Source organism: Anabrus simplex, chromosome 4, assembly GCF_040414725.1.
Source record: "Anabrus simplex isolate iqAnaSimp1 chromosome 4, ASM4041472v1, whole genome shotgun sequence".
In the NCBI taxonomy this organism is placed as follows: domain Eukaryota; kingdom Metazoa; phylum Arthropoda; class Insecta; order Orthoptera; family Tettigoniidae; genus Anabrus; species Anabrus simplex.
In genome coordinates this window covers 427,599,085-427,671,173 of record NC_090268.1, presented here as the reverse complement: position 1 = coordinate 427,671,173, position 72,089 = coordinate 427,599,085, and the positions used below count along the sequence as shown (strand labels likewise).

The 72,089-nt window shown below is 39.3% G+C and overlaps 2 protein-coding genes across 2 annotated transcripts; both read left to right on the top strand.

The window, feature by feature from the left end:
* The first annotated feature begins 2,642 nt into the window (after window positions 1-2,642).
* Window positions 2,643-17,077, top strand: LOC137500596 (uncharacterized). Its single transcript, XM_068227540.1, has 5 exons — window positions 2,643-2,658; window positions 6,031-6,170; window positions 8,801-9,053; window positions 14,124-14,351; window positions 16,875-17,077. Exons 1-5 carry the CDS (start codon window positions 2,646-2,648, stop codon window positions 17,027-17,029), a joined length of 789 nt encoding a protein of 262 aa, XP_068083641.1. The 5' UTR covers window positions 2,643-2,645; the 3' UTR covers window positions 17,030-17,077.
* A 21,956-nt stretch (window positions 17,078-39,033) lies between these two features.
* Window positions 39,034-68,531, top strand: LOC137500595 (C-type lectin domain family 4 member K-like). The gene is made up of 4 exons (XM_068227537.1): window positions 39,034-39,174; window positions 56,913-57,165; window positions 66,840-67,073; window positions 68,309-68,531. The coding sequence occupies exons 1-4, from the start codon at window positions 39,043-39,045 to the stop codon at window positions 68,464-68,466; spliced, it is 777 nt and encodes a 258-aa protein (XP_068083638.1). The 5' UTR covers window positions 39,034-39,042; the 3' UTR covers window positions 68,467-68,531.
* Window positions 68,532-72,089: the final 3,558 nt, after the last annotated feature.

Sequence of the window (72,089 nt, the reverse complement as noted above, 5' to 3'; positions counted from 1 at the left end):
TCATAACCGTGAACCTTATTGTAAGTCCGCGTTGCTATGTTGCTACAGTGGGTCCGCCCAGGTACTTTCCCGCAATTAGTGCAGGTCGTAGGCTCGGATTAGGTCATCTCTTCCCTATTGTTAGACTCGAAACTGGCACTAGATCACATCGCTTCATTCATAAATGGTAATTCAGTGTCAGTTGGAGTCAGTTCACTCTGAGACTTGATGACGTGTGTAGTTCAAGTAGCTGTAAGTATTTTAGTGGTTTCCAAACCGCAAGAGAAAACGTAAAAGGAAGAATCTGTGAAAAAATAAGGAAAAAAGGATTGTTTCTTTAAACGTGTAGGTGGAGATTCTAAAAGAGGTATTTTGATAAATCTGAGTTCGATATGTCGGTTGAAAATTGAAATGAGAATGCAGCACAGCAGTGAGAGGAATGCGTAAGTGACGAAACAGAGTGATTCTGCAACTGATATTGCGGGAAATATAATTGCAAAGCGTGGCCGGTACAAATACGAGATAATACTAGTACGTATGATTAATGCAGGAAAATAAATAAGTATTACTTTGCGGGGATGCCCGTCCGTTCTGAGTTTTGCCGCTGTTTCTTAGCAAGCAAGATTCGAAAGCAATAGAGGGGTGAAATGAAGACACCTGAAAGAGATATTTCCGTGAATCTAAATTTGCACTATCTCGTTTAGTATATGAAATGTCTTAAGAGACTTTTTTTATAAAAGACTTATAATAATATATTTAATGCAGCCAAATAGCCATAACAGAGAATATAGGATTACATTGATGGGTTACATATTTGCATAATCACTTATAGACATTGTTCTTCTTGTACAGAATTCAATGTGGTACTGTTCACACGGTTTTCCACATAGTTTACACTCACAGTCTATACTTGGGTCATGGAAGTGTTTTGATTTGCAGAGTAGGTGATGAAAACCGTGAACTGCTAATCTTGTAATGACATGTCTTAATTCAAAATTAGCTTTTGTCCACGAGCGATCTATCATTGCCCCTGTGCCATAGAAGTCTGGTTGGACTTCTTCTCTCTTCTCAGTCAGATTTGCTAGCAGTTTCTTTGATGCACCGGTGTTCGGTAGTGGCATACTTGTCCTGAGATCTTCTATGAGAAATGATTCCCTTGCGAGGAGATATACAAGTCTAGATCGTGTCGTTTTTGATACACCTATCACCTTCTTTATATAGTTCGCTTTCACCTTTTCCAAGGTTGATAAGTTCCTCGTTGTTAAATGTGTCCAGATAATTTCAATGCCATAAGTCATTATTGGAAGAATTTTTACTCTGAATAGCAACATTGCTGTCTCCAGACTAAGTGATCTAATGTCTTTTATTTCATGCATTGCCATCATTGCTTGAGTTGCCTTTTCTGTGACATGTTTTGTGAAACAATATGCGCTCGATTGCAGGGTGATGCCTAAATATTTGAAGTCTGATACTATCTTTAATTTTTTATCCTGAATGAAGGTCTCTGCTGAGGCGGGTACTCTCCCTCCTTTCCTGAACACCATGGTGTCTGTTTTTGAGATGTTTATGAACAGCTTGTTTTCGGAGCACCAGTTTTGGACGTCATTTACAGTTTCCTGTAATTTTGTTATGTCTCTTGAGCCAATTACAATATCATCAGCATACGCGCAAGAAAATACTCCCTCATAAAAGACTTATGACTACGGATGAATCTGCCCAATACAAGGAGCTACGAGGAACTTTTGGAAGAAATGAGAGAGAAGAAGGATGAAATATGGGAAGACTTCTACTGATGCAGTAACAACGATCGAGCGGACAAAGAGCAATTATGAACTAAAAACATTCAGTGACTTACTTTTATATACAGGGCTTCCATTTCAAAATTTCCACCGGGCGAGTTGGCCGTGCGGTTAGAGGCGCGCGACTGTGAGCTTGCATCCGGGAGATAGTGGGTTCGAATCCCACTGTAAGCAGCCCTGAAGATGGTTTTCCGTGGTTTCCCATTTCCACACCAGGCAAATGCTGGGGCTGTGCCTTAATTAAGGCCACGGCCACTTTCTTCCAACTCCTGGGACTCTCCTATCCCATCGTCGCCATGAGACCTATCTGTGTCGGTGCGACTAGCACTAACAAAAAAATATTTCCGTACGTAACGGTTAGTGTTAATAGCTGTCGCCCCGGTTCGATTCCCGGTACTGCCAGGAATTTAAGATTTGTAGGAGGGCTCATAAGTGGTTGAAATGGTGCATGCAGCTCACATCTGTTCGGGTTGTATATAAAAAATGGGATGCACCACCTCGAGATGAGGACACTGTTCCAAAACTTGTCTACAAAATAAATAGCGAAGGACGCTGTATTTCACTGAACTGAGCATAGAATAACCTACTGTATATGCACGTTTTGCGAATTTCCTGATAATAAACAAAAACTAGCTCTTTCATTTCCCGTACGCTTTCATTTCTGTAGTCAAGTTTAATGTAAACGGGTTATTTAGATTACCATGACGCATACAGTGAAAAGGATGCACTCTCTGACCTCGTTAACGTAAGATAAAACATTCCGCTCATCCAATGCTCTCTCGCTTCTTGCGGTGAATCCCAAAGACTCTGTCGTCATTATATAAAATAACACTTCGCAGATGTTTGTTATGTCCATTTCTGAACTTCATGGAGTTTACTGGTGAGTGACATATAATTGGATTTAAATTTATTAACCGAGCAAAAATATTCAGGGAGGAATTATATAGGAATTTAATTTATTCATTATATTTGTGCAATTATTGCCAGTACGGTACTTTGCTGCACCCCATGTGAGTGGGAGCAGAAGAATAACAACTGCGGTATCCCCTGCCTGTAGTAAGATGTGAATGGAAGTTTTCCCAGCAGCTCTTAACATGCCAGTGTACTTTGGCGAACATAGAGCACATAGCTGAGTCCTGGCATTACTTCCATTTATTGTTCAAGGCTCCTCAATTTCATCTATCCTATTGAACCTGACTTGGTCAAACCTTGTTCTTTTCTGAACCCGGCGGTATTAGGTTTGGAAATCCTAGGGATTCATTCATTTTCACGCCCTTCAAGGTCCTTGTCCTTCTTTGTCCTATACCTCCATTTTTCGAAGTGGTGGGCCCCTCCCATTTTTTCCGTCTGGTTAGTGCAGACAGAGGATGGTTGCCTAGTTGCACTTCCTCTTAAAACAAAAATCACTCCCACAAGCACCTGCTTTGTTTGTTAGAGACTATAACGCGTGTCTTCTCTAAATGTAACATTCTGCAAGTCGGAGTGTGAAACGTTAGAAATTTGAAGTTTGAATCTTTGCGGTAGGACACAGAACGTGAAAAGGAAAATGGATGTAGTTGGTACACGTGAAGTATGTTGCTAGTAAGGGCAGGGTTCCTATTAGGTGACTAAATAAGTATATAACCATAATCAAACACTTAACATTCAGGGGTTCAATTCTTCATATATTGCTGGACGAACAATTATCGTCAATTATAACTTACTGTTCCACTGACAGACGATTTCTCTGCGGAAATTGGTGCCGTCGACAGAAACTGTAAGATGCACCTGAAAATTAAAGTATGCTTTTTGTTTATGAGAATAGGCCTAAGTTTGGTAACGTTTAGCAACGTATTTTGCAGGAAATGATATGTGTAAGAAAGGGGAAACCCAGAAAAGGCCTTTCGGGGATGATATTATACTGAATAGAAGGATAAACAAGTTACAGCATTGTGAATGATTGCAAAATAACCTCGAAAATGTAGTGAGATGGAGAGCAGACGAGTTTTGCTAAGATAAGAATTGCTGCCAGTTCTAATTATTGTTTTGATTGGGTGACAGTACCTCCTGGCGGTCACTGTAATACATCGGTCTTAATATCGCGAACGATCTCCATTGGGATAATCATATTGACACTATCCAAAGTAAAGGTTACATATATCTTCATATATTTTAGTTACAAGGGTATTTGGGGGTACTGAGCTTTTAAAGTCTCTGGCAAAAGCCCAGTTAGAGTATGATTCCAATGCATGGGTTCCAGCCCCAGGGAGTGCTGAATTTCGAGCGTTGTTTGGCGACAACCTCACCCTTAGCTGAGTCTAAACATTGGTTGAACTTACTTGTGCACAGTAGCTCACTTTTATGTATCCTACCCGACCTCACTTGGTCAATTCTTTCTCTTTTCCGTCACCGACGATATTATTATCACTCCTTCTTGGCCCTTGCGTTTTCTTGCCAGATACCTTCATTTTTCGTAGTGTCAGACCCATTCCACATATTCCCTCTGCTAAGTGTTAATAGAGGATGGTCCCCAGGTGTACTTCGTTTTAAAACAATCACCGCCACCACAAGCACAACCACCTGTATGGGACCCACACCTGGATAACTTGACGTCTGAACCGAAAACGAGCCAAAAGAAGGCACAGCGATTTGTTCTGGTGATTTACAACTAATGAGTAGTGTTAGGAAAAATCTTCCTAACGTTTGTCTGGGAAGACCTGGGAGCAAGGAGACGAGCTGCTTTACTGAGCGGTATGTTCCGAGCTGTCAGTGGAGAAGTGGCGTGGAATGACATTATTAAACGAATCAGTTTCAACGGAGTTTGTAACAGTAGGGAAGATCGCAATATGAAGATACAGTTGTAGTTCAAGAGGGCAAATATGGGAAAGTATTCGTGTATAGGAAGAGGAGTTAGGGATTGAAATGAGAGGTATTCGATAAATTTCCAAATTCTTCGACATTCTTGAAGAAATATCTCGACAAACAGGAAATCTGTCATCTGGGTGGCTGCTCTAAATGCTGATCAATGGCGATTGAAGTCTGTACTTGACTCTTATTATTTTCGTTGTAGACGGTTCTCATCTGCTGATATGCTCGAAACGTTTACCCAATCCTGATATATTTCGCGTCATGTACCCGTCCGTTCCCGTGGATTATTATTTCGTCCACATACTTGACCTTCTTTACCCGTCCAGTCTTCCCACCATTATTGATCTTCACTTCTGGTCCAACACTGATATTAGATATGTGTTTCTTTTATCTCGAAGGAGACCTGAAAGCCTATTCACTCAGCCAATTCATTCACGTAGTTGATTTTCATGATTGCTGACTTGATAATGACAAAAATGGCCAAGACAACTGTAAAAACCAGACATTCAACATACTACTTCGAGCTTGGGACCTAACGTGAACAAATCTCCCCTCCCTTCTTTTCTCCCCTGTGCCCTTCTTCATCCTCACATGGATATATCCAAGAGGCAGTTGGAAAGGGGTGGAGAGTGTTCATCGCCTTATATTATACCAGTTCTGATCTGAAATGGCAGCGACTTCTCATCCATGAATTTCACTTTCACTTCTGTCTTGGTGATCAGATTACTGGACGTGTCTTCCACTCCGACCTCTTCCTCAACATTGAGTGATGTTATTGCGTCAATCGAGCCACGTGCCTCCTTAAAATCGCCGAAAACCTCGTAATTGTACCTGATCATGTTCTTCAGACTGAAGCTCGGGTTTTTTGTATTTACTAGCCAAATACTAATTTCGACATTTTGATTGTGCTGCTATTTATGAACGAAAGGGGAATTCTAAAGGAATGGACACCTTAGTTGAGTTAATTTAATTTTGTCACGTGACAAAGTTCGCCAACAGATATTTTTTACATGCTTTTTACAATGATATCTAGTGACAAGATTTTAGACCGTCCTTTAAATATCGACTACCTCGACGCGGATCAAACCTGAAAACTTGTTATAATACATCTGACACTCTACCTGTGATGCATCAACGTAACTTAGCCAGGTGGTGTGCTTTAAACACTGACAGTCTAAGAGAGTTTGACAGTGCGAAGGTCAGACGTCAACACCTGCACGATGTACAAGAATAAACGTGTACAGTGATGTATATGTTTAGAAACGATGTTTGTGGCAGCTTCAGAGATTTCTGAATGCTGAGAATGTTCTTGGCAATATTCATAACTAGCTGTATCACTAACAACTTCGCTGTTGTGGGGTTTAAACACATCCTGACCAATGATAAGTGAAACATCTGTCTTCAGGCATCACCATGCTGCTCTCTCTAGTTTTGTTCGCGATGGCTGCGGATTCCTGGGCCCTCTCCACACAGTGCGACCGGTCTACAAGTTTGAAATTCTCGGTATCCAGTTGGAGGAATGAGTCAGGTTATCGGCTTGTAGCGGTGAGTATACGACTTCGTAATTACATCTAAAACATGAATAATTTTGTTATATGTTGAAAAATATCGAGTAGGTTGTTACCATATTACTGGAATATCAAGGGGAATAAACCTTCATTCCCTAAACACATTACGAAATGAATACGTTTATCTTTAATATTTTGTACAAACAGGACAGAGATATTCATTTTTATATTTTCAAACCCTGAATGACAGCCATCGTTACAGATACCTAAATATAAATATGACTTCATTCACTTATCAAACCTGCTAAAAGTGTCAAAACTCAAAGATTTCGTGCCTAAGGAAACTGTTCTCATACCGAGTTTAACAATTCCTTACGACGTAAGCATACCTTTCAAATTTACGTCTAACATTCTGAATGACGATCTGTAATTCTCAGGTTCAAGCGTTTGACGAGATCTGTCTTTATTTGTGAAATATTGCCTTTTCCCATGGCCAAATTTAGAAAATATGTTCACGACGGCAATCATTTTGCATACTATCTGATTTGTCGTCCAGTCAAGAAATAATTAATTATGTATTCAGCGTAATTTTCGATGCTGACTGCTATAAAATTACTTAGCAGAACATTTCAACAGTAGAATTTGAATGCTTGTTCTGCTTCAGCGTGGTTTAGTGATTCAAAGGAATAAATAGGCAAAAGTGCCTTTTCTAAAAAAAATTCTACTACCATAAAAATATTTATGTACTTTCTTTACGCCTTCACTTCATTATCGCCTACCACTTAACTTGTATACATTTTTGGCTTGATATGCTAGTAGATTAAAAACATGTGTCTAGAAAGAAATGTACTGAAGCACTGAAACATTTTGACGTTCCGAAATTGTTAAAGCTGTTTGGATAGGTAGTAATTAAGAGGGTTATAAAGGAGTTGTATAAATGAAAGTAATTCATAAAAATGAATAACATAGTGTATAAATATGTCAGCCCTAATTACATTTATATCCGTAAGCCGGATCCAGACTTCATTAACTCAAAAAAATTCAAATGATTTAGGTTTGTGAGTAGGTTTATATGCCCAAAAATACATTTCATATTTTATATTGTCTTATGAGAAACCGAATAATTACTATTAGAGTCTAATTTGTTGTTCGTTGTATTGAACAAGGAAGTTAAATGTATCACCATTAAAATGCAATGACATATAATGAAAATTTATTAGAGTAAAACGTCACAAAAATTATAACGGATTTAAACATTTATTAGACGAATGAATGTGTTAGGTGCCACTTAACACCTCGAGTGATCACACGAGGACGGACACAGAAGTGACCATGAGCTATTATTGGTCAAGTAACCTCAAACCAGTTCATACCCATCAGGAAACCCCTCTGCACCTCCTATTCAACGTTCTTCGCTATTGTAGAGAAGGATAGTACCTTACTGATAATTTTCAACTTCAACAAAACGCACAGTCTCCCCACAACAGTACCCAATCCCATTTGCAGCCACAAGTCAACTTGTGACGTCGTCATGAGATAACAAATAAAGCGACGTGAAATTTCACACTATGACTTGATATTGATATAACTGGTAAATTTACCTGGGTGTTCAGTCATTCACCGAGGTACATGCCACACACTCTGGAGCACAACATATTCCATTTTTAACATAAACTACACACTTTGCAAACATTAAAATAGATCAGAGTACAGGATATTTCCTCTTTCCAACTAACCTTCTCTTAAAATGTATTACTCTAACTGACCCATAACAGACTCTTGGACATCACTGTCTCATGGATAAGGTTACATTACTAGAATACTGCATGCAGATTATATCTAGCAATGTTTTCTCTTAATAAATATAAGTCTACGTTTTACACAGAAATGACAGATTCGAACTAACCATTACAACATAGGTACAGAGTAAAACCACTCTCTTTATTTAACTGAGTAGATTTTTCGTATCAGTGTTAGGGAAGCCGAATATGATGATAAATATTAGAAATGAAAATTAGCAGATCATCATCATCATCTTCCTTTTACCATAAGGCAGCAGTCGCCTTTTTAGGATACACGTTGAATTTTTAATATATAACAGATGTGTTGTGGACTACACAATATTGACATGATTGGTGTTAAGTCTTCTGGGCTTTCATTACACTCACTCACTCACTCACTCACTCACTCACTCACTCAATCAATCAATCAATCAATCAATCAATCAATCAATCAATCAATCAATCAATCAATCAATCAATCAATCAATCAATCAATCAATCAATCAATCAATCAATCAATCAATCAATCAATCAATCAATCAATCAATCAATCAATCAATCAATCAATCAATCAATCAATCAATCAATCAATCAATCAATCAATCAATCAATCAATCAATCAATCAATCAATCAATCAATCAATCAATCAATCAATCAATCAATCAATCAATCAATCAATCAATCAATCAATCAATCAATCAATCAATCAATCAATCACCACTGATCTGCATTTAGGGCACTCGCTCATGTGGCAGATTCCCTATCTTCTTTAAAAGGACCAAGAGTCAATTTCCTCCCCAACAACTCCTCACGACATTACATTGCACGTACAATAATGATATTACTATATGTAGATACAGTACATTACACTTTGCCATGTTCTAGGCTGATGTGCAGTCCCATACGTCAGACAAGGATAGTGTTTCCTTGTCAGTGGAACTGCTGTCCGAGAAGTGTGGTGACAACACGGCTGTCATCCTCAAGACACTGAGTAGTACCGGACAGCCTGAGGAGCAAGCGTCAGTCATAACTACTGTAGCGCCAACGCAGCCTGAGGAGCAGGCGTCAGTCATAACTACTGTAGCGCCAACGCAGCCTGAGGAGCAGGCGTCAGTCATAACTACTGTAGCGCCAACAGGTAGTATCTCCATAGGAGTTAGGTGGTGTTATTGGTCGTGATTGTATCTAAGGGAACCAGCTGGTATCATTGGTCCATAGAAATCTATGCCAATTAGGAGTTGTTCTCGGCCTAGATATCTCTATAACAGTTGGATGATATCATTAGTCCAGACACCCTTTTAGTGTTAGGTGGTGTTATTGGTGATGACAATATTATGGCAGTTAGGCGTTGTGATTTATACTGATATCTCTATAAGAGACAGAGGAGTCTAGAAAATGGTCTAGAAATTTAAATAGGAATTACGTGGTTTTATTGGTAAAGATGTCTCCATAGTCGTTAGGTGACGTTACTGGTCCGGATATCACTAAGGCAATTAGGTGTTGCAATTGGTCTAGTCATCTCCTTAGTAGTTATATGGCGACAATGGTCCACAAATCTTTAAGGTAGTTAGGTGGAGTCATTTGTCCATATATCTGTAGATGTTATGCGGTATCAATGTTCCAGCTGTCTCCTTCAGCTGCTGTCTGAGGTAAGTATAGATTTAATATGTCCATGTATTAATTTAGAGGAGAATTTATCATGTAAATCACAGCTCAAGTTATAAACTTTTCTCATAGGATGTGTATTTCACCGTCTATAGCAATAACCATTCCTGACGTTGTAGACGGCGATCTAGTCAACAGAGTACTTTTGTAGGTAACTCCAATTACGCTGTTTTCACGACCGTACACTTGTGTATGCTATCGCATGCCTCTGTTACACGCTTCAACGACACGGAGTCTGCTGTTGTAGTTGTGTAATGCAGATATATTTCGACACACAAACACGTAAACCAATGCTTTCCTAGCACCTAGCCAGTCACTGAATTGTTCACAGATTAACGTTAGATTTCACAAACGCTTTCATTATTTAGCCGTACATTTAGTTTCAGTATTAAAGTTTTATTATCGTAACAGAACCTCCATAGATAACAGCACTTGCTTCTTCCAGGGGTTTCACGTTTATAATTCTCACTAAGATTTCTTGATATGAAATATCATATCGGATTTTTGAGGAAATATTTTATATTAGTCTGATAATCTACGTTTGATTTTGTTCGAAGTAATGTACAAATCATCTGCAGACATTGCGTCGGATAAAGCAAGCTTATGTCTAAAGGTGTAGAATACACTGACGAGTAATTGAATTAGAGATACTAGGCTGGTAGCGTGTAGGACCTGATGATGGCGGTGATGCGGTGTGATATGGGATCTTCAGGACACTGAGCGTTGGAAAGCCATCCTGATACACGACCGCTGCTCATCCTCCCATAATGCAAGATGATTTAGCGGAACAGTGTCCATGGCATAAAAATCCACCTCAACAGCATTGCAGATGAGCTTGATGGGACTGAGGCTAGATGACTTTAGGTGCTGGGCAAACTTCACCATGCCCATACGTTTTAATAGAAGCAAACATCCACAATTTCGGGTCCAATAAATTAGTGTATAATGTTGATGCAGAGGCCTCCTGCAGTGTGGTAAAGGTGAACTAATGTGTGGATATTGTCTGAGAGCAGGTTTGTGGGTCGTCGACATATGTTCCAGTGGCAACATTTCCTCTCACGTGAACTGTCTCCACACAAGGTTGCCACCAACACGGCAGCCTGCTAGGTAGGCAGATCCATGGCCCCACGTACTTGGCGACGCACTTGTATCCTGATAACGTCATGCAACCAAGACTCATCACTCCAAAGGATCTTCAACCTGGCTTTTAGAGTTCAATGGCGATGTTCTTTTGCCCATGTCAGTCTTTGTGCTTATTTCGTGCGGTAAGTAGGTGTCCTGTATTGGGGCAATACCTTCTGTACCCTCTTCAGAGAAAATGGTTTTGGATGGCTCACACATTGTTGTTATCCAGACTGAATTCGCGAGTGATCTGCTTCACCTTGACCCACCTAACCGCTCCTATAGTCGGAGTTAGCCGAAGGTGCTCCCTGTAATAAACACCTTGTACATCATGGAATTTGAATCCGATGGTGATGGTTACCCACAAATCCACGTATATTTTCGAATCTCGCAATATTATTTTGCCATTTCCTGTGACTGTGTTATAACACTTTAATCATGTTGTATATAGTTCACAATTTTCTACACAAAAATACTCACAAGTCAACCGTTTCTGACATGTGCGTGAATAATTCGCCGTCGACTTTAATATTTTAGGGAACTGTTGTGACTTGCAGACGCGTACACTCTTGCGTTACGTACGTGCATGCGCAATACGACTGTATTCCGCACGCTTTATATTTTATGACCATGTTAATTCATCGCTATTTTCGTCACGCCCAACGAAAGTACTGGCTTAGAAGAGAGAAGAGAAAAAAAAGTACGCAAATTGTACTTGGGCACGGAATTCTAAAGGAAGTAAAATTATTTTATATAATGACTGAGTTCTTATGTGATGGAAGAAGCTCTAAGGAAATATTATCCAGGATTATGAACGATAATAACAGATTCAATTAAAAGGAAGAATTTCTTGTCATACAGAAATATAATTTTATGAAATTTTTGGTGGAACTGTATACTTGATTACAGGAGCTCAAGGAAAGGAAATTCTTCCTGCCTTTGAAGCTTGGTTTTACATAAGTACGCTTAATATCAAATTGACAGCAAACTAAGATAATCTAGCAAGCGCAAGAGGAAAGAAGTGTGTTGAAGATCATAAGAAAAGAAAAAATCTAATTGGGCACATATTTCGTCGTATTAATTTCATCACTAGAACGATAGAACAGCAAATAGAAGGGAAAACTATCGGGGAAGACCACGCTTGAACTACGTAAGACAGGACATGAACCGAAATACACAGTCAGCTCAAGAGGGAAGCAGAGAACCGCAAGAAGGGGAGAACCTACCCACTTCTAACTTAGGAAAATTCTCACCATTTGTAAGACCTACTCACGATAAAATCTCTGCCCTTGTTTTCAGTTTCAGTAAATTTCACTAAATATTTAACATTTTTCTATTGTAGTACCGTAATGAATCTAGGTGTATAATGTCAGATTCTCCGGTAACCTAGATTTAGAACACTTCGGTGTTTTTGTTGCTTAACGATCACAAGAGTGATTCCTCACGATGTAACTGTAATGTTAGTCATCTTACCAAATACTGTCGGTAAAAGGAAGGAGCAAAAACTTACGTGGAGTTTCATGATGAGAATGGAGGTGACACACACAATACTGCGCATTCCAGTTATATAAAATTAGTATATGCGCACAATTACTGTTTCATCAGATTGGATACTGTCCCACAAGTGAAGTGAAGTGGCGTATGGCTTTTAGTGCCGGGAGTGTCCGAGGACAAGTTCGGCTCGCCAGGTGCAGGTCTTTTTATTTGACCCCCGTAGGCGACCTGCGCGTCGTGATGAGGATGAAATGGTGATGAAGACCACACATATACCCAGCCCCAGGGCCAGTGAAATTAACCAATTAAGATTAAAATTCTCGACTCTGCCGGGAATCGAACCCGGGACCCCTGTGGCCAAAGGCCAGCACGCTAACCATTTAGCCATGGAACCGGACACTGTTCCACAATATTGGTGAAATGAATGTCATGGGCTTATCCTGTTTATCATAATGTAAACCACCATTCCACGTAGTCAAATAAAATCTAGCAACATATTAGGGCTACTTTAATTCTAATATATACGTTTAAAGGATCCTCCTGTTCAATACAATATAGTAAGTTATATTTAATCTTTAAAGTTGTTGTTTCAATATAACCATGCATGTTTTGACTCATTTTAAAGTCAGTGGATAAAAGCGTTAATATATTATGTGTTACATTAAACAGTATAATAGTTAAAATATTATAACTAAAGCCCGGATTTTTATGCAGTAACAGGTTAGATTGCAAACTAAATTTGTTAGCGAAAAGTGTCGGCCACCCACTCTTCCATAATGTAGCAGGAATAACATAAATTATAGGGGTTTGATGGACCCTACCCCTAATACTTATGCAAAACCCATAGCATAATCGTTGTGAAGGTAGACCATACTTGTTGCTCGCTTCAGTAACTTTTCATTCTAACCTATTAATGCACGAAAGCCCGGAATCTAAATATAACATTTGCCACATTAAAGTCTTATTGTGAGGATATAGTAGCATATTAACAAAATATAATTAAAATCACTGTCTTGAGATACGATCACTTTCTTGTCTTCATTTAAAATCTAGGTATGGGAAGATAATCTCTAAATTCCTTTTGTGAGTGTGATTAATGGTAACATGTTATTGCTGATTGTAAAATGATTTTTTTAGGCGGTAAGTGTTGTATTACAATTTCGCTATGTGCTGTTGATGTTGTTTGAGTGCCGTCAAATTGATTTCTGTGTAATCTGTAATGGAAATGATAAAGTTAATATACGTGCCTATGTGTAATCCGAAAATTTAGCCGGATAAATATAGACGTCGAACGATGAGATGTTTCAAGAATCAGTCAGTCAATGTAGCTGCTGATATTTCTTGGAATCATACAACTTGACAAGCAGAAGGAATATTGCAGCAGATGCTGCCTGCCGATAAAATCGCTAACTATTCGCGTTACAACTCTTACATGTATTGGGCTGAATTTAAGTAATCGTAGCTGCAATTGTCTGGCACAATAACAGTATATTTACATGAACATTCTTTTAAAAATATTTCCTTTGTATATTCTTAACCTCTCATTTATTAACTTGAATTAAAATCCATTTGAAACATAGCCATGCGCCTGGAAAGTTTGAATTTTACCTTCCACTTTAATACTTCAAATTCTTAGCTACAGTTTTGCCTTCATAGGCTCTATTTCTTTTGTGTTTTAGTCAAAGGAGAATTATGACGAAAATTTACTCAATTTTTCTTTTATAAAATTACATTATACAATTACGTGCCACCTTATTACTTGATATTAAATGTCTGAATAATACATAGTGACTACGAGGTAATAGAGTGGTACGGCATTCTATAAAGGAGCACTTCGAGAACAAATAATGTATCACTGCCGTATTTAATTATTAGTATCAGATTTATCATTAATGACCTCTCATTCATTCTCTCATTGCATCAACAGTTTCGCCACTACCTGGCTACCATCACATCCCTGGATTTGGATATTACAGAATACTTCGGAACCAAATGAACTGGAAAGATGGGGTGGAGGCTTGTAGGAAAGAAGGTACACGAATGTTGCTCGTAGAGTCTCAAGAAGAGCTTGACGCTGTCTACGGGTGGAGTGGATGTTGTCCATGGGTTGGAGTACATCGTGAAAATTCTTCTGGACCTTGGATTAATGTGTTAGGTAAGTTAGACTCTGCTCGACTGTGTGTAGACAATAATATCTGGTAAATTGTTAATTGTATACAGATTTTACGAAAAATATATGTATATATGTTCAGTCCGTCAGCGATGCCGCTGGTGGGATCCTCAACAGCTCTGCCATCAGCTGTCATAGATGGTCTAGGCATCACTGAAGAGGCGTACTAGGGAAATGAGGAGTGATGTACTTTCCCGTTGCGTTCCTCGCCGAGCCAGAGTTGCTATTACATATCAGTCTACCAAGCCCAGTGGAATGCATACACCAACCGACCCTATGAGCAAAATTTTCACACCATCCATAGCAGGGACTGGCTGCAGAAGGAATGGCATTACTAGCATCGTTCATACCTCAGTCACTTTCATATTGTCAAAGCCAAGGATAAGACAGAGACAGATCTATGAAAGTTACAAAATTGCTCTAGCCTATAGCAGAAGTCATATTGCACCGTACACGCTAGGACCTGCCAGCAAAGGCGGTTCCGATATATACTTCTTTTAAATTAATCTAGTCCATATCGTGAGTTACTGCAGTCACGTGCTAGTAATGAACCTTGGGCAATGGCTGTGTGGCTAGTAAGTGTACAAGGGACTCCTTGGGAAAGGCAAACGAAACGCAGTTCGGTGGTGAGTTATAAATAATAACGGAGATCAATGAAGAAAGAGCTTAGGACTGGATGAATAAACAATGTGGATGCATAAGGGTGGGCTAGGATTTAATTATATTCGGGTGTAGGTCGATAACGCGGAAGAGAGCAGTTTACACTATTGCATGAAATGAACAGGTGTCAGAAATGGAAAGGCAGCTTGTAGGATAAGGCCTTTGATTAGGAATACCTTAGAATGCGTCGTTGTTTCAGTTAAATACGAAAATGAGCGAATAGTATCGGTAGATTCAACAGTTGAAGGAAACAGTACGTGAATTACCCGAGTTAATACTCACCATGTCAAGGTGCAGATCAAGTTTAAGTCGACATTTGAAAATATAACTGAAGGATATTTGAAGGTGCTTGGTGCAGTTGGAGAAGATGTGGAAGTTAGTAGGAATAATAAGCGTTTATTTGACGTCTGCGCTAGAACAGGATTAGGTGTGATTATGGTAGGGACACCAGATCCATGTACTGTATTATAACTGTATTTGAATTCAGAAAATCTGTTACAATTTTGTGAGAATTTTGGGTATTAGTCGATGGTACAAACCACTGTGTATTTTTCAGTGAACTAAGTATCACATGGCCTATATATTGTGAAAGTGAAACCTGTCTACAGACGCAAGAGCGTAGAGAACCTCCAGGTCGACACAGAAGTACATCGTAATGACCCCAAAAGTACACTTAACAGAGTAAAGACATGAAAGGAAAGAGCAAGGGGATCTCGGACCATTGCCCGTTAAGATGGATAAAACGAGCTTGTAGTTACTGTGAAGTCACAGCAGCTTATAAACGCAGAAGTAATTTAGAGTACAAGATTAAATCATGGAAAGATTTCGTTAATTACCTGGAAATGATTAGTCAGCCATCAGGGAAACATTTCAGGAGAGAAATAAAGGTTCTGATAAAGGGAAGGAAAAAGGAATACAAATAACGTATTGTGTATGTCAGGTGAGCTCAGAGTAGATCACTGGAGATATGGAAGTTCCCAAAATAAAAGTAAATCTTCCAATTGAAGTAAGGAACAGCCGAGTTTCGGTGGAGATAGCAGTAACAGTAAAAACGGTTGGTAAATAGACAGTAGTGTTGTAAAGCAGCAGGACCTAAACTTGTGAAATACATTGGAGAGGCAGTAGGAGTATCATGGAATATTTTTAAGGCATCTTCTCTTCAGACACAAAAAATAGTAATAGCATCATTTTAAGCAAGGGCCAGGAAATTAAATAAATATCGAGATAGTTCATTGATCAGTGAACAAGGCAGTCTTTCGAGGGGACAACCGAAGTGCTTCCAATGATTGTGGCAATTTCCATTCCATTTCCCAGCTTTAGAGCTGAAGAAAAGAGCCTCCGTGGCTCAGACGGCAGCGCGTCGGCCTCTCACCGCTGGATACCGTGGTTCAAATACCAGGTCACTCCATGTGAGATTGGTGCTGGACATAGCCGAGGCGGGATAGATTTTTCTCCGGGTAGTCCGGTTTTCCCTGTCATATTTCATTCCAGCAACACTCTCCATTATCACATTTCATAGCATTTAGTAGTTATTAAAATATATCACTTTGGAAGTGGCTACCCCTATATGGTTCATTCATTACATCCCTGACCCGGTCAATGACTGGACAACATGTTGTAGGTTTTCATTTTCAGAGCTGAAGAAAGAACGTATACACATATTATAATACAGACGCTTACGACAATTCCTGATGTTTTTTTAAAATTTGATTTTCGGTATACGATGATCTTCTAATCATTTCTTCATTCTATAGCAGTACACAACACCTCAGACCTTTATGTGCAACACTTAGGCAAAAATCTACTCCTTATATCTGGTGCGGTAATTGTTTATACTTCCATTCACAGGTCAGCAGATGAACTCGACGGACATCCTTGGCTGGCTTCCAGGATATCCATCAGAAGAGGGTAATTGCATATTACTCAGTCACTCACCCAATTATGGGACGAAAAACTACAGATGTCGAGGACAACTGCCGGTAGTCTGCGAACAAATTTTGTAAGTGCATAACGAAATATTGACATGAGATCTCTCAGAAATCTTGTACTGATTAAACAATTTTCAATAAAGTTTGTATTACGTTACTGCTCACTTCCTTCCTCTCGATATGCCTGGGGTGTACCGATGTCGAGCAAATCTAAGTTAAAAAAGACAGGGAGAAGTTTCATAGCTACCTACATGGATGTCAAAGCAAGTTTACAGGTAAAATATAATTTATTAATTAGGGCAAGTGAAAACATGACTGAAAAATCACAGCACTTGATAAGTACTGGGGTATCACGCCCAATTATTTCGCTCACATGAAGTAATGGTTAATTATTACAAGCCTCCTGATTGATGTAGTATTAATACCTGTCATAGAAATTCTTTCGACCTCACTGTATGATATACATATTAACGATGTAACGAAAAGTAGAACGCTGCATACTTTTGGTCCCTCAGATAAAGGAGTACATTTTTAAACGCATGATAATACGACGCACCATTTGAGGCAAGACCTAACCCGAGTAAGTATTCTCCCAATACACTGAAATACAACTGACGCAAGTCAAGGTAAATAACACGATAGAGTTCGAACCCGTCATCTCAACGTATCAGGCTCAACACATAAACAGACGCACTGGAATGAACACAGAAACGGACACAGCACGTAGAATTGATCACAAACAGCATGGCAAGAAGAAATAAACCTCAGTAACACGGGACAAGAATCTGAAATAAACGACAAGCACTAAACACGCATCAGTGCTCGAACCCACATCTTCCATGACCTGCGACCTGAAACCTCTCCTACGGAAACTTGGCTGTACGTTTAGATGACGTCTTCAAGTTTCTTATTTCCCGCCGACAGTAATGGAAATAGCTAATGATGGACGCGAAAAAAGTGCAAAGAACTTGAAATACCTCCTTGTGGCACGGACTCGCCTTACTTAAACCGGACACTGAACCATCGAATGGCCCGGCGGCGTGTCCTTCCTTCTCCTGGAGTATCTACAGGAACTTTATCTCGTGGTTTACCTGACCGCAAAATCTACCTTCACTCTCCGTCTCGATGGCTCACCCAGTTAACAATAATTCAGTGATATCCTTCCGATTCATAAACATAAAATGGCCAATATCTCCATAAAATCATCACTATGTCACGATTTTGCCACAGATCACACTTGTCAATATTCTACACTTCCTCTATTCTTTCTTCTTCAGTCGTAAATGTCCCACGGGTTGAAAAGCTCTGAGTACCATCTACCATCTAGATGTCGCTGACCATTGCATCAAATTGCGAACACAATGCCCCTAAGGAAAATTAAAATCTATAACTATGAAAATTACTTCAAACACGGCTGAAGCGTCCTATGTCTTCGAATAACCATCTTATCTGAAGTCATGACTTCGTGTCAGTCGGCAAGCCCTCTTCACACGTATACCAGAAATATCATGCAACCATTTTCAATGTGCGCTGTTTGATGAGTGTCTTCTGTCACCCCTAAAATTTCGTTACGTTTCTTAGGTAGGGTCCCAAGGTTCTACAAACACCGATTAGTAAATTATCCACCTCCAACATCACGCATTAAACATCAAATGATGGCTTTATTTGCACCAAAATAACAAGCATTTTCCACTTCTACCTACTCGGAAAGGAAGTAAACGGGCAATCAAACTAAACCCGCAGTCCCCCGCTTTTCAGAATGAACTGGCTGTAATTTCAGCAAGTACACTACCCTATGCACACAAATTTGTACATGGCTGATGCGGGCAAGCTTTTCTCATGTTATTAAAATAATTTTTAAAGTAATTATGTAATTCCCACTTGTGCCGACTCCTGATCCACACCGGAACCTCCATTTATTTAACACTTCATTTGGCAGTCGATAACTATTAATGTTACCTCGTATTCTGTGACATCGATGAGTCCCATAGCAGTGATGATTTCTTGCCTTGGTCAGCGCTGGCGTGATGTCTCTACTACAATCAACTGCTACTAAATCGTTAGCGATTATTTTCCGTGATCTCGATCCAGGTAATTCCGAACTGAAGGTACTGTTGTGATGAACGGGACGGATCTCGAACCTATCAACTCAAACTCTCCTTCGTCCAATTCTGCGTTGAGTTTGTTAATGAACTTTTACGAGATGATGTTATCGTCCTGAACAGTACACAACCTTCTCGGCGGGTTAATGCACGGCATTTTCTATTGAGGTAATTTATATCAGAATACTAAATCGTCATCTGCCACCGTGCCATAAGTTTTCCACTCTGATGATATGGAATTTCTGCAGTGTCCATTCCCACATTCTCACTGTAAATTGCATCTGTCCTATACTGCAACAGATTGTCAGACTCCTTTGAATGAACAAAGAATGGTCCTGGAGCAAAAATTGACTCGGACTCTCCTCAAACACAGACACAAACAAAATCGACGCCTGGAAGCAGTGTGAAGGTCTATATTCTGAAACCCTGGAAACTTTCAACGTAATCCAAGAGAAGTGTACACTCATTACTTAAGATCCTTTCTCAATTGTGTAACAATTCATTGGTCAGCGCAGATTAATCGTCGGTATCATCGATACTCATTTTGATATCTTTGTGTTGAACTATCACGGGATTCTGTTATATGGACTGAATTAGCTAAGCGTGTGGCCTTGACCTAGCATTGGCGATCCTTTGTGCTGTCGTTATGTCGGTTAGGTCCAACGACCGTAACCACAACCTTGTTTTTATGAAATATACAATTAAAACAAATTTTGGAAGAAGTTCCCTTCATTAATTATGTCATTACCGAATCGGACGTAATTCCATTTTTTCTCTGATTTGATCTGTGGCGTAATTTTCAGGCCAGAAGGCTGGTATGGTAAGACTGCATTACGGTTCCTGGGTTAGTAAAGAGAAAGATTTCGCTGTTCGTACTTTTGAAGTATTTTCTCTCCTTATTTCCGTGCGGCCCCCTGGTCTAGATTGTCAAGGTGCGGCTCTATCTCCTCGGTGTGACTACTCGTAACACTGGGGCTGTCCATTCTGCGAGCTCCATGTTCGTGACTTGGCGTAGCCTGTATGAACTGAATATGCTTCTTAATTCGGACTCTGATGTGTTTACTGACAGGGGAGAATACAAAGGAGTAATTTTGTTTTGCTCATTTTTGTTATGTAACACCTTTCAGAATCTGAAAACCTCTGTGGCCATGAACCAGGATCCCTAAAATCAAAGGAAAACTCGGATGTTTCTTCAAGACCAGTTGTAGGGTCTGGACGAGATGATAATTCATCTTCATTCGCTTCACCAATAGGACTGAGTTTCTTGCAAAGTTCGACATGTTGCTTACCTTCCTCTCCAGCTTCAACGTCATCTAATATATTAAAAACTGGGATTCAAATTCAATCAGTAATATGATATATTAAAAAATGAATTATTAAAAAATAGTCGTAAAGTCCGATAAAGCACAATTAATTCATCTCCTCCCTAATGTGCTATAATTTAATTATTGAAATAAAATTTAATATTTACTTACCTGATTTTTCTTTTCAGCCTTCATCTTCATTAACATTGTGTTTGTGACCGCACATCGCTTTCTTTCTTCCTTTTTTCTTTGGCAAGTTTTCTATACTCGCCTCCACTGAGTCGTTTTCTGCCATCCATAATTTGGAAACTGATAAAAACGCAGCTCAAAGTGTACTAAACAACTGCGTTTTCCAAACGATGGTACACGGTAACACGAATAACTAACCAACGCTCCGAACACTAATAACTAAACAGTAAATGCAAATAAACTAAAACAACTGTTGGTTCGTATCAACACACGCAGACAACAGTCAACGCAGGCTGCATGTGTAGCCGTCGATAACGACAACGATGACTGCTGTTTAGCATGGGGAGAAAGGGGGTGAGGCAGATGAGATGCTCGCGCATCGCGTCAAGGTCAGACTGTTTTCGAGTCCCTGACCCCACTGGCGAGCGCTCAGGCTACTAATTATTCATATCAGTAGTAGGCATAACAGTATAAGACTCACTTCAGACCCATGAAGTCTTGTGTCGTGTCTTATAATGAAGAAAATAACTTGATATACGGTGTCAGTGTAATAGAGTTGATAAACTGCGCAACAGAAGTAAATAAAATTAATCAGTACTAATTGTGGTATTATTATTTTGAAAAATTAAATAACTTACTATTTGTTTTAATTAAACTTTTCAAATTTTGCCGCCCCCTGAAATCTGCCGCCCCGGGCACGTGCTCCCCCTGCCCCGCCCTAGCTCCGGGCCTGTGGCTACGTCATTGTGCGTATTTAGCACTGAGCTCAGATACTCAGGCCTCCCCAGGGGATTTTACCATTACATGCAACGGTTTGAGGCGGGTGGGAGTAGATCTTATTTATTTATGGAGATTAAGTAGGTGTGCCATGCTGTGCCTATATAAGGTGGCTGCATATTGTACAGTCAGTCATTATTCAATTGGAAGGATAGGCGACAGTTGGTCGGAGTGTGAACGAGATGCAGAGGCCTCAGTCGGTCATTAAATCAACGGGAGTCTACGGGAAGGAGAGGACTCAGTGAACCATTAGTCTTTGGTCATTGGTCATTGAGAAAGTGAGGCCAAAGTTGGTCGGTCACTTAGTTGAAGATACGGACGCAAAGGCTTACCATGGAGTCATAGAAGGATACCACTTGCAATGAAGTAATACCATCCAGACTTACAAAGAAGTCATATGATATGGAGAAGAAGCAGTCACAGGGATACATGACCAAATTAGGCGTGACACATCTACAATAAACACCAGATCTAAGGAATAGGTCGTAATTACACTCAAAGTGTTGAAGGTACAGTCAAGTGAAACAGTGAGGGATATGTTTTGTATAAATTATTAAATGTCTGGTCAAGAAGAATTCAAATTCATGCCTAGTTTCTTTTAGTTGCAATGTCATAATATCATATTCTCATCTGTTTTGATCGCAGCAGTTCTCACTATTTTATTGAAATTATTTAAAGAATATATTTTATACTATCAAATGCATTCGTAGTATTATTTCAATGACAGTAAAATATATTAACCTCAATGGGGAAACCGAAGGCCAATCTCCTTTTCCCAGAACTTATATGGTATATTGTGAAAAGTAAGCTTATTACCCCACATCCCCTAGAGATAGTCAAAATTCTCATTCTATTATTGCTGCACTGAGTGGTAGCTGGCGCCCTTCAAATAACGTATGTGTAAGTAAGCAGGTAAGAAGTAAGTGTGAGTACAAGGTTCAACGATTGTGTATTTTATTTAGTGAATATTAATTTTCATATTTTCCATTTTAAAAGCAGATATTTTCCTAATTTTTAATTTAAATTCAGATTTATATGTTCCAAATGATAGTCAGAGAGTCAGGAACTTCTCAGTACATGAGAGAGGTATAATAACTAGCTGTAGTACCCCTCTCTGCTCGGGCACTTTCTTTGAATGTTTGAATTTAGGAATTGTATTAACTGTGTGAAGTGACTTCCTTTTTGTCGATTTATTTATTGTGACGTTGACTGGTGGTTTACGAATTCTTTTGAAATTTAGATGAGGTGTTCTCATTCTCCTGTATACAGCCACGGTCATGAATCTCCTAGCAAGAAAGGTACTTCATAAAACAAGGAGGCGTGTTCCCATGCTCCTCTATACAGCCATGGCCATGCATCTCCTAGCAAGAAAGGTACTTCATAAAACATGGCGACGAGTTCCCATCCTCCTCTGTACAGCCATGGCCATGCATCTCCTAGCAAGAAAGGTACTTCATAAAACACAGAGGCGTGTTCCCATCCTCCTCTATACAGCCATGGTCATGAATTTCCTAGCAAGAAAGGTACTTCATACAACACGGAGGCGTGTTCCCATCCTCCTGTATACAGCCACGGTCATGAATCTCCTAGCAAGAAAGGTACTTCATAAAACACGGAGGCGTGTTCCCATCCTCCTGTATACAGCCACGGTCATGAATCTCCTAGCAAGAAAGGTACTTCATAAAACACGGAGGCGAGTTCCCATCTTCCTGTATACAGCCACGGTCATGAATCTCCTAGCATGAAAGGTACTTTATAAAACATGGCGACGAGTTCCCATCCTCCTATATACAATAACGGTCATAAATCTCCTAGCAAGAAAGGTACTTCATAAAACACGGAGGCGTGTTCCCATCCTCCTCTATACAGCCACGGCCATGCATCTCCTAACAAGAAAGGTACTTTATAAAACACGGAGGCGTGTTCCCATCCTCCTCTATACAGCCTAGGCCATGCATCTCCTAGCAAGAAAGGTACTTCATAAAACACGGAGGCGTGTTCCCATCCTCCTCTATACAGCCTAGGCCATGCATCTCCTAGCAAGAAAGGTACTTCATAAAACACGGAGGCGTGTTCCCATCCTCCTCTATACAGCCATGGCCATGCATCTCCTAGCAAGAAAGGTACTTTATAAAACATGGAGGCGTGTTCCCATCCTCTTCTATACAGCCATGGCCATGCATCTCCTAGCAAGAAAGGTACTTTATAAAACATGGAGGCGTGTTCCCATCCTCCTCTATACAGCCATGGCCATGCATCTCCTAGCAGGAAAGGTACTTCATAAAACACGGAGGCGTGTTCCCATCCTCCTCTATACAGCCATGGCCACGCATCTCCTAGCGAGAAAGGTACTTCATAAAACAAAGTGATGACAGTGACAGTGATTTATCTCCTGTATCTGATGATTACCCTACGTACAACCTCCAAGATAGTGACTCGTCTTCTGACACAGACAGTGACTCTGATGCATGTGGGTCAGCTACTTATGGGGACGAAAGGCTAAGTCAGATTGTTGGTAATGGCGATGTAAGTGATGATGATGTGCCACGGTGGGGTCCAGGTGGGGGACATGAGCTTGGCATACCCATTTTCCGTGATGACACAGAAGTGAACATTGTGACTAATTTTGATAGCCCTTCTGATATTTATAACATGTTTGTAACACAGCAAATAATGCAGACTATGGTAACTGAAACAAACAGACTTGCTGCACAAAAGTTAGAAATGTGTCCACCAACGAAATGGATTGATACCACTGAGGAAGAAATGGCCAAGTTTCTGGGGATATTCCTTGTTACGGGGTTAAATTATGTCCCTGAACTGGCACATTATTGGTCGAAGAAATCCTTATATGAAAACAAGGTAATTAAAGCCACTATGACTCGTGATCGCTTCTTAGATTTGCTCTACTGTTGGCATCTGTGTGATAATAAAGCTTCAAGGGAAAGAAATGAAAGAGTAGCAGACCAGCTTCAGGAAAATTTTCAGAATACCTTAACCCCTGTGAAAAATGTAGTAAGAGACGTGTCTATGGCGCCGTGGAGGGGAAGATTGCTTTTCAGGCAATATATTCCTAACAAATCACATAAGTATGGAATTAAACTACACAAAGTGTGCACGGAAGATGGGTATACATTTGCAGTAAGAGTTTATCAAGGGAAAGATGATGAGCTGCAAGGGACAGGTCACGCTGAAGCGGTCGTCATGAACGTGTGTGAGCCATTGTTGGGAAAAGGTCACATCTTGATCGACGACAATTTTTATACAAGTGTTAAATTGGCACAGAATCTATTGGAGAAGCAAACACTTCTCTGTGGAACAATTCGACCTAATAAGAGCGGTCTCCTCAAAGATGTGGTTAATAAGCGTCTTCAAACGGGGGGAAATTTGTGGAGCAGAGAATGAAAAGGGGATCAAGATAATTAACTGGATGGACAAGAGGAGATATCCACTGTACCAGATCGTGGTAATATTCTGGAAGACACCGGGAAAAGGAACAGGAAAGGAGATCCAATTTTGAAGGCGAAATCTGTGTTGCACTACAACAAGATCAAAAAGGGTGTTGATCTTGGTGATCAAATGTCGTCATATTACACCCCATTGAGAAGGGGTGTAAAATGGTGTAGGAAAGTTGCCATTGAACTTTTCCTTGGGTACTACAGTTGTAAATACTTGGAACCTACAACGCAAGCGCAGTTCTGGGAAAAACAATTATTTTCGTCATTTTAAGGAATCTCTTGCCTTCTCTCTATGTCGGTACAGCACTGCTACATCTTGTACACCTCCAACAAAGAACAGGGCGCACACACTGGGTAAACTGTAAGGACCAGCCAGAAAAATGTGGCGAGATTGCACAGTGTGCTACAAGAAAATGTTCGCACAGCATAGTAAGAAAACTGCCGACAACAAAACAAAGAAGGTGGTGACATTCTGTGCAGAGTGTGCAGGAGCACCAAAAATGTTTATCGAGTGCTTCAATGAAACTCACGTGAAAAGGTGCCACTGAACGTGTAAAACTCAACAGTGACAGTGTTTGTGATATATCTCGTCTAGAAATCAGTACTTCATTTTACTTGATGACTTTTCTGAAAAGTATTGGCAAATGTTGTTATATTTTTGTTCCGTCTTTACTGTAAATAGCTGGGATTGTTTTCGTGTCTAGTAAATATTGTTCTGAATATATATCCTTTCTCTTTTGTGATATTACATTTTTACTAAGCATAATATGAAAATAATTAACATAGACGTCTCATATTTCCATAAATCTATCAAATATTTCCGGGGTCATTTCTGTTTCACGCAATTGTTGAATCGGAACACTGTCGCACAGGAAAATACGCTGGAATATCTCCTCAACAATAACGCACACAACAAGTGCATATGCATTGTTTAGGATTTCATACTAGGGAGTAAACAAAGTCAAATTCTTCAGGTCACCGGTGACCTGAACCGATAACAACTAAAGGCAGCATCGGGTCACCGGTGGGCCGATAAGAAGTATCATTAAGTCATCGAAATTCACTGCCGCAGGGAACGTGTTAATTAAACATGGCGACCTGTTCCCATCCTCCTATACACAACCTCGGCCATGAATCTCCCAGCAAAAACGGTACTCCATTAAACATGGCGACGTGTTCCCATCCTCCTATATACAGCCATGGTCATAAACTTCCTAGCAAGAAAGGTACCTCATAAAACGTGGCGGCGTGTTCCCATCCTCCTATATACAGCCATGGTCGTAAACCTCCTAGCAAGAAAGGTAGCTCATAAAACGTGGCGGTGTGTTTCCATCCTCCTATATACACCCATGGTCGTAAACCTCCTAGCAAGAAGGTACCTCATAAAACGTGGCGGCGTGTTTCCATCCTCCTATATATCTTACAGCCATGGTCATAAACCTCCTAGCAAGAAAGGTACCTCATAAAACATGGCGACGTGTTCCCATCCTCCTATATACAGCCATGGTCATAAACCTCCTAGCAAAAAAGGTACCTCATAAAACGTGGCGGCGTGTTCCCATCCTCCTATATACAGCCATGGTCATAAACCTCCTAGCAAGAAAGGTACCTCATAAAACATGGCGACGTGTTCCCATCCTCCTATATACAGCCATGGTCATAAACCTCCTAGCAAGAAAGGTACCTCATAAAACGTGGCGGCGTGTTTCCATCCTCCTATATACAGCCATAGTCATAAACCTCCTAGCAAGAAAGGTACCTCATATAACATGGCGACGTGTTCCCATCCTCCTATATACAGCCATGGTCATAAACCTCGTAGCAAGAAAAGTACCTCATAAAACGTGGCGGCGTGTTCCCATCCTCCTATATACAGCCATGGGCATAAACCTCCTAGCAAGAAAGGTACCTCATATAACATGGCGACGTGTTCCCATCCTCCTATATACAGCCATGGGCATAAACCTCCTAGCAAGAAAGGTACCTCATAAAACATGGCGACGTGTTCCTATCCTCCTATATACAGCCATGGTCATAAATCTCCTAGCAAGAAAGGTACCTTATAAAACATGGCGACGTGTTCCCATCCTCCTATATACAGCCATGGTCATAAATCTCCTAGCAAGAAAGGTACCTCATAAATCATGGCGACGTGTTTCCATCCTGCTATATACAGCCATGGTCATAAACTTCCTAGCAAGAAAGGTACCTCATAAAACATGGCGACGTGTTTCCATCCTCCTATATACAGGCATGGTCATAAATCTCCTAGCAAGAAAGGTACCTCATAAAACATGGCGACGTGTTTCCATCCTCCTATATACAGCCATGGTCATAAATCTCCTAGCTAGTAGGTTCGAATCCCACTATCGGCAGCCCTGATGATGGTTTTCCGTGTTTTCCCATTTTCACACCAGGCAAATGCTGGGGCTGTACCTTAATTAAGGCCACGGCCGCTTCCTTCCAACTCCTAGGCCTTTCCTATCCCATCGTCGCCATAAGACCTATCTGTGTCGGTGCGACGTAAAGCCCCTAGCAAAAAAAAAATCTCCTTGCAAGAAAGGTACCTCATAAAATATGGCGGCGTGTTCCCATCCTCTATATAGAGCATTTCGTACCGTGCTGTCATGATACAGAGTAAGTCATTGTCGCTGTCCATCAAGACCGACCCTAATCTTGATGCAGCTTTGAAATTAAATTAAGTACATTTCTCATCATAAAAAACTACATATCTTATTTCATTCAAACCAGTTCCTAAACCCTCTGAGGAGTAATAAAAAAAAATTATGAAACCTTCGGTACAGCCGTTTTGACATGATGGTGGAACAGACAAACAGACAGACAAACAAACAGACACGAAAAGTAAAAACCACCGATTCGGTCTTGAGTTGACCTAAAAGGGATAAATATCTGAAAAATTGTCAAAACAAAAGAAATTACAGACAGTGGACTTCCTACAACTTTATTTATATAGATTGTGATCTTTCCTACCTTTATAAACGCCATTCAAACTTATTCGTCTACTAATGTCATTGCACGCCATCTCTCCGCTGACAGCTCGGAACATACCACTTAGTCGAGCAGCTCTTCTTCTTTCTCTCAATTATTTCCAACCCAAACATTGCAACATTTTTGTAACGCTACTCTTTTGTCGGAAATCACCCAGAACAAATCGAGCTGCTTTTCTTTGGATTTTTTTCCAGTTCATGAATCAGGTAATCCTGGTGAGTGTCCCATACACTGGAACCATACTCTAGTTGGGGTCTTACCAGAGACGTATATGCCCTCTCCTTTACATCTTTACTACAATCCCTAAACACCCTCATAACCATGCGCAGAGATCTGTACCCGTTATTTACAATCCCATTTATGTGATTACCCCAATGAAGATCTTTCCTTATATTAACACCTAGATACTTACAATGATCCCAGAAAGGAACTTTCACCCCATAAACGCAGTAATTAAAACTGAGAGGACTTTTCCTATTTGTGAAACTCACAACTAGACTTTTAACCCCTTTTATCAACATACCATTGCCTGCTGTCCATCTCACAATATTTTCGAGATCACGTTGCAGTTGCTCACAATTTTGTAACTTATTTATCAGTCTATAGCGAATAACATCATCCGCAAAAAGCCTTGCCCCTGATTCCACTCCTTTACTCATATCATTTATATATATAAGAAAACATAAAGTTCCGATAATACTGCCTTGAGGAATTCCCCTCTTAATTATTACAGGGTCATATAAAGCTTCACCTACTCTAATTCTCTGAGATCTATTGTCTAGAAATATAGCAACCCATTCAGTCACACATTTGTCTAGTCCAGTTGCACTGATTTTTGACAGTAGTCTCCCATGATCCACCCTATCAAATGCTTTAGGCAGATCAATCGCGATACAGTCCATTTGACCTCCAGAATCCAAGATATCTGCTATATCTTGCTGGAATCCTACAAGTTGAGCTTCAGTGGAATAACCTTTCCTAAAACCGAACTGACTTCTATCGAATCAGTTATTAATTTCACAAACATGTTTAATATAATCAGAGAGAATGCTTTCCCAAAGCTTACATACAATGCATGTCAAACTTACTGGCCTGTAATTTTCAGCTGCATGTCTATCACCCTTTCCTTTATACACAGGGGCTACAATAGCAACTCTCCATTCATCTGGTATAGCTCCTCCGACCAAACAATAATCAAATAAGTACCTCAGATATGGTACTATATCCCAACCCATTGTCTTTAGAACATCCCCAGAAATCTTATCAATTCCAGCCGCTTTTCTAATTTTCAACTTTTGTATATTATTTTAAATGTCATTTTTATCATATGTAAATTTTAATACTTCTTTAGCCTTAGTCTCCTCCATAACCTGGACATTATCCTTGTAACCAACAATCTTTACATAATGCTGACTGAATACTTCTGCCTTTTGAAGATCCTCACATACACACTCCCCTTGTTCATTAATTATTCCTGGAATGTCCTTCTTGGAACCTGCTTCTGCCTTAAAATACCTATACATACCATTCCATTTTACACTGAAATTTATATGACTGCCAATTATGCTTGCCATCATGTTATCCTTAGCTGACTTCTTTGCTGGATTCAATTTTCTAGTAAGTTCCTTCACTTTTTTTTTTTTTTTTTTTGCTAGGGGCTTTACGTCGCTCCGACACAGATAGGTCTTATGGCGACGATGGGATAGGAAAGGCCTAGGAGTTGGAAGGAAGCGGCCGTGGCCTTAATTAAGGTACAGCCCCAGCATTTGCCTGGTGTGAAAATGGGAAACCACGGAAAACCATCTTCAGGGCTGCCGATAGTGGGATTCGAACCTACTATCTCCCGGATGCAAGCTCACAGCCGCGCGCCTCTACGCGCACGGCCAACTCGCCCGGTTTTCACTTTTTTCTTACTTCCACAGCCATTTCTAACTTATTGCTTTCCAGTGTGGACCTCCGTCTTAATCTCTTTATTTCTCTATTATAATAAGGTGATTCTTTACCATTATTTACCCGCCTTAATAGTACAAACCTGTTTTCGCATTCCTCAACAATTTCTTTAAACTCATCCCAGAGTCTGTTTACATTTTAATTTACCGTTTTCCACCAATCATGGTTACTTTTTAGGAACTGCCTCATGCCTGCTTTATCAGCCATATGGTACTGCCTAATTGTCCTACTGTTAAGACCTTCCTTTCTATCACATTTTTTAAACTACGACAAAAACAGCTTCATGATCACTAATACCATCTATTACTTTAGTTTCCCTATAGAGCTCATCTGGTTTTATCAGCACCACATCCAGGATATATTTCCCTCTGGTTGGTTCAATAAATTTCTGAATCAGCTATCCTTCCCATATTAACTTATTTGCCATTTGTTGGTCATGCTTCCTGTCGTTCGCATTTCCTTCCCAATTGACATTTGGCAAATTCATATCTCCCGCTACAATCACATTTCATTCCATGTCGTTCCCCACATAGCCGACTATCCTATCAAATAATTCCGAATCCGCGCCAGTGCTACCCTTTCCCGGTCTGTACACTCCAAATATATCAAGTTGCCTGTTATCTTTAGAAATGAGCCTTACACCTAGGATTTCATGTGTCTCATGTTTAACATTTTCGTAGCTTACAAATTTTTCTTTCATCAGAATGGATACTCCCCCTCCCACCATTCCTATCCTATCTCTACGACACACACTCCAGTTCCGTGAGAAAATTTCTGCATCCATTATATCATTTCTCAGCCATGATTCAACTCCTATTACAATATCTGGCGAATATATATCTATTAAATGAGTTAATTCTATTCCTTTCTTTACAATACTTCTACAGTTCAACACTAACAATTTTATGTCATCTCTAATTGATTTCTAGTTCCCTGTTCCCTTATCACCGCTCACTAGGCCACCCCGTTTCCCTGAATGTACCTCCCTATTACCCTTCCAAACAAATTTCCTAACTTATACGTACCACTACGGTTTGAGTGAAGGCCATCTGAGCGCAGATCCCTCTCTCCTACCCACCCATTATGATCTAGAAATTTCACTCCCAGTTTCCCACATACCCACTCCATAGTCTCATTTATATCCCCATCACCCCCCAGTCAGTATCCCTCTATACAGTATTCCACTAATAACAATATCCGCTTTCTTGAACTTCACCCGTGCTGCATTTACCAGATCCCACACATCCTCAACTATGTTGGTACTTATATCAGCTTGTCTTACTTTGTTGGTACCAAAGTGAAACACTACCACCTTCTCCTTCCCCTCCTCCCTTTCTTCTACTTTCCTCAACATCTGCCTCAACCTAATTCCTGGATATCATTCTACCCTGGTTCCCTTTCCTCCACACACTTTCCCTACGTGGCTAACGATGGAATCCCCCATGACCATAGCCTCAACCCTACCCACCTCATTTGATCCCCTCTCCTCCTGGTCAGCCCTATCTTTCCCGATAGCTGCAGAAGCTACGTCCTCCTCCCTTTTCTCCTTCCCGTGACCCTGTTCCACCTGTCTTTTCCTATCCCCTACTCTACATTTCCCTTTCCTACCTTTTCCCTTCCTCCTACTTCCACACATCTCAGCAACAGTTCCCTTTCCCTCATCTTCCCTCTGTTGTTCTACCTGGAGTGACTCGTACCGATATCGCACAGACACCTGCCCTGAATTCTGATCCTGAATAGAGCCCTTAGCCTGCAGTCTCCTTCCCCTTAGAATATTAGACCACCTGTCTTCTACTACGCCGCCCTTTCCTTCCCCTCCCTCTTGTACACATACTGTAACTTGCACATTGTTTGAGGGTGTCCGATCTTCCTGCCTGTTTTCTGTGAGAATCCTAATTATCTCCCCCAAACTCTCCAACTCCTCCCTCATACCCCTCAATGCTTCGCCACACCCACAGTTCGTACACTCGTGCTCCTTTGCCATTCTTTACGGAAAAACATACATACATACATACATTATCATTATAGACTGTTATGCCTTTCAGCGTTCAGTCGGCAAGCCTCTGAGAATTTACTAAACGTCGCTACAATCCTCGATTTTCAACTAGTGCTGTGGCCTCATTTAGTTCCATACCTCTTATCTTTAAATCGTTAGAAACCGAGTCTAACCATCGTCGTCTAGGTCTACCTCTACTTCTCTTACCCTCCATAGCAGAGTCCATTATACTCCTAGGTAACCTATCCTCCTCCATTCGCCTCACATGACCCCACCACCGAAGCCGGTTTATGCGTACAGCTTCATCCATCGAGTTCATTCCTAAATTAGCCCTTATCTCCTCATTCCGAGTACCCTCCTGCCATTGTTCCCACCTGTTTGTACCAGCAATCATTCTTGCTACTTTCATGTCTGTTACTTCTAACTTATGAATAACACATCCTGAGTCCACCCAGCTTTCACTCCCGTAAAGCAATGTTGGTCTAAAAACAGACCGATAATATAAAACAACTTATTTGCAAAAAATAAATGAACGGAGGGATGTATTGTCTGGAATAGTACTCAAAGATCACACAACAACAAGGTAATTAATATACGACTACACTGCAATACTACTTAGTCGTACCCTATTTGTTATCTTACAACCCCTAACAGGATAGAAACTGCTGTTAATTACTGAATATCGAAAGTAATACACAAGAACTACACAATTCCAAACTGCAATTAAGCCTATCCTAGCATAGCTTAAAAATTAGATTTGTCAAACTTCGTACGGTGGAACCCTCTATCAAATTGCGCTTTTGAAGAGGGATCTGTTTTGAAGACGAAACGTTCTACTCCGAAATTAAACATTAAGGAACTTAAATTTCAGTCTCCGTGGTATGAGATGTTCTCCTGGATTACCGGTATTTGTGAATAAAACAAAACGTGTTCTGTGAAAATATTTAGCATGGTGTACGCAAGGCAAATCTGATATAACTAAATTTACTTATATAAAGATAAATTTCGTCTTCTCGGAACACATCGGTTTAAGCCTGTTTCTTCAGAAGCTGCTCGCCTTCAGGCAATAAAGCAAAATGAACCGGAAACAAAATATAAAAGTTCTTGGATGTATAATTCAAACAAGCAATACCTTTAGTGGCCATTGAGAATTATAATTATTTAGAACTTCTAACTTGCTCAGACCACTCACAGTCTGCTTCAACATTCAAAAGGCATTCAGCAGATATTCAAAGTGAAATGATTGAAGTCATAACTTCTGTTGTTAAGGAGAAAATTTTATGGGTTTTATTATGTTGCTATCGAGGTCAACAAGACGATATACGTGTCTTACAGTAGCCAACTAAGCATAATTTTCCAGTACTGTGTTCAAGATTCGATTGAAGAAATGTTCGTAGGTTTTACAATGTCTAAAATGATAAAAGTGGCGCAGGGACTGCGGGTATCATTCACGAGTTTTTAGAAGAGTGGAACACAGATAAAAATAACGTCACAAGCCAAACCTACGAAGGCTGCAGGCCATCAAAGGGGTGTACACAATATTGTGAAGGTAATACTGTTAAGCTGTTTTCCCCTCACGTCAATAGTTAATATAATTGCTTACCTTAATGAAATACAACTCGCCACTACAAATGAAAAGGATTCTGTCTAAAATTGTGTAAAACTTAATGAGTGTGTAGGCCTACGTTCCAGTGACTCTCAACATGCGAGGGCTCCAGGGGCGCTAAACTTGGGAAACTGTGTTAGTCACAATCCGGCTTTAGCTGAGTCTGACCATTGCTTCCACTTGCTTATGCCAGACTCCTCACTTTTATGTATCTTATCGACATACTTTCATTAACTATTGTTCATTTCCGACCCGACGGTACTAGGTATCGTGGTCTAGCGAGGGTTTTCATTATCACGCCCTTCGTGGTCCTTGTCTTCCCTTGGCCAATACCTTTATTTTTCCAAGTATCGAACCCCTTTCCATTTCTTACCTCTGATTTGTGAACCCAAATTTATATACAGCATCATTATAAACATATGTAATATAAGAAGGGTCTAGCCACCAGGATGGATAGCGCCATCTTTAACGGATAACGCAGCAATTAACATTTTCCAAAACTATATTGTTAAAATGTTCGCTTTGTGGAATTTGTTGCATACGAATTAATGCCAAGCTTTAGGAACATCCTGTATATTCAAGAAATGGATATGAGAGGAAGACGAAAATATTTAAATAATGGAAAAATAAAAATAACACCCACTCTCTACTATCTTGACGGCTTTGAATGAAAAATGGCCCTATATATTCATGCATTTGTGAGCCTTCCTATTCTACGACAAAGATTTCACAAAGATTCGGTATTTTTCCAAATTCCTCTTTTGTCGTATTTAGAATGACGACCTACAATGTCAAATATACAAGAACGAAATTATAATCGCTGTACATTAGTACTTTATACCCGAAACTCTCTTCACAGTGACTTCCTTTCTTAACCAACATTTTTATTCTTCCTGGGATCGACCACAACCTTCTCTCCTCTGTTAGAAGTACGGTAATAAATAATTCTTGCATCATCTGGAAATAATTTAATACAATTCGACATCAGGTTGAGGCGACATTTTCGAAGTGAGAATTCCACTTTTGCATCGTACGTGAGGAGTCAGTCAACTCACAAATTAATGCACTCCACTTTAATTCCAAGGGAAGTACACAGCGCTGGTAACTAGCGATAGCCTTCACCTTCTATACCTTCAAGGGTCTTCATGACCACTTGGAAATTACCCTTACTTCCTTCGTCCGATTTTACATCGCAAAATATAAGGATAGTGTTGTGTGGGAAGATTAACACCCTATGACCCCGTTATCGAACGGTCGAGATAAGCAGTTCATTTTAGCTAATAATGTTTTCTCCCGCCTGCTGCGGGGAATGTCCAAGACCAGCTGCCTACAATATATAACACAATACATTGCTGACATTTTGTCATGTTCCGCTGTTACAAACACTCCATTTCCTGGTGAGTATGGATTGTATAGAATTACATTTTTACTTTCTCTAAATATTTAACTAAAATATTATTTGTATTATGTTGTTGCTGTTAATTTGCAGTGTGTACTTAAGCAGGCGTAGCGAAATCTTTTCGGCTAGAGAATGAACAGATATGTCAGTTCTTACAGTAAGAACTGTTCTCTGGTAGTGAAGTAGTATATTTCTTAGTTGTTTATTGCCACATTTAAAACACAGGCTCGTCCGGACATCTGTGTCTAGGAGCTGTGGCGACTCCTACACTTTTAGGTATACAGGATGAAGCAGAGCGAGTTAGCACTTGCAAGGTCTATCATGTACACTAAAAAAGTTTACATTCGTACTGGAAGGAAAATCTAGAACTTTTCGTTTCTGGACGCACTCGGAAAATACTAGAACATTATCACCAGGATAAAAAAGCAGGCTTCCCACGAATAAAAGTTGTTGAAATATCGAGTTGTTCGTGTTGGTAGTAGTTGTCTTGTCGAGTATTTCAGTTCGTAGAAGAGTCACGTGACTTGATTCTGATACTTATCGGCCTTGTCTGGAGTAGATCCGAGGTTTGTGATTGTCGACACACGTGTGTTCGAATCTGTCTACATGCAGCTGCTGAGCGGAATGACTGGGGTGGGCGAATACAAGAATAAAGTAGATCTAAATTAAGGAAGATGAAGTTAACGCAACGTTATATGGAGTCATATATATAGAATTTAATGCTAGTACTAAATCGGAAAAGTATTTATTCATATTATGTGTTATCAGAGCTAAGGGAACTGAGTAATATATTTTATGGAAGGTAAAATGAGAAATAAGATAATGGCATTCTATTTCTATGTAAGGCAAATTATTCCTCATGTTAACTACGTTCTGTATTCGGAGACGGTGAAGTCAGGACTAAAAGAAGTGCGTTATCTACTCACGAAAGGTGAAGTTCATACCATGTAATTTGAATTCAGTATTTGGACGGGGTAAAGTCAGCATCAGGTATATTTATTTATATAAGAAGGGGAACTATAGGTGGAAATTTATAAAAACTGTAAAATATTAGGCGTAACGGGTAATAGAACGACATTTCTCAAATGCAATCTACAGTTTATCTCCAGTGTGCAGGAGCCTAATCACGTCGGGGGCATCGGTGAAATAATTTAGGCATTTACATCGATTATTCTGGTGAGGTACATTATTTCATAACTAGTTAACCCAACTTCATAATTTAGATTAACTTAAGACATCACTTGAAAATCCCATTTAAAAAATTATGGGCACTTACAAAAAACCGAAATTTAAAACCTAAAAGAGGGCAAATATAATCAGCACAAACGAGAACAGTACTGTATTTTATAGTATGGTGGACAATAAATACCACAGATTGCACCAGGAACTCACGTCTAGAATACAGAGCAATTCAGATCAGCACGAAGAACTGTATTGTAATTTGTCTCAAGGCGAACCATAAACCAAGGACATAACAGAAAGAATAACGATGATGGGATTAGTAAAGAAAAATATTGGAAATGATTACCTAATACGAATTGCAATACAGGGTTGCATGAGCTTGATATATAAGCCTTTGTCAGAAAAATATATACCATTTTCAACGCAGCATTTTAAAAACACATTATCTCATGAATAACCAAAGCATTTGCTCATACATTCAAAACAGTCTACTAAATTGCATCAGAGCTCTTTTCATTACATATTATACATATTTTGCTAATCTCTAAAAATGTTTAATCGTCTGGAAAACACACTTAACTACCTAAGCCACGAACCTCGCAAAATATGAATAACCAGCTGATGTACCCGTGCTTCGCTACGGGATTCTCAGAAAGACTGACTTTGTGGTTTTCATAAATGAAGTCAACATAGGTCATTACAAAAACGTCAGTAGGCAAGTAGCGATTAAAAGCAATGTTATCATATAAAATACTCGATCAAATGAAAAACTGCACATTTTATCACCTTTAACGAACAGTACTGAGGTGCCGATCTAACAGTCCAAAGTTCTAGATCTGGAATGACCAGGCCGCAGACAGCCGTGAACACTCATCTGCTATTATTCTGTTAAATATGCACACTGCTCATTCAAATCAGTGCCTCAGAGTAGGGACTGAATAGCCCGAATGGTATGACGAACCAGTGTGTTACGTACCGGTACCAGTAGTACCATACATGTATTAACCAGAGCAATGGTATGCTAAAGAAGAATATTATCTGACTCCCCAGCTACTCGCGCCAATATACAGGCAGGCTGTTACACTCGGTACGACGGTGCGAGTTAGCCGTGTGGTTAGGGGTGCGCAGCTGTGAGCTTGCATCCGGGAGATAGTGGATTCGAACCCCACTGTCGGCAGCACTGAACATGGTTTTCCGTGGTTTCCCATTTTTACAACAGGTAAATTAAGGCCAAGGCTGCTTCCTTCACATTCCCAGTCCTTTCCTACCCCATCGTCTGCATAAGAAATATCTGTGTCGGTGCGACGTAAAGCAAATTTTAAAAAATACTCGGTACGCAGCAGTAATCCTAGCTGTCGGTGATGAGTGGCAGCAGAAGACACAAGGCACATCACAAAAAGCAATGGTCATTGTGAAGTTATTGTTGATTAAAATTTTATGAGCTTTCACTATTGTAGGCCTTCACGTTTAGTTTTCTTTCGACTCTGTGATATTAGGGCGTCTTATAAGATTATTTATAGGGAACACTGTAGTCCCCTTTCTCCTACTTTACTTACCGACTTTATTTAAACTGTGTTCACCTATTTTCTCGTGACTCGGTGCTGATGTGGACTTAGTAACAAAAATCGAAATTCATTAATATCCTTGTGATCATAGCCGGTACGGAAACAATGTATAAGACATAAATGATCGGAAATTTAATACTACATATAACATTAGTTATGTAGTATTTATTGATATGACCACTAATAACATAAATATTTGAGAATTAAATTTTGAGCCTTTCCCTAAACTACCATTTCGTTCAGCGTGAATACAATTATTTATAGCCTAAATTGTAGCGGCATGTTCCCGGACTTTGCATACCGATTTCCATTAAATTCTCTTCAGCTGTTTTCTCATGATACGTGTACACAGACAGACAGACAGACAGACAGACAGACAGACAGACAGACAGACAGACAGACAGACAGACAGACAGACAGACAGACAGACAGACAGACAGACAGACAGACAGACAGACAGACAGACAGACAGACAGACAGACAGACAGACAGACAGACAGACAGACAGACAGACAGACAGACAGACAGACAGACAGACAGACAGACAGACATTGCGGAAAATTAAAAGGTGCATTTCCTTGTTACTGTGGACACGACGGATACATAATACCATTAACACCTGCTGTGGTAGAAACATGGTCTGCTTTGGTCAGGTAACCAGGGTGGGATTTCTGGCTCTGGAAAGAAAAATAATATCTCATTATTATTATTATTATTATTATTATTATTATTATTATTATTATTATTGTTATTATTATTATTATTATTATTTTCTTGGGCATAAAAAGTATGATGGTGAATAATGACTTGTAGCCAATAAACGGAGGTGTTCGTGACCAACCTTCCATGTGATTAAGGCTCCTATGTTCCATAAAAAAAATTGCGAAATATTGGTTTAAACATTTCTCTGTCATGTAAGAAAGCTGTTGTTGGTAAAATATTAACCAGAAAAATTCCACTAATACTGCGAAGGAGGATTTAAAGAACTAAGTCTACGATTCACTCAAGATCAGGAAGGTGGCATAATACAAGCCACAATCATATCTGTCCCAAGAGACATAATGCACGAATTCCAATAAAACCGTCCATGCAGTGTAGAAAAGAAGGTAAGGTGTACTAAAGATTGTTATTTGTCAAAAATAATGTAGGGTTCCTTATGCGATGACCCAATTCCTGTAAGAATGAAACCTTTCTTGTGCTTGACCATCATCCTGAGAAAACTGTTAGGTAGCTCCGTACGTTTGGAGGTCCACTAGCTATTCTTGTTATTTCCAATAGATCCTCTTTATAAGAAACCTCTCTGAAACTTAGGGCACCATTAGATTTTGTAAAACTATTTCCTAAATCTTGTTTACAAACTTTTAGGTTTAGGGAAATGTATTACTGTTATTAAATGCAGCTTCAAATATTTGGACATTTGAGAAGCGGTGATCAAACTAATACGTACAACGCCAGCATCCAGAAGAAAAACATTCAGTCCCTTTGTCTGGTAGGATTTAAGATATAAGGTTTGACAGTAAAATTATGTGGATGTTGTTTTCAGGTATCACAATGCTGATCGTATTTGTTCTCTCTACCTTGATTCTGGGGTCTTCGGCCATCTCAGAACAGTGTGACCGATCTCCAAGTTTGAAATTCTCCGTGTCCAGCTGGAGAAATGAGTCAGGTCATCGTCTGGTAGCGGTGAGTGTACAGTGCTTTGGTTGGTCTGTGAGTCTTAGGAAAATGTATAAAATATCTGACTATTAATAAAATGACAATGTTTCATACGTGTCTAGAAATAAAGAGTACGCCCTTAGTATTGATCCTGAATTAGATTTAGCCACGAGTTCAATATTTGTAAAATAATATTACAAAACATAAATTGTGAAATCAAAAATATTATAGAGTAAAATAATTATATTTCAAAAGTTTAGGTAATATATAAGAAAGGGCAGAATACTGTAGCTACAGGCGAGTAGGATACAAAGGAGGGTGTGCTATTCTAGTCACAGGAAACAACAATCGCACAGGTGCGGGGAACAGTAGCGTCCACTAAAGACAATGTGCATCATTGGAGAAAACATCGAACACTTTACTGAGAAAGTGGAAGACTAGGACCTTGGAAATTTATTTCTAGGACTAGTTACAAGCTAGAAGGAAAGTTTCCACGCTAACCTGGATAGGGATGCCGCGCATTTTACGTTCAATGAATAGTAACGTGACTTCAATACTTCAGGAATGATCGGCGTGAGACCAATCTAGGCCCCAATAGAGCATTCGACATAGCAGCAGAGTAAAATAATAAACTTGCAGCGCAAACTAGAAGGAGGGTTTTATGAACCGGAAAGTTTCGTGGTGAACATTGCCTACATTACGGAGAGTCTTTTGTTAGGCATAACAATGTGATTAGGCGGAATGGTGATAGTTACGTTTATTATTGGGTTGAGAGAATATGCAACTTTGTCTATCAGAATTATAAACGAGTCGTCATCTCAGATACTCAAGTTATCAATACATTTATGTTAAGACTTCATTTATAATGGGAAGGTTAATGACGAGATGGTGAAGTCGTGTGCTCGTTCTCGAGTCACCTGTTCGAGACTAGGACAATGAGAATGAATAGCTCTGGAGTTGTCCCAATCACGACGACACTGTCGGGAATCTTGGATATCTGAGCACTGAGCAGACTTATAGATGCAATATCAAGAGGTTTATACGCAGATATTATGAAGAAAGTGGTCAGCAGTATGTTGTAGAAATAATTAACTGTTTTCCAGAATTAAAGCTTTGGATGTTTGATCGAGGAATGCACCCCTCCGATGTAGTAAAATATAGAGTTGAGATCACCAGCATTCAAAAGGAAGTGAAGAACAAAATATGGCGGGTGCTGTAGTTCTTGATATAATAATGAAAGTTAGGAACATGCAATGAGCAGAAAATATTGATTTACTCGATACTGCTACAGTATTATCAGAGCAAAGGTAGAACAAGCTGCGCGAGAGGTGTCTCCCGAAATAGCTATCAGTTGCTTGCCTGTCCTTTTATTATAAAAAATCCTAGAATAAGAACATGTATCGAACATCATCCTATAAAACAATATTTGACCCAATCTGTCCTCTTGAATTCCAACTTTATCTTCATATTGTGATCTTTCCTACTCTTAAAAACACCACTCAAAGTTATTCGTCTACTAATGCCATCTCACCACTGTCCGAATCGTTGGCTGAATGGTCAGTGTATTGGCCTTCGGTTCAGAGGGTCCCGGGTTCGATTCCCGGCCGGGTGGCGGATTTTAAACTTCATTGATAAATTCCAGTGGCTCGGAGGCTATATGTTTGTCCTACCCCTGCAACTCACACACCAAACGTAACACTATTCTCCACCACAATACCACGCAGTTAGCTGCACATTGCAGATGCCGCCCACCCTCATCGGAGGGTCTGCCTTACTCGGTTAGATATAGCCACACGAAATTAGTATCTCTCCACTGACAGTTCGGAACATACCACATAGTTGAGCAGCTCGTCTCGTTACTCCCAAGTCATCCAGACAAATATTTGCAATATTTTCGAAACCCTACTCCTTTATCGGAAATCACCCGGAACACATCGAGCTGCTTTTCTTTGGAATTATTCCAGTTCCCGAATCAAGTAATTCTGGTGAGGGTCTCACAGCTGTAATCATATTCTAAGTGTGGTCTTGCCAGACGGTATATGCCCTCTCTTTCACGTCTTTGCTACAAACCTTAAACATCCTCATAACCACGTGAATTGATCTGTAACCTTTATTTCAAGTCCCGTTCATATGATTACCCCAATGAATGTACTTCCTTATATTAACACCTAGGTACTTACAGTGATACCCATGAAGAACTCTCATCCGATCAACACATAAATTCGCAATCTGTCTTTCACCTCGTTTATTGTTATACCATTGCCTTCTGTTCATCTCAAGACATAGTCGGGGTAGTTTGCAGTCCCCCACTACCTTGTAACATATATGCTGCTCGATACATTATAACATTCTCCACAGAAAGCCTTGTGTATGAATCCAGTTGTTTACTCGTATCATATATATAAGTGAACATAAACTTCCGATAGTACTACGGTGGTAATTTCCCTCTTCATGATTACAGGATGAGATAAAATTTCACCTGCTCCAATTCTCTGATTTAGAAATATAGCCTCTATTCACTCAAAATTTGGTGTATCCAATTGCACTCATTTTCGCGATTAGTTTCCCATGTTTACCCTATGAAACGCCTTAGACAGGACAGTTGCGATATAGTACATTTGACCTCATGTTTCTAAATTATCTGCTCTCTTGCTGCAATCCTGCCAGTTGAGCTGCAGTGGTATAACTTTAACTAAACCCAAACGGTCTTATATCAACGCAATTGGTAATGTCGCAAAGATGGCTATTATAATCAGAAAGAATGTTTTCCCAAACATTACATGCAACACAATGTTAAGACGACAGGCTTGTAATTATCAGCTTCATGTTTATCACCTCGTTCCTCTTTACCCTGCGGCTACTATAGAAACTCCAATTTCGTTTGGTCGCAAAATAACTTCTTCAAGTTAACACTTATCAGGTAAGAACCTAAAAAATTTTACTACCTACAAACCCACTTTGTTTAGTATATCCATAGAAATCTTACCAGTCTCAGAGGTTTTTCAATTTTCAACTTTGTTATCTTTTTTAAATGTATTTGTAGTCATATGCAGATTTCATTAATTGACCAGTATAAGTCGCTTCCTACATCTGGGTATAATCCTTATATAAAACTACCTTTGTATACAGCTTACTGTGTACTTCTTCCTTCTGTATGTCCTTACCTATGCACTCCCCCTGTTCATTAATGACTTCTGCAAAATCTTTCCTGGAAATTGTTTTGGTCTTAAAGTGTCTATATATTATTATATTACAATCCTCTTTGCATTAAAATTTGTTTGAATGCCAATTGTGTTTTCCGTCATGTTATCCTGAGCTGATATATTCACTAGATTCGATTTCCTAGTAAGTTTCTTCTATTTCGCCTAATTTCCACATCCATATTATTAATAGGAAAAGCACCAGTAAGGGCATATACAATACGATTACATCAAATTTTTATATTATTTTTTGCTAATTTGTGTGATGCTTTTGGTCCTTTGTAAACACAACACAATATGGTATTTTTCGCAGCACTTCCCACAGAGTGAACATATGCAATTTTCGTTTGGTTGATGTAATTGCTTATTGCTACATAACTTGTGGTGGTAGCCATGAATGGCTAGTCTTGTGATTGTGTGTTCTTGTTCCTCATTAGCGTTCGTCCATGATCTGTCTTGCATTGCATCGGTGCTGTAAAATTCCAAGTTGATGTAAATTCGTTTCCTTCGTTTAGCAGCTAGAAGTGCCTGGTAAGCGTCAGTAGATGGCAGATTGAGCTTATATCTGATGTCCTCTATGAAGAAGGTCTCTCTTGCTAATTCATAGGCAAGTCTCGATGGTGCCTACTTCCCTATTCGCAGGCAGTGCTTTATGAATCTTGCTTTCACCTTTTCAATTCTCCCGAGGTTCTTGTACGTTACATTTTCCATATTAATTCTATGCCATATGTTAATATTGGTGTTATTGTGGCGTCGAAAAGCGTCATAGCTGTATTCAGCGATAAGCGGTGAAGATTTTTGCGTCCACATATGTTTTTAATAGCCGTTGTTGTCTTTTCTTCCATATGGTAGCTGAATAATCGACCCGTTGTCTGCAGGGTGAAGCCTACGTGGAAACTGCTCTCTGATTCTGTGGGAGAATTCTTATTGTAGTTGTAGAAGGAAGAGGGGACAACGCTGGAACGACAATCATGATGCTTTCAAATCCTTCATAGAATTCTACGCAAATTTGAATAATTGTGTGATGAAAAATTCACTATTTTCACCGCTCAGCAGTTCAAATTTCTGCGAAGAAGTACCACATAAATTTGAACAATAGTATGTTGACATTCACTTCACTACAGTCACAGTTCAGCCCTTCAAAGAAACAGTGATACTTACTCTTGCTAACGAAGAAAGAAAAAGAAATAATCGTGTACGATTCTTTAATTTTTACCAGGTGTTTTGGTAGACAACGTAAGCGTAGACGGTTATGTGAATAACTATTCAGAAGATCAATGTGTTTACCCTGAAGAATTTCTTGACACAAACGAAAATGCCCTCACAGAAACGCAGTATGCAGAAAGACGCGATGGATATGTCGCTGATTACCACGAAGAGTAGTTTGAAATTGGATAAGACTTCTACTTAAGGAATTAAAAGCATAATGTAATAGGGACAAAGCCGGACGCTCGGTGTTGAGGTAGCATGCCTTCCTCTTACCCGGAGGCCCCGGGTTCGATTCTCGACCAGATCAGGGAATTTTACCTGCATTTGAGGGCTGGTTCGTTGTCCACGCAGCCCTAGTGATTACATTTGAGGAGCTATATCACGATGACATAGGGGCCCCGGTCTAGAAAGCCAAAAATAACGGCCGAGAGGATTCGTCTTGCTGACCACATGACGCCCCTTAATCTGTAGGCCTTCGCGCTGCGCAGCGGTCGCTTGGTAGGCCATAGCCCTTGGGGGTTGTTGCACCATATGCTTTGGTTTGGTAATAATAATAATAATCGTATGGCCTCAGCTACCGTGTGCAGACATTTCAATTTGACGCCATCTGGCTGTCTGCTTGTCAATTTCGACGTTCCGTTTTACTCTAGGCCCCCACTAGATGGCAGACCGAGTAAACCGAAACTCTCTTGGGCGTCTATGGCTGAGATTTAATTAATTTTGTCGGGTAAACACCAAATGTGTCACCAGAGATCTTTTACATGCCGACATCGTACGACATGGAGTGTCGAATGGACTTTTTTCCGCCCTTCAAAAATCCGACTACCTCTGCCGGGTTTGAACCCGCTATCTTGGGATCCGGAGGCAAATGTCAAAGGTTTCTTTTTTAAGCAAACTGTTCTCATACCAGAATAATAATTCCCTACGATGTAAGCAAACATTTATAATGTAAACGAAGTCAGTTTAAAATAAGTTTAAACATTCTGAAACTTTTGACGGGATGTGTCTTTACTCGTGCAAGTCAGCCTGTACCAATGGCCAAAATTACGAATGTCTTTCACCACTGCAAAAATTGAGTTTACTATCTAATGTGTTGTCAAGTCACGAAATAACAAATCATGTATTAAGCGTTAATTTCGATGGTGACTGCTATGAAATAACTTAGCAGAATACCTGTACAGTGGAATTTGCATGCAAGCCCAGCTTCCCTTGTAAATTTCTCATTCAAAGAATAAGAAGGCAGAAGTAAGTGTCTATTTTAAACAAATTTACTACCAACATAGAAATATTATATACTTCCTTTACGACTTGACCTCATTATCGTCTACCACCTAACTTGTAGATATTCTAGGCAGGATATGCTAGTAATGTAGTACAAGAACAATACTCCATGTGTCTGGAGGAAATTTATTGAATCAATGAAACTTTCACACGTACCAAACATGGAAAACGCTGTTCGGATACGTAGTAATTAAAATTGTTACGACAGACGTACAACTCCATCAAGTACGAGATATGTGAACTGAGAGGCACGTTACATTATGGGCTTTGACTTTTTGTACAAAGATACAAATGATCTAACTGGTCGTCAACTTATCAGAAACAGATAATTTGAAATCTGGTCTTGCCACAAGATCACACGTAAAGAAGTCGAGGTAATTGCCGAAATTCCAAAACATTATAACTGGGTGATATCAGGGCAGGTCTTTCCTCTTCAGAGTGGCCGAACGCTGTAAAGACGAGATTCAATACAACTGGTAGAAACCGCTGTAAATATTGAGCCTTATCCTGCCGGCCCATAATAATAATTAGAGTATTATTTGACCCAATATGTAAAAGTTATTCATAAAAGTTACAGTCTAACATATTAAAGCATCGTATCCCAAGATAGTTGATACCGGATGTTGAGCAAGACAGTCAGTCGCTGGATATTGCTTCATATTTCCGTACGACCGTGAGAAAAGATGGCGTAACGAAGCGCTGGCAAGGATCGACACGTGTAGTAGATGCTGACCAAGCAATATATTTCAGCCAATGGGAAATTAAGGACTTGGGAAATATGGAGGCCACACCGCGCCAAATCTTAATTCCAGAATGACCAACGTGCTCAGTTGCTAAAGTCAGTTTCTGTCGGCAATCGGTTTTCCACAGTTTCAGAAGTCAGATATATTTGAAAAAGTAATATAAAAATTGGTGGAAGTGATTTGCTAGTGTTTGAGCTGTGTTTTGTAAATATATCACAATAAATACTGTGTCATCATATACGACGCATTTTCTGATTGGTGGTTTGTTCAGACACCCAGGAACCCCAGTATTGATATGGCGTCACCAAAGCCACCTCAGTAACCCAAGCTCTGAAGAGCGTCACTCTGTGTGAAATGCTTGGATAGTGCGGAAGCACAAACTCTGAATTGGTGATCGTGATTAACGTGGTGTTATTCCAGTAACAGTAAAGCCCCATTCACAATGCAAACGTAACGTAACGTAAACTTAAAATTAACGTTAACTTAGAAGTTAGCGGCCGTCTTATCTAATGGATCCATTCACAATGCGCCGACGTAAACTTAACTGCGAGTCCGTAAAATTAAGGGATTGCAAACTACAAGCTCTTACGGTTAATTTTACGTTAACTTTAAGAACCAGCCAATCAGAGCAGAGGTAAACATTGTGTGTTATGCTCGATATAATGACTTCTTTCGACGAAACACTTGTAATTCTCTTTCAAAATAATCTTTGTGTATAGGCTATGTATGGTAGAAGGAAAAAGAATTACAAATACGCTGTACCGAAAAATAATAGGTGGAAATTAATATCCTGTAGTAATGAAATCTAACAATAAATGGCGGGGGACAAGCTCGCAGCGCTGGCAAACGGACGAGAGACAATCCCTGTCATAAATAAAACAGTGTCCCTGTATATTTCTTAACATTATGACGGACTACTAGTTTACGAAAACGATATCATCCAAACAAATAGATCCAAACATCTTATCGGGTTGTGATAGTAGGGTCATAGATGTCGGTAAAGGAGACCTTACATTTCTTTTTATTACAAAAGGGGAAGCAAATCGTAAGAAAGGCAAACAGTTCAAGTTTCATCCGCATGTCCAAAACGAACTGATGAGGGTCATTTCTTACAGTAGATTACCGAAATCGCCCTGAGATAACCTTCTTTGATTCAAGGGATGAACCCATTTTCTGCACCGTTGTTTAGATCGCTTTTTCAGGTACCGTAGGCCTACACAGCTCCCAGGAGCAAAGCAATAGATGTTTGATGTAATAGGAATTCCGCTACAACGTTGTTTGATTCCATCGAGGTATTGAAATATAAAACTGCGAGATAGCCCAAAACCTGACTTCCGTACTAAATAACATGGCAGTGTTTTGATTGGCTGCTGTGTACTCTTTACGTTAATGTTACGTTCCTCCATTATGAATACCACAAATTTTACGTTAATTTTACGGTTACGTTACGTCGTTAAGTTTACCGTTACGTTTGCATTGTGAATGGGGCCTAACTGATTTTAAATGATATTTTAAATTGTGCAGCTGGAAGATTTTACTGTTCTTGAGTAAATGGAATAGTATATTTTGGCTGAGTTTAATTTCAATATATAAAGACGGTGTTTAGTGACCGCTGAGTAACAAGTGTAGTGGAAACGTGCTATTGTTTCACTATTCCGCGACGGGCGCGTTTCGCGATGAACTTCCGTAGCGAACCGTGTGCTGCTTTTTAAACTGTATTCTCACCCTTTAAGTGAAGTGTGTAATATATATGTGAATCAGTGTGTTTAGCTGATCTTGTAAAGAGAAAGGGTATTTCGGCTCGTAGCATTAAGCAGCGAAGATATTATCAACTATAGTCTTCTGTGTTCCAGTGGATTATTTTCCAGCAAGATGATGGCCATGCATGCAGAAGAAGGAAGTGCATTCCCACATGTTAATGATGTGATTAACACAGAGTAAATCCCTAAATCAGCGGGGATGTAAGCTGCTATCCTGGTATCTCGAGAGTCGTCGGATGGAATTCAGTTAAGATGCATGTGTTATTTATGGCATGATATGCAAATTATGTTAACCCTAGAACTGCGGACCGTCTTTCTGGAAGACGGTGCACTGTTTCGTCAAGTGCGATAGTCTTTCTGAGAGACGGTGTCGTTCTTCCGCCGTAGGTTTATAATTGGTCACCAGATGGCAATAATATAGATACCAGCCGAATATTTATACTTTTATCTTCAATATTGAAAGTCTTTGAAACACAAACATCGGTCTGGACAAGTTTATTTAGCTGTAGAAGTGAAAGCACTTTCACATGTTCTTAGAATCAAGATGGCAGCCCGCTTTGTTGACGATTCTGAAATCAAGCGCTCGATTTTCGAAGATCTTAGAGACAATACTGATGGTGACAGTGGTTATTGTTTTAATTCCGACGAGAAAATTATTCCCGAGAATAGTGAAAGTGACAGCGAAGTACAAGGTGCCTCGGAAGTAATGCGAATTTCCGATGACCGGAATGATGTTCAAGTCGGTGCAGGTTATGTTATTATTGGCTGTACGTCAATATTTGAAGAAACCAGCGAAGGGATAAATGTGAACTGTTGATATTTTTGCAGATTGTTATAAGGAATTTGATCACTACACAGGAAAGAAGAAATTGACCTAAGATATACCGTAGTTTCGAAAGTCGTGAAAAGAACTCAAAATTCGTTTCGATAAAAATTTGAGTTTTATTGTGCAAACGAAATGAAAAGTGGATAACTGTGGAGGAATACGCAAGAAAATACTTGTTCTTTTCAGAATATCATGTTTCAGAAATAAATTATCTATCACAAATTCCTTTATTTCAGCAAAATATCTCAACAGTTTCCTTTGTCGGAAAAATTTTTTTATTGCATTTTACGATAAGTAGCAATCGTGGCAATATTTTTTGTTATTTGTGTTATCTTCATTTAGATCAGTCTTTTAGCTTTCTATTGGTATATAATATGGATTTATTAGGATTAATATGTGATTACAGGTATGATTTTATTTTCATGGTGTATGTTGAGAAAAATAACTGCAGCATTTGACAGAAAAACCTGCAGCAGTTCTAGGGTTAAGGTACTAGGGCAGTGTAGATAGAATTTTTAACTTCATGTAAAGTAAGCCTGACGGCATGTGTTTGTTTAATTTTGTTACTATGATAGATTCGGATACGAGAATAATGCATGTTTATTTTATTTTCATTTTGCTTTATGATTAGATGATTGGGAAAAAGAGGGATTGATAGGATTAGTTGTTGTTTATTTACATATGTTACTTAGTATAGGATATTCCGAGTTTTACTTATATTTATATGCTAGAAGGGCTAGATTGACAGGTTCATCTTTATACAACGTTCAATACGTATTAGTTCATTTCATTTCGGTTATTCAGAGAGACAGGTATATATATTTCTGCATGACGCATGATTTCATGGAAGCTGACTCTAGGAGCTGCAGAACGTCGTTGTTAAAATAAGATCTTTGAGTTAAGTTGGATTCTGTTTTACCTGATGGTCTGTAAAGGACACGAACTGAGTCTCATATTGTGAAATGCCAATGGGATTTATGAGAAATAATGAGATAAGCATTGCATGCTGAATTATAATGAATTGATGCAGGCTGATTGTATGCCTGACAAGAGAAAGAATATTGTGCAGATGTGTGTGCCTGCTGAGTGTCTTCTGAGTATATTTTGTGATCAGAATGGACAGTATTAATTCCAGACTATTGAGTCTGATGATATTCACTGGTAAAAGTATGCTAAGAAGGTATGAATATACGTGAGTTTCCGTGTAGCCGGCGAAAGGCGTTATCTCATGGCAAGCTGATTTCTGGCCTGTGTTTATCTGTAGGTGTGAAGGAGACGAAACTTCCTAGTGACAGCCTCGGGAGAGAGAATCTAAACTTTAGCATAATGTTGAGTTCAGCATTTCTTTTCAGCTCTTTTTCTACCCGGAAGTACATGACGGATGACCGCGCAGTTGAGCGCTCAAATGCAGCAGAAGGAGGCAATGTTGCCCATTGCTTTCTTCATGATATCAAGAGTTATTTATTTGTCTTTCCCTTACAGGTTGATGTTTTACATTTTTATTTGTGGTTGTATACTTGTCTCGTTGTTTTTAAAAGGGAACAGCCCGAGTGCTGAAGTATTGGTGGTTTATCTAGTTCTGTCTAGATCTTTTGCAGTGAACCGGGTTTCACATTATAATCTGTGTAGCATTTAAAACTTTACTCGATATCCGATGTATATAGATGTGTTTAGTTTGATTATTTGAATTGTTGTAAATATAGTGTAGGATATGCCCCTAGTATTTTGCATAAATTACATAGCGTCCATTGCGTCTTAATTATTTTCCTTTTCGTCGTAACTTTTCTTTATAATGTAACTTTTATTTAACGTTAGTATTTCGACGACTCTCGGAATTAACTTAACTTTGGAAACCGTTTCGTTGTGATGCGATAGTGTGTAACTCCATACGGAAATACCACATGTCAGTGTTTGCGTACACTTGTTGCCATACAATATAAACATTGGACTATAAGAAGAAACTCAGTCTTGATGTATATAATGTTCGTTATTGAACTTGATTTTTTATTTCAAATTTTGTATTATAATTCAAGTAACGTTTTAATTTCCCTTTATTTTCCATATTTTGAATTCATTTGACATCTTATTTGTTCTTGATTTAATTGTTTTCTCGTAATATGATCGGGGATATTTATCAATAAATCCATCTTACCCCCTATAATCGTTTCTCATTGGTGTTATACCTCCATTTCCTGTTATTGATTGATATTTTAGAGTAGAACTTCGACTTCTTATCCTGACCCAACCGACAACCTACCCACACTCTGCCCAACCCTGAGTTAGTCGGATGTTCATACAGGAATGGAGGCATCGTCCTAGAGGGTTTTTACCCTTGGGTACGGTACACTATGAAGGATGCATGGTCATGTGCTGGTATTCTGCGCCAAGAGTGAACTGCGTAATTCTGTTTGAGCAGTTGCGTTTTGGATCTAGAGGAAGTGTGCTACGTGTCACCATATACTTCCAACAGGGGAGCCATAAACTAGAATCACCGTGTGGCCTACGTATTGGATCAAACGGAGCGGTTTGATACCAGTCTATAAGAAGCAATGGAGGAAGAAGCAAATCTACGAGCCATGGATTCCTTTACACAGCGTTTTCAACGTATCGAGGTAGAAATGCGGTTATCATTGGCATCAACACTACATCTTCCTGACCTTGATAAAGCGCTCTCAAGCTGTATTACACACCCATTTAAATTTTTAAATTTAAAGAATGAATTTTGAACAGTTTCATTAAGTTTTGGTTTTCTCCCGAAACTTAAAGCTATTGAAATATCATGTAAAACATTCTCTATCCACGCAGTTAGCTGTACATACAGTCAGGCCTCAATTGTGATAACTTACTGATACTTTGAACTCAAATATTATTTGCGTTAAACGAAACATACTTCAATATTTCCGATGTTTTTATTCAGCGCGCAATACACGATTCGAAGAAATATATACACAATACGTCAATTATAATTACTTTTAGGACCGTAAACCCGATACAGACTTTATTAACACTCCAAACTGCGACTGATTTAGATATGTAAATTATTATATCTCCCGAATGCTACACTAAAATTGTATGTTTCCTTATGGGAAGCGCAATAATTCTTGTTAGAGTCTAGACGTTTGCTGTATTGGAAAGGATTAAAAAGAATTTACCATTAAACTGCAATAACATATACTAAAAATTAGTTAGAAGACAAAATATATGAAGGATTTAATTATTAATAAATAATATTAATGTTAACTAACTACTCTTTTACGGTTTTCGGAGACGCCGAGTTGCCGGAAATTAGTCCCACAGGAGTTCTTTTACGTGCCAGTAAATCTACCGACACGAGGCTGACGTATTTGAACACCTTCAAATACCACCGGACTGAGCCAGGATCGAACCTGCCAAGTTGGGGTCAGAAGGACAGCGCCGTGACCGTCTGAGCCACTCAGCCCGGCGATTTAATTATTTATAAATGGATTGCATATATTAGGTACCACCTAACACCACGAGTATTGACACGCACGTGACTTCAATACAGTTTATACCCGTCAAGAAACACCTCTCCACGTCCTATTCAAAGTTTTCTGCTATTTTAGAGAAGTGTATTATCATGCTGATAATTTTCAACTTCAACGAAGCGCACAGCCAACCGCTAACAGTATCGATTTCATTCTATGTTTTCATATTGATGCAGTTGTATAAGAGGTAAATTAACCTGGAGCGTCCTGTTATTAACCGTGGATATGCACCATAAGCCAAGACCAACTACAATATTATCAGACCTGACTGCATATATCGATACTATGACAAAATGGCTGCCACATTGCGCTACGTGTTAGCCATGTTTACATTCAGTTTGGTTTAAACCGCGCACGTGTGTGGTTGGTTGAGGTTATCTTGTTACTGGAATCCGTGTTTAATTATCCACCGAATAATTGTGTGTATTAAATAGTTTTGCAGTGTCCTTTTATCGGTTCTTCCATTGGTTATCTAGATATTTTTAATGTGTTAGTGGTGTTTTTAGTATTTATAGGTTATTTCAGTAAGTGGTGTGAAAGTGAGAAAATTACAGATTTTACCTCATTCATCTGTGAAATTCAGAAGAAATTCGTTTAACCATTCACTGTAATAGTGAAGGAAGATTGTGCTGTTTGTGAAGGTGGATGATGACTCATTTATTAACGTTCCAACAGAGAGTTTTAAAGTTTCAAGTTTATTTTCAGTTCAAGTGTTTCACAAAAATGTGTTTTTGCCACAGAGAATTTTAGGTTTATATTGGAATGTGATGATTATGAAGACCTGAATTATGACAGATCGATGAAGTTTGATAATTTGCTAAGTCATCTCAGAAGTTATTCTGATGATAACATTGGTCTCACTGACAAAATTTCTCTTTTGTTGAAACTTTTAAAAAAATGCACTTGAGTTATACTGTGACTTTAATTCAGAGAGAACTAGTAAAATGAAACTTGTTCTGGAACAGTTAGAGCTCTGTATAACTAATCAAATAAGATACCTACTCTCTAGAGCTACTGATATGGGCTGTGGCATTCTCTTATTTGACCAAACGCTGATAAGACATTTGCTGTTTTAACTAAAGTGGTCAATGTTGTTGTTGGTACAGTGTCAGTCTGTAAATTTACAACTACTAAGGCCAGATTTTTAGACCTTAAAGAGTTGTTTCATTCAGAGAAGAGATTGTTGCTAAAGAAGTGGCTCAAAATTTATGTAGGAAGGCTCATGTTGCTGGTTTGGAATTGATTAAAAGTCAAGGTGTGGATATTTCTGACGGCACAATCCAATTTCTAAAATTAATTCAAAAGTGGTGGTCAGTTTGTAATGTACAGCGTCCCATGAAAGGTATATGTACCAGAAATTAAGATTTTAGTCCAATTACTGGTCCTGATGACATGAAACTTTCATTCCTTACATGTTTAAAAACATACATATACTTATGACACATGTCATAAACAGAAGGAAGATTGACACACACACTTGCCACAGTGATATAATTGTGTAATATATTTTAATAAGTTCCATTGGTCTTACATGCTTACTGCCAAATTGCTGACAGACAGTTTAGAGGGAAGATTTCGTGTCTACAGGAGACTGAGTGGTTGCACTTATAATGCTTCTGTGGAACAAATTCTTGAGTCTGAAAGAAAGCTCAAAGGGTTAGGTGTATTGAAGATGAGGTATGTGAAACTTGGTGAATTTTCTTTGAAAGTCTTTGCTCGTAATGATTATAACAATAGCCATGATGGAATAATTGATAATTTAGCTGCGTTACAACCTGCATTAGAAGTAGTAGCTCACATCACAATTCCCCTTGAAACACTGTGGATTTTACAAGTGATTGAAATATTATGTAAAAAGTGTGATGTCTGCGCTGAAATGTTTCAGACTGAAAATTAATTGCTTGTGGATAGTGGCAGGGACTTATCCAGGTGTTAATTAGTGGCAGTTACAAACCAGAATTTCTTAAGTTACACATTCAAAGAGAGGCACTGGTAGTGTTAGGGTTAAAGTTAATTGAAAGTAGTATATTTGACCTTAATTATGAGTGTCAGTGCAGTGTGAAGTTGAGACCGATGATCAAAAAGTGTGTTGAGGTGTTAGCAAATGTTTTAATCAATAACTATGGTTTTCTTATAAATACACCTTTAATTGAATATTTCTAGTAGGACTAGGCTGGTGAATGTGTATTTGTTGAGAATGTTGTTTCGTTGTCCTGTGTAATTAGTGTTTTTCTTGTTATGTTGTCCATTGATGTGATTTACCAACGAATGTTGGTTTAATTTTGTCATTTTCAAGTATACTGGTTGTGGGGTTATGTTAGTGCGTCATGTGTTTATTTAAAGCACAGTAGTCTAGGTTGCTGAATGCCCGCCTGGTGGCCATGATCGTTAAGGCGCTGAAGTCTAAACGGCCTGACACACCGAGGTTAGCCGGTTCGAGTCCCGTTGGTCGAAAAAAATTTCACCATCGGAATGTTGGCCGGCAGGGTAGGGGAGGTGGTGGTATACAATTTCTAATCACTAAATTGCGTGCCAAAAACCTGGATTAAATTCCAAACCTCTCCACAGTGCTCATGTGGAGTGAGGGTATATGACGCCTTTGATGGTGATTCGTCCGTCGGACTTTAAGCCCTGAGCAGATCACTTGGTGCCATTCGACAGGAGTAGGCTATGTGCCGGCACCGGGTTTCACCCTCTCCTCATATATCACGTCATTCATTTCATCTCTCATTAACTCCTCTGATGAGGTAGGGAAACGGGACAAGGGTTGGACAAAAAGGTCTAGGTTGCTGAATGTTTTATTTACTGAGTAACATTTTTGTCAGGGGTATGTTAGCGAGTCATATTCATAAAGTAGTCTCTTGCCGAGTGTCTTATTTACTGATTATGATATGTCATTTCACTCTTGTGGATAATTTGTGTTTTTCCTTGTAATGTGTTATTGTTGTTTCACCAACGAATATTAATTACTCACATTTTGTCTTTGTCAAATGAACTGGTGTAGGGTTATGTAAGTTGGTCGAATACCGGTACTTGTTTCGATTTTGGTGTATCATTTTAGACCCTTTCATGTTTTCTAACTATGGAAACATGATTTATATTTCATATACTATTTCTTCTTTGCGAATATTATAACGTTATCGGCGTTAGATATATTATTAGGAATTAATGCTTAGTTGCGTCCCACAGCAGACAGTGAGCCCAATGTTTCCGCCATGTTGGATTCTGCATTAAGGTCTGATAGGTTGTACCTGGTCTTGCATAAGCGCTAGGGTAGAGCACCACTCCGACAACATATCCTATCTTGAACAAGAACCACATAAATTCCAAACATTCAAATAGATGAGAGGACAGGATATTTAAAATGTATTACTCCAGCTGGCCATTAACAATGTCAGTAACTTCCTTTCAAATTCCTGGCACCGTATTCTATTTTGATCATCCACTACACAAGTTTTAAACATAAAAGTACAAGAGAAAACAAGGTATTTCCTCATTCCAACCAGCCTTCACTTAAAATGTATTACTCTAGCTGTCCATTAACAACCTGGATTAACTTTCTCTAAATTTACTTAACATCATAACAGGATCCTGGACGTCACTGTATCATAAATAAGGTTACGGTGCTAGGATAGTAGTTAAAATTATATTTATCAATATATTCTGTGAATTAATAAAAGTCTAGCTTTCATACAGAAATGACAGTTGCCAATTGACAATTACAGAATAAGTACAGACTTACAATAAGCCACTCCCATTATTTAGAAGAGTAGATGATTGGCATGGGTGGTAGTGAAGCCCAATATCCTGATAAGTATTAGAAATGAAGCTTAGCACATCATCATTTTCCATTTCTCATGAGGAAGCAGCCATCTTGACAGTAAACACGTTTGTCATGCTTTAAATGGTCCAAGATTCTCTTTACTCTCGAACAGCTCCTCGAGACATTACGTAGCATGTTAGGCAGTTACAGTCTTACTAATAAACGGTGTATAACTTTCATACGAGATTTATGCGCAATATGTTACTAATCAATCTTGTATACCTCTGTTAGTGTTATTCACTGAATTGCTAATATACACCAGGACACTTGTATAGCAGCGAATGGCGGAAGAGAAAGAACGAGTGATCCGTGTATTTTAGTTGTGGTTACTGCCTGAAGTAACGCTGCCGTGGTGTTTATGATCTCTACGATATTTTAACATAGAATACAGAAAAATTTAGAGGTTATGAATTATTGATATGTTCGTGAAAATAAATCAATTTAAGAGACGAAGTGACCGCTTTCTCCTGGACGATGAACGCTTTTAAATACCAATTTACGACGGATTATGCTAGAATTGACATTAACACAGTCAGAAATGACTTAAGAATAATCCAAGAGGGTGGCTCTATATCTTGCGAGCATGAAGTTTTCACAGCATTGCGGACATAGGCGCGGAATGAGGTTAGTGTCATCAGTCACATAATTATTACTAGTGAGAATGACGTAGCACTGAAATATGTGTGTTAGCGAACTGTTTTTCATTATTCATTCTATTCTACCGAGTGCAAAATCTGAAATAAATGGAGGGGGGGGGAAGATTACTGGGCTTAATTGCAAGTGTTTACTTCAGGCAGTACCCTGCGGGGAAGGGGATATATAATTACCCCTCCAAGTAAATTAAACCCTCCCTAAGGGAAATGTAAGTTTTAACTCTTTTTCTTTGAATTCTGTTGTTGTAACAGGAATGATAAATATTGGAAAGTTATTCCCCGGTTTCAGATGATGTTGGCAGAGTGAAATATGAAAAAAATGGGTTGTTTTATTTCTCAAGGTCTGGCAGTCATACTATTATTTCTATATTATATGTATTATTGCTAAGGTTTTCATGAAAATATGCACAGTAAAAACCACTCATTTCAGTAATATATGTGTTCTACCATTCCTCATACCCCGGGTAACTTCAGTGGTGAAGGACCATTGAGATGAAATGGTCGGAGGAGGGGAATCCCTCCCTTACCACCAAGCCCCCGCGATTTCGCACTCTGCCATTCTATTCGTTCTGCCACGTGTCTTCGAGAAAGATTCTGCTCCTGAATAACCAGCGAAAGACTGTGGACGTACCATAATAGGCCAGTGAAGTGAGGAAGAGACTTCTACGGCTTGGAACGAGTATATACAGTGCCTGCAGTGTAACAGCACAATACATACAGCACGTTTATTAATAAGAATAATATTTCGCTTTATCATGTTCTAGGCTGATGTACGTTCTGAAGTATCAGAAGTGGATAGAGTTTCCTTGACCGTGGAGCTGCTGTCCGACAAGTGTGGTGACAGCAGGGCTGTCATCCTCAAGACATTAAGTAGTACAGGACAGCCTGAGGAGCAAACATCGGTCAGAACTACTGTAGAGCCAACGCAGTCTCAGGAGCAAGCGTCGGTCAGCTCTACAGCGGCGCCAACGCAACCTGAGGAGAATGCGTCAGTCACTTCTACTGTAGCACCAACAGGTAGTATTTCCATAGGAGTTACGTGGTTTTATTAGTACAGAGAAATTTATGGCAGTTAGGTGTTTTGTTTCGTGTCGATATCCCTATAGGAGTAATGTCATGTTGTAGGAGTTATGTGATTACATTGTCTAGAAATTACTATAGGAATTACATCGTGTTATTGGTAAAGATATTTGTCGAGTAGTTAGTGAAGTTATTGGTCCGGATATCTCTATGGAAATTAGGTAGTGTCACTGTTACAGTAATATCCATAGAAGATATATTACGCCATAGGACCAGACATCTCTACGTTAGTTAAATGGTGACATTTGTCCCGATATATACAGACGTTAGGCGGGATCATTGGTCCAGGTATTTCCATTAGCTGCTGCCTGTGGTAACTATAGCTATAATATTTCTAGATATATTTCTGAAATATAATGCAACTATACAAAATTTAGAGGAGAAGGGACTATTTATCTTCGAAATCACAGTGCAAGTTCAAAACATTTATCATATAATGTGTATTTCATCGTCTATAGTAAAGGCTATTCATAGCGTTGTATACGACCTTTATTCTTCCGGCGATGTAACCTAATCTAATCCATAATCTGTAGGTAACTCTATAAAGCTATTTTCTCCACCGTGCATTTGTATCATTTGTCTTCCTAGCCTCTGCTTTCTCGAACTCCCACTCTGGCGATTTACGCATTAATGACACGAAGTCCACTGCTGTGGTTGCGCTATACAGAGCTATGTTGACACATAGGCGCGTAGACCGGAACTTTTCTTGTAGCTGTTCAGTGACTGAATTGTGCGCAGATAAAAATAGAAATCACGAATACTATAATTATTCGGCCGTACAATTTGTTTCAGTATGATTTTTAAAATTTTCTTTCCAGCCCTCCTTGCAGGTGGTTTCTTTCTAAAAAGGCATAGTAAGATTTTTTGAAATACCCTATCAGATTTTGAGGAAAACTTTCCACTTCTTTCACTATCTACGTTTGATTTTGGCCGAAGTAATGTGCAAGTGATCTATAGACATTGCGTCAAATGCAACAACTTATGGCTAAGTGTGAAGAATACACTGGTGAGGAATTAAAGTAGAGATACTTCGCTGAAAACTTCCAGGGCCGAATTTCGCCCTGAGATGGTGGCGATGCGAGATGAAATGTGATCGACAGGACACTGGTAGGGTTGAGAAGCTATCCCGATATACGACCACTGCACAGCCTCCCTTAATGCATGGATATTAATCGGAACAGTCTGCTGGGCGCGCAAGTCCCACTCAGCACGTTTCAAGTTGAGCTCGTTGGGACTGAGGTCACATGACTTTGGGCGCATGGCAAACGCAATCATAATGTTTTAATGGACGTAATCAACCACAATTCAGGTGCAATTAAACAAGTGAATAATGTTGGTGTAGGTGCCGCCTGCAGTGTTGTGAAGCTGAACTAATGGGTGGATATGTTCTGAGAGCAGGTTCATGTATCGTTTGTCGGTGAGGGACGTCCACATATATTTCAGTGTCAACATGTCATCCCACGTGAACAGTCTCCACGTGACGATGCTACCATCACCAGACTGAACTACACCCTGCTAGCTAGGCAGATTCCTCGCCTCATGTGCTTGGCGACGCACTCGTACCCTGACAGGGGCATGTAGCGACCGCTACTTCGACTCCTCTGGCAAACTTCTAGAGTCCAATGGCAATGTTCCCCTGCCCATTTAAGTCTTTGTGCCTTATTACGTGCGGTAAGGGTAGGCCCTTCAGAGGGCCAGCGGCTTCTGTTCCCGCTCGGGAGGAAATGTTTCTGGATAGCTCACGCATTGTTGTTGTTGTCGTCTAGCATTAAATTCGCGAGTGATCTGCTTCACCTTGACCCACCTATCCGCTCGTATCGTCCGAGCTAGCCGTACACCTTGTACATCATGGGATTTGACTCCGACAGTGATGGTTGTTCTCGAATCCACGTACGTTTTCCAAACTTGTTCACAGTTTCGTCTCACAGTTATCACAGTGTAACTGTGTCATTATTCGGGTGTAACCACAATGGTGCACACAAAACTCTGTCAACTTGAGCACACGGATTTATTTACAATTATTTACAAATTAAATGCACATAACCTAGAGCACTACCGGCACAAGCAAAACACTTCACTCCGAGAACATCTACAAAGCCGCCATTTTAACAATTGCCTATCACAACAAATGGATGTTGTAACCTAAAAGCACAGTTGAAACAGTTGACTACGAACTGCGTACACCGGCCTACATCCTACTAAACAACAACTCGTCTCCACCGTCAAGATCGCCTCCGTATATATGTCTTGGCCAGGCTTCTAGAAAGATACGTTACAAAAAAATACCTTCTCGTAAATTTTCGAGTGCCTAACAACATAGATATAGTGTACAGAATATTCTCCATCGATCTCGTCTACCCAGTACCACTCTGTGTATTTAAAAAATTTGTAGTTGATTACAAATCAATAATACAGGTAATAATAAATTACATACAGGTATTTACATTAACTGAACTCATATAAATGTCTATATATACAGCGCATGTTTCATGATATAACCTCACCAACACTGCGATCATTCGACTACGTAAGTAATAAGAATACTAATACTAAATGAATGCAAATATTTCATAGCCATACATTACAAGTAATAATAATAATAATAATAATAATAATAATAATAATAATAATAATAATAATAATAATATAATAATCGTAAAATAATAATAATTCGAGCTCGATACTTTCATTATTTACCCACGGGGGAGTGAATATTTTTTTCAAGTTATATCCATTTTTCACACTTGATTTAGCTGTTTAAATTTGTTGTATATTGTTCACTATTTTCTACACAATATTTACTTTATTTCATGTAAATCGTTTCACGCATGTGTTCGCTACGCATCTCAAAGCAGACTGCCTCCGGAATTGTGTACATAATTTGCCGTCCCCATGAATATTTTAGGGAACTGTTCTGATTCGCGCACGCGTACGCTCTTGCCTTACGTACATGCATATGCTACGCGAGTGTGCTGCACAAGGTTTGTTTGTTTTAACCACCTTCATTCTTCCCTATCTTCAATCGTTCAACGGAAGTACTGGTCTGCAGCGGGCATGAGAATATTCGAGCACGAATTTTACTTGGAAACGACGTTCTGCTGGAAGTAACATAATGTATTTATCTGGTCAGTAAGGTGATGGAATAAGTTCTAAATGAATAATATGTAGATTTGGAAAAGCTAAGAATGAAGAATTTAATGACCTACAGAAATATCAATTAGAATGTGAGGAAGAACTTCCTAAGGACCAACGTGTGGAATGATACTTTATACGGGACTGGATGTTGGCCTTATGAGCTCAGGAAAGGAAAACGATTCTTTGGTTTGTTGCTTGCTCTTAGAGAAGCATGATTAATACCAGTTGGACGGCAAAGCTAACTAATAGGGATGTATTCCATCAAACACAAAAAACAAGATGACTGTTGAAGAACTTTAAAAGAAGAAGAGCCCAACTAATTGGACACATACTGTGCTTTGTCACAATTACTTAATCAAGAGAATAACAGTACGGCAAATAGAAGGGAAAATAACCGGGGAAGACCACGCTTGAACTACCATCGAGCCAGACTATCGAGGACATGAACTGCATCGCATGCAATCAGCTGAAGACGGAAGCAGACGAGTGCTGAGCACGCCGGCAGCTGACATAAGAAGATGATTACAATTTACAAGACGTACTCACAATAACGTTTTCCCCGCAGTCCCAGTTTCAGTAAATATCCCTAAATATTTAATATTCAGCTTTTGTAGTACCGCAATGTACCTCGGTTATAATCTCTGATTCTCAGATAACCGAGATTCAGAACACTTTGTTTGTTTTGTTACTCAACGCTCACGGTAATATTGTAGTAATGGGGTAGTTGTTATTTTCGTCACACTATAAAAAAGTGTCGGTCGGAGTAAGGAGAAAAATATTAACTGTAGTATTGTGACGAAATTGGATGTAGGCACAGGACATTGTCCACCCTAATTATAAAATATAAGTATGTGCGCGAAATTATTTTCATCAGATTGGATACTGTCCCACCATATTTTTGAAATAAACGTGATGGGTGTACTTTGTTTGCCAGCATCGACCGTGAAGTGTTAAACACAAATGTCAGAAAATGATCCAGCCTTCCAAATTCATCTCGTTCTGATATTTCGAGGAGTACCAGTGAGCGATGGATGTAAAATGACACTACGGCCAGTTCTCAATTTCTCCTGTTCATGCCTTACGCATAAACAATCTCCTAGGCTAACATAGGAATCTACTCGCAATATTCTATGTTCACTATGGATAAATTTCCTTCTTTCGACATCTATAACACAATAATAATCATGAATCAGTGGTCTGATCAATTTCCATATGTTTATAACATGCTTTATTAGGAGCAATTCGAAACACAAACCTGTATTGAACCCATAATTCTAGCTCAGTATGAAATATATTATCGCACAGAAATAATATTGCGAATTTAAATTTTCCACTCTCCTTCAGTTGGCAGTTTCCCCGTATAGAGAGATGATCCCATACGTCATATGATGGTAGTGCATACTATGCTAATCCGTGGAATTAAGTCAACGCCTTCTGTATGTACGGCAGTATGGCGTTTGGATGGCGGAGCACCGTCAACTCGAAAACTGTGATGACCTCAGAACAAGATCAATATACCGCCGTGGATCTTCCAGAGGTTGGTGGAGCACGTCAACTCGAAAACAGTGACGACCTCAGAACAAGATCAATATATCACCGTGGACCTTCCAGAGGTTGGTGGAGCACGTCAACTCGAAAACAGTGACGACCTCAGAACAAGATCAATATACCGCCGTGGATCTTCCAGAGGTTGGTGGAGCACGTCAACTCGAAAACAGTGACGACCTCAGAACAAGATCAATATACCGCCGCGGACCTTCCAGAGGTTGGTGGAGCACGTCAACTCGAAAACAGTGATGACCTCAGAACAAGATCAATATATCGCCGTGGACCTTCCAGAGGTTGGTGGAGCACGTCAACTCGAAAACAGTGATGACTTCAGAACAAGATCAATATATCGCCGTGGACCTTCCAGAGGTTGGTGGAGCACGTCAACTCGAAAACAGTGATGACCTCAGAACAAGATCAATATATCGTCGTGGATCTTCCAGAGGTTGGTGGAGCACTGTCAACTCGAAAACAATGATGACCTCAGAACAAGATCAATATATTGCCGTGGGTCTACCAGAGCTTCATGACAAAACAAATTTGCATTTGTATACGTCCTATGCTACACGGAAAAGCATAGACACATCGATATGTTTGGGGGTTTCAAGACGAGAGAGCAAAATCGGATTCCATGGTTTTCCCCTCTTAGTATTCTGTTACGACGGGCGAGGGGCACAGATAATGCAACTTCTGACTTCAGCCGCAGCTGAATTAAAGATAAATGGGAATAAAAATGAGTGTACCTACAAAATAATGCTAAGGGTCATTAAATGTGAGAAAATGAAATACCTTGCAAATATAGTGCATTTATTATTATTATTATTATTATTATTATTATTATTATTATTATTATTATTATTATTATTATTATTATTATTAACCCGGCCTGTGGTGTAAAGGTGGCGTTTCATTCTCTAATTACAAGGCCCTGGGTTCGTTTTACGGCCAGTTCTAGGTTATCTTATTGTGGACTGAGCGGTAGAATAGGACTAATTGGATACGAGATTTTCCCAATCTCTTAGTTACAGGAAGAAAGCGCACAGTGGGGAGATGGCGCTACTAACCTAGTGTACATAGACGAACACTAGTTGTCTTGGTTACACTAGTGTCTATAAATCAGTGACGTTAATTGCAGACAGACCCCAGCCGAATGACACATCCATGCTTAAACCCATCATCACGTTGTTTGGCTCACGATTTCCTTTCGAAACTCTTTCCCTTCGATTTAATTTCGGTGCATAACTTTATACGACCGTGAGTTAGGATTACACGACATTGAAAGTTCGTGTATCATCTGAAGAAAACCTTTTCTCAAGGTACTACTGTGAGCCTTTAGGAATCTAATCTTTTTATGAGTCATTATTCCCGGCGGAAAACATTTACATATCCCAAGGAATACGAATTTCGGGTGATAATATCTTTGAATTGCAACAACATAGGCCAAGATAACCTCCCACATTGTCTCCTGTGGAATGAACAGTGCAAACGATAATCTCACGTGTTCTTTAAGTAACACAAGTTCAACGGAATACTGTGTTCATTAGCTTCGGAAAGCGCAAATCTGTATTGAATAGGGAAATGATTTTTTCTTCACTACGGCTTCATCGAATACGTTTATTAGCTCTGTCTCTCTGCCACCGGTTAATGTTATTTATCTTCTGCCTTGGGAATAAATGAAATCTGATGAGAACTAAATACAGCCCATCGTGAAGTCCTGCATAGCATTGTCGGAGAGAAGCTAAAAATAAAACTGGAATGTCCATTCCTAAATTCAGTACATGAAATTTGAAATAATTGTCAGGGCATGTCACCAATGTTCTGCAGCTCAACATGACCTCGTGCTTCCGTGCCTTTGATATTACAGTTATGTAATCAGACACGTTACTAATAAGTATTCTGCATGAATTGTCAGCCTTCAAAATGTTCGAAAACCGCTGCAATTATTTGGAAGACTCGCAAACCCTTCGCACGATGATCTTCATTATTACGATCAATACGAAACGTCACGAAATGAGCAATAATTTACATCCTGCAGGATGGACGCAACGTGGCGTTTTATAATAAACCAATGTGTATTTTAATAACATCGTGATGGAGTCGAACACTACTCTGTACAAAGTAAGAAATGGCAAAAATAATAAGTATTACAGTAGTTTGTTGGTGTTAATTAGAAGGAGGTTATACGATTATTGAACTTCACTTGAAACACACTGATATAATTGTACCGGGCGGTACACCTCCACGCCGCTTATTTAAAATTTGCGCCAATTGAAACTCCTCTGCTGGAGGAAGTCGGAACTTTATCTACGGTATTAATTTTCAAGTTTCTCAGAAGATGTCACTACTGGGAAATGTTGTAGTTTCTGAACTGGGTCGTTTTCGATGCATTTTTGTTTCCCTATTGTAAGAAGTGTGAACTTTCTCTTCTAGAGGACACTACTGAAGATCAACAATAGTGCACCCTAGTTCGAAGTGAAAGAACTGTTTTTTTTTTTTTTTTTGAGAAATTTTTATTTCAAAAGTTTGTTTCTTGTTAAATTTCTTTCTGTTATTGTTTAAGTTGGCTGTATACCCCTTTCTTTCCCCTTGTTTTGTATTTAGCCAATCCCGAATTTTTAAAATTAATTTCTATCCAATCAGGCGTATCTTCTCCAAAGGGGATATGTTGCTGTACCCTAGCCAATAAAGTGATTGTGGGCGGGTGTTTTCTTCCCTGAAACGCCTCGAACTTTCCGCGAGAGTATATAAACTGCTGATTTTGGGGTCTCTGGGCCACTTCTGTACCATCTTTCAGTGTGTAAAGTACATAGCAGGGGGCGGGAAGCGCCTCTTTCTTCGGGCAGCAGTTCAACAATAAGGTAATGGCCGTATAATAACGTCTTTTCTTGCTAGCTCAGCAGTTTAACTCTCGGGGCGGGTCCGAAGCGTTTCCACCATGTAACTTTCCCTAAAATGTAAAGACACTCTGTATTTATTCTATCTTTTAAACTACATATTGGGATAGAGAGTGCTTAACCCTCTCGAGCTCCCACTCATATTGTTCTGAGGTGAACTTATTTTTCTCAACCGATTCTTCCGTAACAGTAATGTAAATTGTTTCTTTCTTAAGTCACCTCTTTAGTATGGGATTAGCCCTTGTATTAACGGCCTAGTGCCAAGTAGGTTTTAAACAAAGTGTATTAGGAGCGCAAGTTCGCCTCCTCTCAAATTGTTATTTTAGAGGTCATGTAATTAATCTTTTTCTCACTTAATAGACCTCAGCAGGTTGGGTATTTTACCCCTGTGTCTATGTCCTGAGAGGACAACTTGAAGGTGGAGTTTGGTGTGGCCTTTGAGAGGCTTAAAGTTTGAGAGCGAGTGGCTCCTTCTTGAAAATTGAGTGTTGTATGCCTCGAGGAGGCTTTTCTGTGTAATTTGGAGCAAGTGCTCCTGAGCATGAATGGGGTTTTCTGCCCCTCTGTTAAAACTTATTTTGGAGTAAGGTTGGGCTGATTGCCCAAGAATTGTGAAGTCGGGGCGCGAAGCCCAAATCCGGTAAATATTGTAACTATACTTTGTTGCCTTACTACTCTGTACCTGCCATGCTTGTTATTTCTTAATTTTGAAAAGAAAATATAACCTGGTTAAATTTTACATTAACCTTAATTTCGTAGCTTGAGACCCGTTCACGCCCGCACCTTCTTTCACCTCTACCTACTGCAAAAACACGGTAACAATAATAATAAAGAGCAAATATATAAGAATAATGAACAGTCGGAGAATAAGAATTCCAATGAAGACTGAAGAGAGACCATAGATCATCGGATATTGAAGAGGTGGAAGCTGCCACAGAACCCAAACTTACAGGAACACACATAGGGAACTATGGAAATAACAGAATATACCTTGTTTCCTTCTGGCATTATATACCAAATAGAACATCGTCCTTAAGGCACACATTAAGCGAAATTCAAAATGAAAATTACATTTTAGTGTAACGTGAGCATTACATATAAGAAGCTGGTGAAGATATGTATTCAGTGTTATCTTATTTAGTGAGGTAGGCTACAATTTGTACTATATAGATGAGGAAAATTAATGTTGACAATAGAAATGATATATATTAGATATTAGCAATTTACAGCTCTAAACGGTGAGTTCGCATACAGCTGCAATTATATCGCACGAAATAAGCAATAATTGCCATTTGTCTCTGTCAATTTACACTATCTCTAATTGTGGGGAAACCAGATTAAACAATTTATTAAACAATCTCGCTGTAGGTCAGCTCAGTGGCTTAGCGAAACCTCTGTGCCAAACGGTGAAATAAGTAATTACGCAATTTAAAAAGCAATATTTCAATAATCAGTTACATAATGTTGTGATAATATCCCTCGGAATATACTAGAAAGGTAACACGTACATTGGTCCAGTGAGAACGGTAGCAGGCCGTTCCCAACAAATAGCCTCGTGTTTTAAATATATACCTACACCTGTTTTGTTCTTCTATTACATCGTTTTATATAAGTAAAAGTTTCTTATCGTTAGTAGGCTGCTTACAATATTCTAAAGGGAATACGCTGTCGATTTGATGCACAATACAGAGATAATAAACTAATAATTGGCTGATGGCTTTCCTTCAGAGACATTCAAAAGCTGTATTGTTCATTTTGCTGGGGAAAGCTCTGGAGTGACGGGACATATTTAAATGTAGTACACCGCGAGAGTTCCTCAGGGCCGTGGATGAATATCGTAGGTAGGTCTGTCAGAGGAATAGGAATGGCCTTTACTAGTCCAGAGATAATCATACGGCGTAATTGAATGGCATGACTATTTCTATGAAAAACGAGAATAATCACTTTCAGATAAGAACTAATCAATCTGAGTCTTACTATAACTTACACATTTCGAGCTTTTAAATTTAATTATCTCACTTTCTCTCTTTACAGCACAAGTTGTACCACTTCCAGGCTACAATCATTTTCCCGGTTATGGATATTACAAAGTTCTTCCAAACGAAATGACCTGGACACAAGGTGTCGAAGCTTGCCGGAAGGAAGGCACTCGTATGTTGCTCGTGGAGTCACAGGAAGAGATTGAGACTCTGTACAAGTGGGCTGGATGCTGTGCGTGGGTTGGAGTACACCGAGAGAGTTCCTCTGGGCCGTGGATGAATATCTTAGGTAGGTCTGTCAAAGCAATGGGAATTACCTTTACTAGTCCATAGATTATCATACAGAGATTTTTCGATTTTGTAATACTTACTTATTCTCTTACTAATTAACTGATAATTTGCTAAATAAAGCAATATAAATCCTTTTGCCTAATGACTTGTGATTGTATCATCAGTCCATATACTGTGTTAATACATTGGAGTAAACTATTTAGTTTTTACAATAAAAATATTAACTGTTCCTGTCCCAGGATTGCATTTCAGATAACCAGTGAATTCCTTGGAACAACAAGTAGAATGCACCGGAGTAAAAATAATAAGCAGTGAATCATGCGATGTCCAATGACCGTTAGTTATGAGTAACTTTAATTCGAGAGCATTTTGAAGTGTTTCAGTACTATTGTTAATTAGTTCTTTAAGAATATTTAGAGTAACTCACAGCAATTTCAAAGATCCTGAACACGTTTCCAGTGAACTTGTCAATTTCTCGTCAAGTTCCACGAATAGTACTGTTCGATGCAAAATTGATATGTCTACTTCATCGAAAGAAATTCATTCTTTACTTAAGAAGCGCACAAAATACTAATATATCTTCGTCTCAGTTGACTCAGATGCCCCTTAAACACTAAGTAGGAACAAGCTTCTTCAACGGTTTATTGCCTAATTCATTCTCTCTTTATTTCGAACACCCTCTTACAATTGTTACCATCACTCCGCAACAAGAATTACTTTTACAAGCTTTCTCTTTACCATTTGTAAATTCTGCACCTAAATTAATGAATTCTGCCGTCTCCTTTGCAAATAAAATTTCGGAATATGGAATTATTAGCCTATTTTAATGGGAATGGCGTTCGAGCTGTCAGCAGAGTAAGAGAATGAGAGATGGAGGTATTACGAAGTGTGGGACACTGAAGCACAGCCTACGCTTGGTACAGAGCAGAAGTTTACAAACACAAGTTGTAGGTGTTCTGTGAAGCAAAAGAAGTCTCACCAAGTCTGAAACACGAACAGCGTTCTTGAAATAGTTCCGGAGTTAATTAAAGAGGGAACCGACTGCTTTGCGATGATATGGATTTTCTCCATTTCATTTTCCACTGCTAGGACAACCAAGTTATACTTATCTCTTCTTGCTGTTTATTGTGTGTTTTCTTTTCATGGCACCCCCTCCTATGTACATCTCACAGGTCAATATATTCCCTATGAGAGCGATAACACAACTAAGAACGAGTGTTCTTCCATTCACAGGTCAGCAGATGAACTCAACAGATTTCTTCGGCTGGCTCCCGAGCTACCCATCAGCAACAAGTAACTGTATGATACTGGATAGCAGCGGAGAAATGGGGACGTCCAACAATGCGAAATGTAATACACAGTGGAAGGTGATCTGCGAGCAAGTGTTTTAACGTGTACTTTCATGACCGAACTTTGTAAACTAAATTGTTTCCATTAAAATGTTTTTTTTCCCTTACCACCGAGAAATATTAGTCCCACTATCTAATTACAAAGTAAGGATCACGCTTCAGTCGTCTGTTATATATCCCGTGAATAAATAAGGAACCGCCATCCCCCATCCAACTTCTTACACACTGATGCAAAATATCATTTTACTACATGTGCGACTTCGTAGCGTAACGGTTAGTCTTGTTAGCTGCCGTCGTCGGGGGCACGGGTTCGATTCCCGGTACTGCAAGAAATTTATGAATGGCAGGAGGGCTGGTATGTGGCTCACCTCCATTGGGGGTGTGTCTGAAAAAGCTGCACCACCTCAGGATGAGGACAAGAGTTTGCTGTATGTTAGTACATAAATATGCCTTTCAGCGTTCGCACTAACCTCTGTGAATTAGATTTGCACCTCAATAATCTATCTATATATCTTCTTGTAATTATGAAAGGAAGTGTTTGTCTGTCTGTGTGTCTGTGCGCGGTGCCCAGCAAAATCTACAGCACGCAACATAAGTGGATGGAAGGGAGTACGAATGCACCTCGGAGCCGGAATTTTCATTTTCGCATTCGTTGGTGCGTTATGAACGAAAAACCATCGGAAAACGTGCATTGGGATATGGCAATCCAACGTGCTGTCACCAAGATTAAATGCATAAAGTCGCTGTCGCTAGGTAACGTACATAACATAGGTAGAGAACACAATATTCAAGGAGCCATTTTACGTCCAAGGTGTAGGAAACCGTTTTTGGTCTTATATGATGTGTGGGCATATGATGCTGTTAATGGTGATTCGTCCGTCGAATGGGAACGTAAAGTCTTGAGCTATTCGAGAGGAGTGGGCTATCTGCCGGCACCGGGTTTCCTCCTCTTCATTCTTACTATCATATATAATGTCATTCATTTCATCTCATTAACTCACCTGATTAGGTTGACGTCATGACAGTCATCCGCTCGTAAAAATTCGCTACGAAGATTCACCTTACTTCACACCCAAACCCCGTAGAGAAAGGGGACAATGTTTGGACACTTATACGTTTAGAGGAAACATATATGACACAACATAGGCGATGATAATAATAAACAAGGAATAATACATATATCAGTCAGGATGCCATTGTAAGTCCGTGGAATAGGAAGCCATTTTCGTTCAATCCATGATCTCTATCTGTCTGTGTTCACGTGTGCGATGCTCAGCCAAATTCACGGCAAACAAAGATCTAAAATGTTTGTCATAGGTGGGCATAGGTTTTCACCTAAGACGAATGGCTGTGTCTGAGAGCGATTCTTGCACCAAGACATGAAGCTGCCAACGTCATTAACAAGCAACACTCACAAGAATTATCCGGTTTCCTATAACTTGAAAAGTCTATCAACACGACATGTCATGCAGATGAGGCTGTCAACTACACAACAGAGATTTTGAACAATTTGGAGTCACCTGGAGTACCCTCGAACATCTTGGGTTGGACGATTGTGGCACCGATTATCCTTCTCAGGAATATGAATCCTCCCCTCTGCAACGAACACGGCTCTGAAACTGATGAAGAATATTACTGAAGCCACCATCATGACTGAGCATGCCGCGGGCGAAGTAGTATTCCTCAGACTGTAAGTCCATTGAGTAGTAAGGCATTTCGGCCCGCGACACGAGGAACCATCAGCCCGTAATATTCGGTAGTGTTTGTGTGTACGTATGCGAAGCCCAGTTAAATCTATGACACACAGAGATCTGAAATTTTGACATAGGACAATCGCTTAAAGTTGTAGGAGTCCATCTTCGAAAACGGTGCTTTTGCCAAACTGTACGTGGATTGTTCAAGAGTTTGAAAGGCAAACACAATACAGTATGCATTTTACCTCCAAATGTAAGGACAATACTATATTTTATTACGAAGCTCTAAGGAAACAATATATTTTGTATTATATAACATGGTCTTTTACATGGTTTTAATACTATTTGTACCATCCATCAACCCGGTATCTTAAACACTTGTAACCGTCCAGGCTTCTCCACCCCTACTAATGGAATATAATATTTTACGCGATATCATTTGATAACAAGTTTATCCGCCATCGGCAATTATTTGTAATAACATATTTATTCAACGTCAATCATTTGTAATCAAGGCTTTTTGGAATCATATTGTATATATAATAACATCGTTTTAGAATTTAAATTATTATATTATATAGGATAAGAATTCATTATGTTGTAAATACGGTCAATATGTTGAGACATAGTTGTTTTCATTTCATCTCATGTTTGTGTATACGGAGGGTTATTCTTGAAGCTTGGGATTTTGCGTGCGTCATGGGTTTATCTTATGACCAAGGCTAATAAACAGCGACCCGTGCGCAAGGCTTGCAAGCTGGTCAGCTATATCATCGCCACGCCTTCTGGACTTGTCGAGGAACTAGAGAAGGGGATTTGATGCTTCAATCTATCGAATCAGATACTTCGTTGTATATGAGTTTTGAAATTGAACTGTTACCAAGAGTGGGGGTGAGCCCGGATATATATTGATTCTCACCACGAGAACGGGACCCTAACGAAGTACAACTTCTGCGGTGAAGCTAACAACTCCATCACTACTACTTCTACTGTGAACATCTACTTTGAACGACGTGATTTGATATTTGAAACAGTGTGTGGTCGCTCCGCGACATGGTTATTTTTGTACAATGTGTTATCGCATCGATACAGTACTTAGATGCGGTAATGTTATCGGATCTACGTGAGACTAAACAAGCTTACGGCTTGTGTTATTTTCAGCAAATATTCTGGACGAAGAACTATGTTTACTTCAAGTCTACGTAATTTTGGTACAAGTCTGTACCGTATAAATAGTATAGCTCAGTTGGATTGAGATTTCTACTAATATGGAAAAATTCATCTCTCTGAATTTTCTCCTCTTACGATCAACGCTGATCAGTTTTTACAAGTATAGGGCCAATGTCTATTTTAAAGAATAGGCAAGTAGGGAGTGTTAGTCAAGATAGCCCGTACCATATCAGAGAAGGAAGGAAGGATGTCCATGGAGCAAATTCTACATCGAGAAGAAGAGAACGAGTAACCACGGAAACCAGATGACGTCAACGAAAGCTGCAATTGGTGAGCTTCAATTAGATAAAGCAAGCAATAGTAAATTCAGTAAATTATAAATTCCTCCACGCTTTAAGGAAACTTTTCCGATTCATCTCATTTTTTTGTATAATGAATTCATTTGTATTTTATATTGCGTTAATTTTCTTTCATAAGCGATACTTAATGGTTAATTATTTAAAATCCTACCCCTGTGATTTAAGTATAAGTCTCTATGCTAGTAAATATAAATTTTGGTTTACAGTTTTATTTAAAACTGTAACCAGGGCGCCCAAACATTACATAGAGAAATGGAGAACCATGGAATGTTGATTGTTTCTATTTGCGTGGCAATTTACGGGCAAGCCACAAATAGTTTGTTTAATATTCATGTGTCCCAAGATAATAACTTTCATCTCCTCAAGTGTTATGACGAGAGGGAACAGTTACACACTGAAAGTAACAATATAATAAAAATAAAGTAACGTATTACATGCAATT

Coding starts and splice junctions, on each gene's coding strand:
- LOC137500596 (XM_068227540.1), top strand. Junction 9,054..14,123: donor AACTACTGTAGCGCCAACAG/GTAGTATCTCCA, acceptor TTGCATCAACAG/TTTCGCCACTACCTGGCTAC. Junction 14,352..16,874: donor ACCTTGGATTAATGTGTTAG/GTAAGTTAGACT, acceptor TTCCATTCACAG/GTCAGCAGATGAACTCGACG.
- LOC137500595 (XM_068227537.1), top strand. CDS start 39,043: ATGCTGATCGTATTTGTTCTCTCTACCTTGATTCTGGGGTCTTCGGCC. Junction 39,175..56,912: donor CAGGTCATCGTCTGGTAGCG/GTGAGTGTACAG, acceptor ATCATGTTCTAG/GCTGATGTACGTTCTGAAGT. Junction 57,166..66,839: donor TTCTACTGTAGCACCAACAG/GTAGTATTTCCA, acceptor CTCTCTTTACAG/CACAAGTTGTACCACTTCCA.